The 68484-nt window shown below is 47.5% G+C and overlaps 5 protein-coding genes and 1 pseudogene across 12 annotated transcripts in view; 4 read left to right on the forward strand and 2 right to left on the reverse strand.

Moving 5' to 3' along the window:
• The window catches only part of Trim26 (tripartite motif containing 26), a 17764-nt gene extending 11990 nt beyond the window's left edge, over window positions 1–5774 (forward strand). For both annotated transcript variants that reach the window (XM_055597047.1, XM_055597046.1), the window contains exons 5-8: window positions 3100–3122; window positions 3522–3637; window positions 3872–3904; window positions 4340–5774. In XM_055597047.1, the coding sequence (XP_055453022.1) occupies window positions 3100–3122; window positions 3522–3637; window positions 3872–3904; window positions 4340–5022 (855 nt within the window). In that variant the 3' untranslated portion in view covers window positions 5023–5774. The remainder of the gene's footprint in view (window positions 1–3099; window positions 3123–3521; window positions 3638–3871; window positions 3905–4339) is intronic.
• Window positions 5775–7236: 1462 nt separating this feature from the next.
• On the reverse strand, window positions 7237–14878 carry Trim15 (tripartite motif containing 15). Of its 2 annotated transcripts, XM_055597053.1 has the most exons (7): window positions 14304–14878; window positions 13882–13977; window positions 11819–12049; window positions 11134–11156; window positions 9725–9840; window positions 9273–9303; window positions 7237–8507 (listed from the first exon to the last, which is right to left on the reverse strand). In XM_055597053.1, the coding sequence occupies exons 1-7, from the start codon at window positions 14763–14765 to the stop codon at window positions 8501–8503; spliced, it is 966 nt and encodes a 321-aa protein (XP_055453028.1). In that variant the 5' UTR covers window positions 14766–14878; the 3' UTR covers window positions 7237–8500. The 2 variants fall into 2 exon arrangements, with proteins under 2 accessions (XP_055453028.1, XP_055453027.1); XM_055597052.1 differs by having other exon boundaries at window positions 7237–9840.
• Window positions 14879–17867: 2989 nt separating this feature from the next.
• On the forward strand, window positions 17868–26520 carry Trim10 (tripartite motif containing 10). The gene is made up of 7 exons (XM_055597067.1): window positions 17868–18296; window positions 19760–19855; window positions 20433–20663; window positions 21313–21335; window positions 21838–21953; window positions 23122–23154; window positions 25553–26520. Exons 1-7 carry the CDS (start codon window positions 17868–17870, stop codon window positions 26092–26094), a joined length of 1470 nt encoding a protein of 489 aa, XP_055453042.1. The 3' UTR covers window positions 26095–26520.
• Window positions 26521–29880: 3360 nt separating this feature from the next.
• On the reverse strand, window positions 29881–37337 carry Trim40 (tripartite motif containing 40). 6 transcript variants are annotated; one of them, XM_055597071.1, is made up of 6 exons: window positions 37187–37337; window positions 36099–36597; window positions 31548–31643; window positions 31148–31380; window positions 30921–30943; window positions 29881–30654 (listed from the first exon to the last, which is right to left on the reverse strand). In XM_055597071.1, the coding sequence occupies exons 2-6, from the start codon at window positions 36438–36440 to the stop codon at window positions 30605–30607; spliced, it is 744 nt and encodes a 247-aa protein (XP_055453046.1). In that variant the 5' UTR covers window positions 36441–36597; window positions 37187–37337; the 3' UTR covers window positions 29881–30604. The 6 variants fall into 6 exon arrangements, with proteins under 6 accessions (XP_055453046.1, XP_055453045.1, XP_055453049.1 ...); XM_055597070.1 differs by having other exon boundaries at window positions 30587–30743; window positions 31162–31380; XM_055597074.1 differs by having other exon boundaries at window positions 30587–30743.
• Window positions 37338–42732: 5395 nt separating this feature from the next.
• On the forward strand, window positions 42733–43489 carry LOC129669022 (nucleophosmin-like; annotated as a pseudogene).
• Window positions 43490–46283: 2794 nt separating this feature from the next.
• Trim31 (tripartite motif containing 31) lies at window positions 46284–58808 on the forward strand. Its single transcript, XM_055597091.1, has 9 exons — window positions 46284–46360; window positions 46519–46984; window positions 47914–48009; window positions 50966–51196; window positions 53750–53772; window positions 54265–54380; window positions 55556–55630; window positions 56153–56194; window positions 57935–58808. Exons 2-9 carry the CDS (start codon window positions 46577–46579, stop codon window positions 58459–58461), a joined length of 1518 nt encoding a protein of 505 aa, XP_055453066.1. The 5' UTR covers window positions 46284–46360; window positions 46519–46576; the 3' UTR covers window positions 58462–58808.
• Window positions 58809–68484: the final 9676 nt, after the last annotated feature.

Genomic DNA, 68484 nt, shown 5'->3' on the forward strand with positions numbered 1-68484 from the left:
GGGCTCTCAGTTTTACTGTCTAAAATATGAGCATGATAGTTTCATCCTCCTCGTTTACTCCAGAGTCCTCATAAGCTTAGACGTCTTTAGAAAAACAATCATCTATAAAAAGTGTCTAAAGAACTTAAAAGTGCCGGAGAACTAAAGGTCACTGTTGTTGACCTCCTTCCTTCAGCATGAGCCCTCCATCGAGCCCTCCTTGTAATAAGGCAGATATTTGTTGTTTTTGAGACAGTCTTACTATGATATACCATTTATCCTCAAATATAAGGCAGACTCACCTCAGCCCTCTGAGTGCCGGGGTTATAGGTGTGTGCCCCCTATGCCTGGCTAAGGTGGGTTCTTACAGGGTAGGTGCCTCATATTGTTCTAGGGATGAAGACAGGTGATGAGAAACAGCTAGGCTGTGGCTGTCAGGGTCCCAAGGCACATGGAAGGGGAGGGCAAGTGAAGAAGGAAAAGAGATGCGAGGCTCCCTCTGGACTATGGAGCAACAGTCTGGAGAACAGTGACAAGTGAGAGATGCTCAGGACACAAGAGGGAGAGCAGGCCGTCTTCTTCCTAGTACTTTCCAGAGTCATCATCCCCCTTAGCATTCTACCGAAGAGGGGAAGGCTGGGCCTTCCCTCCTTACAAGCCGGGAGAAGGGATGTCTGCTAGTTTCCTCCGTGGTTTGAGGTAACGAACCTTCCTGCCAGAGGACACACAAAGGTCTTTAGGAAATGGGGTTCCAGAGTAGTGGCAGGACACTTCAGTAACCAGGAGGGAAGGAACAGTGATGCCAATCCCTAGCATGGACTGCATCACCAGGAGGCCTCACTCTGCAGCAGACTGAGCCACATGAAAAAAGACTGGCTGGCGTAGACCCTGGGGCGGTTTAGGAATGAGGCCCAACTCAAACCTGGTGTCCTACTCCCAGGCTTTGTATGCTTGTCTTTTGTCCAGTGTCCCCCTGCCCCTTTCCTCTGCGCTAGGCAGACTCTGGGTCGCTTGTTTCCTCTCCCTTGTCCCCTTCAAAGAGCACATCCGAATTTCCCAGCAGCCCTTCTGTGTGTGGTTGTGTAGATATGAGTTATGAGTGGAACAGCTGATAGTGCCAGAGTTTGTCAACCAGTGTCTGTCTAGAGAGTATTTTCCCCTGATTCACCCTGGGAGTAGCTACTATGCACAGGCCCCAGTCTGTACCTCAGAGCTCTGCCCCTGAAGCTCCCCTGATGGAGTGCTTAGGAGAGTAAATCTGCTTAAAACCACTCCACAAAATGCTGTTGTTGATAGGTTTTGTATTTTCTGGAGCAAAGCGCCCGAATCTTCTGGAACAGTCCTTAGCAGCCACAGTTTGATGATTGCATGTGCTTTCCACATTGTCCCTCCCTGAGAAGCCAGCCTGCCCTGCCCGCCCTCTTCACCCTGCTGACGTCCGTAGTGCTGGTGTTCACTTGCTAACGTGGTGTGATGTTGCATTTTATGTTGGTTTTTCTCTCTCTTGTCTGCTTCCCTTTGCTAGGATGCCTGCTCTACACAGGTAGGGATTTCTTTTTTCATGGCTACCTCTAGTTTCTAGATCAGTGCCTGCCTGGTCAAGGAGTCACTTAGCAGTGGTTTGTGGAATGCGTGAAAGGAAACTGAAAGTCAGCGCAGAGAACTGTGAAGGCTTCGTACTCCCCAAAGCTTCATTGCACAATATGCCCCACCCTGTCTGTCCTTCCTCTTGTCTTCCTGCCATACAGTTACACCACTGTTCCTCCTGCACAAGGCGCCTATCCTCAGTGATCCTTGGCCACCATATCAGCTTGTGTTGCTCTGAAACTGTCCAGAAATGCTCAGCTTCTCTCTTCTGCCCCCTGCTGCCGTCCATGGCAGCTTCCAGGACGACCTCCCCTGTTCCATTGACTCCAGCCACCCTGGGCCAAGGAGCCGCCGAGTGACTGGTCACCTAGGTTTTGCTCGGTAGCTCATATAGAGCAGACATTTTTTCTGTCTTTATAGCAGTTCAGAGGTGAGGGTCTAGAGACATCCGTGAGATCATCCAGGAGCTGGCTTATTTTTAGCTATCTAGTCTTGGGGATATTGTTCTCAGCCATGAGATTTGAGTTGAACTCATCACTGTTCAAAATTCAGCTAATTAGAAAATAATTAGAAAGCTTTTTTTTTTAAAGGACAAGAGTGAGAAGTATTGATTTTTTTCCCCCTACATCCCCATTGGCGTTTAGTCACATGACCAGACATGATGGTAGGGAATGTGGGAAATGTAGTTCCTTGGCTGGTCACATGTCAGGCCAGAACTCACGAAGTTTAGTATTATGAAGAAGGGGAGAAAGCAGTTAAGGTGGCTCAGCAGGCAAAGGTTCCTGCCACCAAGCCTGACCACCTGAGTTCAGTCCACAGAACCCGCCTGGTGGCAGGAGAGAACCAACTCCTGCAGGTTGTCCTTTGACCTCCACGTACATTGCGGTACACCACACATGCACACCCACCCACACACATTTACAAGTGGGTGGGGGAGAATCGGTGTTGGGGGATTGCCTTTTACTTGCTTGTGTGTGGAATAAAATTCACCACCCATTCTGCCTGTTGTGATCTGGCCCTGCGCTGTTCTAAGCCTTTCCCATCCCTTATCATACACTCGGCTAGTGCTTTCTCATTATTCAAACCTTAGCTTAAGCGTCTCCTTGACTTGAGCGGCCAAGTCATTGTCACCTCTAGTTATTTCTGCCCTTATGCTATTTATTTATTTTTTTATTTTATTTTATGTGTGGGTAGGTTCACCTGAATGTATGTCTGCATACCACTTGCATGCTTGGTAGAAGCCAGAAGGCATTGGGTTTCCTGGAACTGGAGTTGTGGATGGTAGTGAGCTGCCACGTAAGTGCTAGGAATCAAACCTGGGTCGGCTGGAAGAGCAACCAGTGCTCGTAACCACTAAGCCATCTCTCCAGCCCATTGCTTGTTTTCTGTTTTATCTGATGCCCCACTAGACTGTTAGTTCTAGGGAAGGAAGCCATGTATGCTGTTTGCTCTCGTGTACCTGCCTGTTAATATGGTTTTGACTGTGAATGCAGTTTTAATTCACTTTGGTACTTGTGTTTTCTTCCCTTGCAGGACACCAAGGACTTTGCCAACAGGTAAAAGTTTCATTTGCTCATTGTTATTCATTCCTATCCCCCTCCCCCTTCCATGTAAGCAGTGGGAAGTGATAGAGTGCCAAAGGCACAGCAACCCTTGTTTCATCCCGCAGCTTTTAAGAAAGAGGTCGATCTTTGCGGATTAGAGACTGCTCTCTCCCAGCATAATCTCTGAGGTCCAGCTAGGCTCACTGTCTTGCACAGTGAGAGAGTGAAAGCCTGGCTTGCCAGACAGAGTGCCCACTTGAAGAATCTGCTGGCAGTCTTGTCTTAGTTCAGGTAGTATCTTTGGCCAGTTTTTTGTCCTTGATTAGGGATAATCAGATCTGTCCTGCACAAACACTGGCAGAAAAGCAAGAAGAGCCAAATGGCAGGTTGTTGTGTCCATCGCTTTTTCAGGTACCCACGGAAGAAGTTCTGGATTGGAAAAGCCATCCCTCACATGGTTAAAAGAAAGGCAGGAGAATTCTCAGATAAACTTCTTTCTCTGCAGCGAGGCCTGAGGCAGTTCCAGGGTAAGCACCAGGGAAGGGGCCAGGCTAGAGGTCAGGCTGGGCCACACTTGGAGGTTCCTGGCTCTTCGCCACCATATACTCCCATCTTACTTTTCCCAGGAGCTCTGGCTTCTGAGTCTTTGTATCTTTCCTCCTTGGGGTATCCAGTAGAGCCCTGTCCCAGAATTAATACCAAGAAAGAACTGGGCTCATAAGTTTGCAGAAAGTCATTTCTATCTTTCTTTCCTTCATTAGGCAAGCTGCTGAGAGACTTGGAGTATAAGACAGGTGAGAGAACAAAAGGTGGCTCCCACTTTTCCTCAGAAAGAAAAGCCCCCTGTGGAATCCTCACTGCTATTGCCCAAAGCAAGCCCCAACCCCTTACATTTCAGATTAGTCTCCTGTGTAGTCTGCAGCACTGATGAGACTTTGATGCCACAGGTCACAGCTCTAATCCTTTTTCTCATCTTCCTGACCACAGTAAGGTCCTCCTTTCAGAGCAGACAGCTCTGAAACAGAGCGGACAGTGGCAGCCCAAGGCCAGAGGTCACCCTACCCAGACGTGTGCTGTGTGTACTGAGTCCCTGCAGGAGACACAGGTCACAGAGACCATGGTGTAAATAGCGTTCTTTGAACTGTGCAGTGAGGCAGCACTGACACTGTGGAGACTCGTCTCCCCTTTGCAGGCCACCACTGACACTTACTTCCTCCCTTGTCCCACAGTGAGTGTCACCCTGGACCCACAGTCGGCCAGCGGGTACCTGCAGCTCTCAGAGGACTGGAAGTGTGTGACCTATACCAGCCAGTACCAGAGTGACTGCCTGCACCCCCAGCAGTTTGACTGTGAGCCAGGGGTGTTGGGCAGCAAGGGCTTCACCTGGGGCAAGGTATACTGGGAGGTGGAGTTGGAGAGGGAAGGCTGGTCAGAGGATGAGGAGGAGGGAGAGGAGGAAGAAGAAGGGGAAGAGGAGGAAGATGATGATGAGGCTGGCTATGAGGATGGATATGAAGACTGGGAAACAGATGAGGATGAGGAATCCCTAGGGGAGGAAGAGGAGGAGGAAGAGGAAGAAGACGAAGAAGTTCTGGAAAGTTGCATGGTGGGAGTGGCTAAAGACTCTGTGAAGAGGAAAGGGGACCTGTCCCTGCGGCCAGAGGATGGTGTGTGGGCCCTTCGGCTCTCCCCCTCAGGCATCTGGGCCAACACAAGCCCCGAGGCCCAGCTCTTCCCAGTGCTAAGGCCCCGGAGAGTGGGCATCGCCCTGGATTATGAAGGGGGCACTGTGACCTTCACCAATGCAGAGTCACAGGAACTCATCTACACCTTCTCAGCCACCTTCAGCCGGCGCCTGGTTCCTTTCCTGTGGCTCAAGTGGCCAGGAACACGCCTTCTACTAAGACCCTGAGTTCTAGAACCTGCCTGGGCCACACTATGGAAATTTTACTTTTCTGAGATTCCAGGACTCTGTGATGAAGAAGTGTTGCCTGGATCCACGTCCATGGAAACTTCCCTTGCTGGGATCCCAAGACTATCTGATGGAGGCAGGTTCTTGGCCAGAGCACCAGGAGGAGAAGGGAGGAGGGACGTCGCATCTGCTGCCACCCATCTCCCCACTGCTATGGCCAAGATATCTCTTAGCACTGTCACTCTATTTCTTGTTCCAGCTTCTCACCCTCCTGACCGTTTCCTCTGGGGTCTCCTGCTCTGAAGACCAATTGACTCCCTCCTTCCTGAGCATTCCTTTATGTTGGCTCTGTGCTCTTCAGTTGAACAAACAGGGCAGCAACATTTCCTGGTTCAGTTGTTATCCAGTGCCCACGGGAAGACCTTTGCTGACATCTGAAGCCATTTTGCTGTCCCCAGATTGGAGGTTCACCTTGCCCAAAACCACTCTGTCTCCTACCTTTCCTGGCCTCTTAAACTTACTTTTCCTACCCTATCAGAGTTAAGTACCTAAAGATCCAGAGATGGACATAGACCTGCTGAAGTTTGTGTCCTGGGGTACTGGTGGGACCTCCTGGTGTGGCTAGCAAAGCTCATGGTCTCCAATCCTGGATCTGAGGAGGTGGGACTCCCAGGTCCATCTGTATCTCAGAAAGCATCTAGGTACTGTGGCTCAGGTAGCAGTTGTGGTCAATAAATTACCTCTGCAGAGTAGTCCTTGTGAAGGGAGTTTTTAAAACAGGCCCAACATCTTGCTCTTGATCCGTGGATCTAAAAACACTGAGGTCAGGACAGTCCCTGCCTTGGGGTATATGGCTGGTGTACTCAGGACAGCTTCAGGCCTCTTGCTGGCCCTGTGGAGGTGGATTGGGGAAGGGAAGACAGGGCCATGAGGGATCACCAGCCCCTGCTTAGTCGAAACAACACCCTTCTTTTTATCCTTAAAAATTCCCAGTGTCCTCTGCCTCTGCGAGTGTTAGCTCCTCTCTGCTCTTGAGAGACTGCTTCCAGACACTGGAGTTACCACACTGTCTCAAGACGTGCTGCCTAAGTCACTAGTACACACACACACAGTGGCGCCCTTACCCTTTGTTTTTCCTAGAGTTAATCATCTCTCCCTTCTCCTGAACTTCATTTCCTGTGACTTTACTACCAAATAAACTACAACTTCTTTCAGTGGTCAGAAATCTCAAGACAGTCATCTGGTGCTGTCTCCATTTTTATCTTGATGCTTTCTCAAGTGACCTTGAACCTGAGCCATTGATTGCTCCCTCTGTGCATAGCTTTTTAAGTCCTCTTTTGTCATCAGACTGGGGTTCTGGGTTCTGCATCCCCTCTCAAGGCTTGTAGCCCAGGCTAGCCTCAGTTTAATTAGACGGCTGAAGATGACCTTAAACTTTCTGCCTCTAACCTTCCAAGGTCTGAGATTTCAGATGGCACCATTACACCTGGTTTATATGGTGCTGGCGCTGAACCAGGGTCTCACACATCCTAGGCCAGCATTCTAGGGAACCTCAGCGACATCCCCAGTCCTGGTCCTATTTCTGGACCCTGTGTTTACTAATTTATGGTGGTTTGGTCACACATCATCTAATAACTTCCTGAGGTGGGTGTGGAAGTTGATTTTTTTTTTTTTTTTTTTTTTTCAAGATAGGGTTTTTCTGTGTAGCCTTGGCTATCCTGGACTCATTTTATCTACCAGGCTGGCCTCAGGCTCATAGAGATCCACCTGCCTCTGCCTCTCTGAGTGCTGGGATTACTGGTCTGTAACGCTGTGCCCAGCTTTCAAAGCTGGATTTTTAAAATCTTCAGTATCTGGAAATGTTTATCTCACTTATACACTTAAGGGATTCTGCAAAAGTTTTCCTTCAGGATCTTAGGATTTCTGTACTGCCTTAAACTCCTGATGTTCGGAATTCCCATGGTTGCACTCTGCCTCACGATCTTTCTCAGTAGCCTGTTTCTGTTTTACAGGGGACTTTGGGAGTCTTACCTGTACCATTACTTCATGTACTAGCCCGTTTGAACACACACACACACAGACACGTAACATGAAATTAAGGGAATGGATAGGATCTCACTATGTAGACATGGTTGGCTTTTGGCTCCCTGAGTGAGATTTAAAGGCTTATGCTGCCACACCTAGTGTGAGAAAGAAAAAAACTTTAAAACTACCTGAGGCAGCCTAGAAAAAGTTTTATTTTGGCTCGTGCTTCATGGTGCCTCCATGGCCAGTGAACTCAGTGCTTTCAGCTTCTGTCCTAGCAACATAGATCCTGGCAGGTGTGCTTGACAGATCAAAGGCACACATCTTGCCAGCCAGAGAACAGTGAACCAGACCCCATGGTCCTCTTCCAGAGTGTACCCTCGTGACATTCCACCCTTTGAACCAGTCCTTTAACACCATTTAGAAGCCTTGAACATTGAAACTGTAGAATCTTGCCTGTCCTGGCTCCAGGTTGTCACAATAGACAGATAGACACAAAACACAAAAGCCTGTGGGTCACTTTATTAGAACATTCTCTTAAAACCTAGAGCGATGACCTGAAGGTCCTTTGTGGTCCATCCAGAGTTGATGATGAGGCCCCAAAGCATCTTGATCTTTGTGTATAAAAGTCGGTATAAATTAGTGCAGGCCAAACAGTCCTGGTTTTCCTACAGCAATCTTTTTGAAGCTTTTGTATTTTATTTTTCCTTTCCAAATCCCATCGGGCTCATAGCTTTGCTGGTGTCTAGGGTGTAGCCTTCCTTCTCTGGTTTTGGCTCTCCATTCAGCGGGATCACTGTGTCTAGGAACTGTGTGCAGGGAGCTGAAGGTACTCGACACTTAAAAGCTGCTGTACAGGATTCCAGGACGCTTAACTTTCAGTCTCATTTTTGAATGCTGGAGACAGCTGGGTTCCAGGGTGCTGGTGGCTCAGCCACACTACCCAGGCTCCACCACAGTCTTTCAAAGTTGGTCAGGAATTTGCTTTCCAGTGGGCTGTTGATGGAGACCAAGGTGGTAATTGATGCCCTTGTATGGGACCTCCGCAGGGTCTTACACCCTGCCTGCTAGCCCAGGGTCATGTCTACACTGCACAGGACAGCTGTGTCCCCTGGGGTGGGACAGATGACTGCTGGTCAGCTGGAATAACACTATCGTGGCCCAGACGCTGTTCTCAGTGCTCAGATCCTGCTCACCCTCACCCTCGCCACCTCTGAGGGCCATTCCATGTTGCAGCCACCACTCAAGTGGACATTATGTCTTTGGAGAGGCCCAGGCTCGGGTTTGTGGTCTTGAGTGTCCGGAATGAACCCTTTCCCGCTACTTCTAGGACAGAGCCCCATCCGGTGCTGCCTGCTTCTCAGTCCTGTTTCTGGGGGACAGAAGGGACGGTTCTGCCTGAGGATTTGCTTCTTAAAGTGAGGTGGCCAGGCCAGCAGCAGCAGCGCAGTACCTAGGAGCTTGTTAAGAAACATACAGTCTTGGGGCCCGCCCTAGACTGCCCAAACATCAGCCTTCATTTTAACCAGCTGTCTGGATGACATTTCTATAGATGTTAACGAAGTAGAGAACAATGCAAGAACAGGCAGGTGCTTTGGAAACAAGCTCTGATTTGAAGGAAAATGATATTTTTACTCTTTTTCTCTCCCTGTCCCTTTGTGGTACTAGAGCTTTATGCATGCTAGACAAGTAAGCTCTAGCAGAAAGCTGTACATCCCTAGGACCAAGCCCCCCAGCCCACCCCAGCAAGGGTCTTTGTAGCTGAGGCTGGCCTGGAACTAACTGTTGTAGCCCAGGCTTACCTCAAACTTGTGGCAGTCTGACTGCTTCTACCACTCAAGTACTGAAATTGTAGCTGTGTGCCACGGTGCCCAGCTTGTTTTTAAATAATACACTATTTGTTAAAATCTACAGAGACTCTAGCATAATTCTGGGCAAAGGTCAGGATTGTAATACATATTTTGAATGCATATCTATACAGGTAACTGACAACATTCATCAGTTAGGTACTGTGCTAAGCCCTTTGCATACATTAATTAATCTCCACATGGATGCATAGTGTAGGTTCTGTTTTTGTTTACATTTTATGGTGAGGCAGTGTTGGGGAGAAAAGGTTTAATGATAGACCCAAGACCCCAAGCCATTAGGGTCCGAGCGGGCGCATTTCATTGTTTGGGTGATTTCGATAAATGGAGAAAAGCCCCCCCAGAGCCCTTGCTGATTACCTGACTGTTTCCAGATGATGCATCAAGTTTTCTGAGGAAAGCAGAAACAGAAAGATCTGTGAGACTTACATCTCCTCTAGATATTCCCAGGGGGAAGGTGTCCTGACTACAGTGTGACGGGGAGAGAAGACTCTTAAGAGTAACGTGTCACCTTCCTGGACACGCAGTCTGGTGCCTCTACCCTTGGGCAGAGGAGGTCACCATCGGGGGATTGCTCCCTGAGGGAGATCTGTGGAAAGGCCTGGAGGGGAGGTGCTTAACCCAGGCTGTTGGCTTATTTTTGTTTAGGTGTCACTGTGTAGTCCAGGCTGACCTGAAACTTGAGGCCCTCCTCCCTCGGTCTCCCTGGTGCTGGCATAACGGGCATGCACCACTTCTTGGTGGTTTGAAGTTGGGGAAAGATGGAGGCAGGTGGAAGGTAGAACATCTAATAGGATCTGGAGCCTCTTTACCTGAGAATGTCCTCAGCATTGTTGGGAGGCAAAGGATTTTTCTGTGGAGGTTTCGAATCTCCTTGACAAGCTCAGAGGAAATGGCCTCTGGACTCACAAAAGTCTTCGTCTCATACCTGCAGACAAGTTGGAAATCAAACTTAAACTCCAAAAATAAAGTACTTCATTATATCCATGCATGTGTGTGTGTTGAGTGTGTGGCTTCCCCAAGAGGTCAGGAGTGTGCCAGATGCCTTAGAGCTGGAGTTAAAACATGGCTGGGAACCGCTTGCTCTGGGTGCTAGGAATCCAACTATAGACTTGGAAAGGCAGCAGTCATTTTAAAACCATTTTTAGCCATCTCTCTAGCCCCCAAAAGTAATGCTTGGGAGATACGGGTCAAAAACAGACTGAAGGATCATCTTAGTATCTTGTGAAAATTAGATTCAGCATAATTTACCTTCTCTAAGTAAGAATGGTTCCCAAAGCAATAGACTTTTCATTGGACGTGGGGAACTAATTTAACCACCTCTTGAGAATTGGAGCTTGGGTCTTTTCCAGCAGGAAGGGGCAGACCTCTAGAGGGAAATGTGATTGAAAATCAGCCCTACACTGTTCTTTCTATATGTGGGCCAGTTTGTACAATAGGAAAACGTCTAGGTAGGAAGGGGGTTCTGGTCCCTTTGCAGTCCTTATGGCTGTGTGGCTTCACATTAGCCCTTCTCTCAGCTTCCCCATCACATTATGAGACCCACCACACCTTTCTTGACCTTTTGGAGACGGTTTCTCTGTGTAGCCTTGGCCATCCTAGAACTCACTCTGTAGAATAGCCTGGCCTTGAACTCAGATCCACCTGCCTCTGCCTCCCGTACTGGGATTAAAGCATGCACCATCACCCAGTTGACTTCAGTATTTTCAAACACTAAAATACTAGTATATTTCATGGTTTAAAAATATTTTGGGGAGCTGGTCATGCCAAACACTAGAGTTTGGTACCCAGCGTCTACACGGTGGGTGTAATTCCAGTTCCAGGGCATCTGCCAGCCTCTTCTAGTTTCTTCTGGTACCAGGCATGTACACTGTGCACAGACACTTGCAACACTCATACACACAAAATAGGAATAAATTTTTTAAAAAAGAAATCTGATCATCCTAAAGCCATGACTGTTATATATATAACTTTGCTTTCAAGGTTAAAATTTATCAGTGTGAGATAGGTTCTCACTCTGCAGCCCAGGCTTGCCTCAATCTCATGGCGATCTCATGGAGCCAGCTTCCTGAGCACTGGGGTTAAAGGCATGAGCCAAACACTGTTGTGAGAGAGGAAGTGGCCTGTGTACCTACCATTGCTTTTCTGGGTGGTCGTGCAGACACTAGGGATCGCAGTGTCTGAGACGCAGGTAAAGGGGCAGGACTGGAGAGGGCCTTACCTGTTCTGGTGGAGCCTGGCATCCTATGAAACAGAAAAACGTGCGCTTAGTTTCCACGTGGCCTTGACCATCAGCCAAAGCCCCTGTCCAGCGTGCTGGAGCCCCTTAATTATTTACTATGCATTTCACTGCTCTCTTCATGTTTCCTGACTATTACAGGACTTTGCGGCCAGCTCCTTTGCTCTGACTGCTCTATGCAGCTGTATCCTTAAATGGGTTCTGCCCCCAGTGATTGAGAGAGTGGAGAGCAGAGACCAGCCTGAGTTCCAAGTTAGAGGAGATATGGGTCAGGATTGTGGTAACCACCACAAGGCTATTGCTGGTGCTCGTCCTGTGTGTCAGGGACCATGCTGAGCACCACGCCTGGTTATTTCTGCCACGAAAGAATGCTATTATCCCATGTTAGAGAAGCTACAAGATTCATCCGTGACAAAGTTGGAAGAGCTGACACTAAACTGAAGATGGTCTGATCATGATCATCTTTATATGATCCTCAGGCATGTCTGGGGAAATTCTCCAGTCTTTTGGCCATAGAAAACAGGCCCTCCCCAGCCCTTCTCAATAGAGATAGTCCCCATTTTTCTTCCCTGCCTCTCTCCGTCACGTTCCAGCTATAACACAGCACTCCACTTGCTGTGGAACTCTGCTGTCTGTCACAGGGTGGTGAGATTGTGGGGTGTCTTACTTGCAGAAGCTCACTTGCTGGGCGCTGACACTTCTCCTCCAGCTCCTCAACCTGGGCATCCAGCCGGTTGACCTCCTGGGAGACCTTCATGATGTACTCTTCCCTCTCCTTCCATATCTGCTGTTCTAGTTCCTCCAGCCTGTTCAACAGTTGGCACCTCTGGTCCCGAAGCTCCTGCTTCAGCCTGGCAAAAGCAGCTTCTACCTGTTGCTTCTTGCTTTCAACCTGCATCTGTGAGGATAGGAGGGACTCAGAACTGGCTTCCATAGGGATCATCTGTGCAATTATTGATTAAGAGAAGCAAGGAACAAGTAGTTTTAAGACCTGTTACTTCAGATAATGCAATGGTAGAAAGAGATCTCAAGATAAATTTGCCAACGATAAGATTGGTGCTGTTGGCTTATTCAGGGATTGTAATAATGTCACATTGAACTTTTAGATAATGTTTTAGTTTTTTTTTCCCCTCTGTTGCTATGATAAAACATTGACAAAAACCAAGTTAAGGAGGAAAGGGTTTATTTTGTCTTATACTTCCACTTCACAGTCCATCATCATTGAGAGAACTCGGGGCAGGAACTCAAACAGAAGCTTAGAGGCTTCAAAGAAACACGGGTCACTGGTTTGCTCTCCATGGTGTGCTCAGCCAGCTTTCTGTAACCAGGCTACTTGCCCAGTGTAGGGTGGATGCTCCCAAACCAATATTTAATCAAGAAAAGGTCTCACAGACTTACCACATACAGCTAATCTGATGGAAACATTTTCTCAGCTGCTTCCCCCCCCCTTAATTCCTTATTTAAGAAGGGTTCCCTCTTCCTAGATGACTCTAGCTGTGTCAATTTGAAAAACAAATGAAAAAAACCTAACCAGCATACCTACTGTATCTTTTTTTAGCCTCATACGGAGTAACTGTAGTAGCTTCTTTCTTTAGTTGAGATATGTTTCCATGTCTCATGTATCCTAATCTGACCTCAAACTTAATTCACTGTGTAGTCAAAGATGACCTTGAGCTTTTGACCCTTCTACCCCATTACCCAAGTTCTAGAGTCACACGTGTGCATCGCAACTTCCATTCTGTTCAGTGCAACCTGGGGCTCCATGTATTCATGTTTCCTGACTGAGGTAAGGAGGACCTTGCGGCCAGCTCCTTTGCTCTGACTGCTCTGTTCAGCTGTATCCTTAAATGGGCTCTGCCCCAAGTGACTGAGAGTGGAGAGCAGAGACCAGCCTGAGTTCCAAGTTGGAGCAGATATGGGTCAGGATTGTGGTGCTCATCCTGTGTGTCAGGGACCCGTGCCAAGCACCACGCCTGGTTATTTCTTACACAGTTTACAATGCCATGAAGAATGCTATGAAGAATACTATTATCCCATGTTAGGGAAGCTACAAGATCTACCGGATGAAGTTGGAAGAGCTGCATGTATAGCTTCATGAAGGAAGCAGAGAGAAGCAGCCAAATGTAGCTGCTTCATGCATCTGCTCTGCTGTCCTCAGAACCTGAACCTAGACGGTTAATCATACCCATCACAGGCTTTCCCAGCTGAAGGTGATGTTTCCCTTGGAGACACTGGGCCAGGAGAGCCGTGGACCCAGGTCAGAGACACTTCATTGTAGATCTGGGCTATGCCACATGGCATTAGGAGCACCACTTTTATGGACTCAGTTTTCCCCCGTGTAGGAGAAGAATAAGCCATGCCTCGGATTTGAAGACACCTGAACCGCCTCCAGCTCCGCCCTGAAACACTAGATGCCATTACGAGGGAGGCTTCAGGAAGATGAGTCAGAAAAATCTGAAGTTCTTTTCAGCTCAGTAATGGATACCAGCCTGACAGACTTTCCTTGTCTTGAAGGAAACCCCCGACGGAGCAGCATGGGAATATAATTCAGTTTGTGCCCAGCATGCACAAGGCCCTGGGCTGCGGACCCCGTTAGGCACAAACAGGATTGTGGCACGTGCCTGTAATCCCTGTGCCTGGAAAGTGGAGATAGTAGGATAGTTTAGGAGTAAATTTGAGGCCTGTACCTAAGAAAACAAAGGAACAGACAGCCAAGGGTGTGGCCTTTACCAGAACTTCTTGGAGCTTCTGGTCTTCTTGACATTTCCTATCTTCCATCTTGTCCCTTTCCCTTTTCAGAGCTTCTAACCGACTCCTGAGCCTATCCTGTGGGAGAGAAGATAACAGAAGGAGAGCGTGTCAGTGAATAATCTGACTGGCAAACACTGTGTCCCGCGCTGTGGACACAGGCTGAGGGCCTCAAGCTCACAGAAGCCTAACCCTTGACCTTCACTATCATCTAGGGCAGGAATGAGCTGGGTGGCACTATGGGGACAGAAAGTGTGTAGTGAGGTGTGTGCCAGCAGGGAGACCAGGAGCAAAGAGGAGGGCTGAGAGGAATCTGTGGACAGCGACTCGCTGTCCCCTCTCCTTCACTCACCCACCGCAGGTCACCACCCTGTCCCCCGCGAAGCAGAGCCTCGGCTCCTCACCCTGTAGGGCTGGATGGCTTCATCCAGGAAGCCCACAGTGTGCGTCTGGTGGGCAGGGCCCTCCCTGCAGAACACGCAGAGCAGCTCCGCATCTGTCTTGCAGAAGAAATAGATCTTCTCTCCGTGCTCCTCGCAGCGGGTCTCGCTTAGGTGACCCAGGGGCACCGGGGCCGCTGGGGCCTGAGATTGCTCCTCTTCTTTCCCCTGACAGAGCGGGCACAGCAGCCGGGCCCCCATGGGGGTGTGTGGGAGGCAAAGTAGGCAGACAGTGTGTCCGCAGGCTGTGGTCACCGCATCCTTCAGCGGCCGGGTGCAGGCAGGGCAGGCTACTTGGTGGAGTCCCCGCAAGGACCGGGTTGAGGGCATCACCGTGCCTTCCCCTGCTCGTTCACACAGTCTTCTGCCTCCTCCGTCCACTCTGATTTCCTTTCCCTGAAACTGAGTCACTTTAAAGTACGTCATTGTCACAGAGGCAAAGGAATAGAGGATGAAAGAAAGGCAGGAATGTCACCCGGCTCCGCCTCAGGCACGCCCAGAACCCTGGGCAGCTAGGCAGGTCCAAACTCCAGGGCGTCTTGACAACCCAGCGTTTCCCAGTGGCAGGCAGGTGACCTAACTCTTCACTCCTGTCTCCTTCTGTCCCTGGGGCGGGGAGCAGCGTATTGCACCATGAGGTCACTCGGAAATGAGGTTTCCTGGAATCTCCTGGCCACAGAGGGGTGGGACCATTGGGGAGGAACAGCTTCCTGTCACACTGAGCAGGTGAGACACATAATTTGTCCTAGGAGGCCTGTGGTGGCATCAAAGTCCAGCCTGTGGTGCTGAGACTGGCTTCGAACTGCAGGTGCACAGGCACGGTCCCCTCCTCCGCCCTTCCTGCCTCCTCATCTGCCTCTGCTGCTGGTGCCATCTTTCCTGTACTCCTAGCGGCCATGCTGAATACCACATAGAGCCTTGATGATCCTGAATTTCAATTTTAGGGTTTCTTTTTTAATAAAAAAAAAGTTAACTTTTATGTGTGTGCATGTTGGGTTCTCTCAAATGGGTCCCCTGAAATTCAAGTTGCAGGCAGTTGTGAGTTACTCAACATGGGGTGCTGGGAATCCTATTTGAAAGTGCAGCTACTACTCTTAATGACTGACTTTCCAGCCCCTTAATTTTATGTTTTAATTTATTTTTATTTGTAATTATTTTATGTGTGTGATTGCTTTGTCCACCTTTATGTCTGGGCACCACTGCGGGCCTAAGGGGGCAGGAGAGGGCGCTGGATCCCCTAGAACTGGAGTTACACATGGTGGTGAGCCTCCCTGTGGGTGCTGAGAGCCCAGCCCAAGTCCTCTGCAAAAACAGCAAGTTCTTAACTGCGAGCCATCTTTCTAGTTCCAGCAACATGTGATTCAGCCCCTTAGAAATGACTCCAGAACAACCAGTTTCATAACCACCCACTGAGACAGCTGTGGAGACATACAGGATGAAAGGTAAAAAAGGATTTGTAAGGCCGGAGACTTTGATCGCCACAGGCTAGGGACAGCTGGGGTGTTTGGATTCCAGCCCTGTGCTCTTCCCATGGCTGAGACAAAGATGGAGTTGCCAGGGTCCTGCCAGCCCTGCGGACAGAATCAGGCCCCCCTGCTCACCAGCCCTTTTCATTCCTCCTACTTTGCATGTTCCACCCCTTCCTACCATCTCTCCCCCCTCGACAATACACCCTAGAATAGCTTCTGATTCTGTTGAGCAGTGGTGTGTGGTCAAGCCAGGCTGCGATGGGCTGTACGTATAAAAGACTTCTCATAAACACCGAGAAATGTGAATATTGCCAGTATTTATGTCGACTATATGTTCAGATAATGTTTTAGAAACACTGGACTAACTTAGATATACTATTTATTCTCTCTTTTTTACATTTTCTCACCCATTATGAGAAACATTCAAATTTATTGATACTTTGAAGGAATGAATACCTTGAAGCATGAATACCTTCACGCTTTTCAACTTTTGTAACTATTAGGCCACCTGCTCTCTCTTCCACAAATACTACAACATACATCTCCTCAGAATAAGAAATTCCTCCTCACAACCACAGCACCGTTAAGAAATTTAACATGGTGCAGCACGATGCCTCACCAGGTAATGGCACCTGCTACCGAGCTGAAGTCTATCCCCACTTGTGAACCAAGTACACAAAGCTGTCCTTTGATTTCCGCATTCATGCCACAATACACCCCCGCATTCATAATTACAACTAGATAGCTGAAAGAGTAAATTTAGCAATCTATTAGTGACTTTATTGTCAGATGTCTCAATAATGTCCCTTTGTATCTCTGTTCCGTCAGGGTTCAGCGCACATTGGCAATTAGAAACTTTTAGACTGCTATATGCAGATATGGCTTTCCCTGGTTTCTTTTTCTGTTTCACATTTCATGTAGCTCAGGCTAGCCTCCAAGCTGCAGCGCGAGCGGAGATTCCTGACTCTACCGTTGCTGTCTGCCATATGCTGAGATCATGTGCCACCATGCCTGGCTGTGCCTTACGTTTCTGCTCAGCTGCATTGCTGGGAAGACTCACAGCTTTGACTTGCAGATAGATCGCAGTCACTTGGCTCTGTTTGTTCACCTTGAATGAGGTGAGGTAACCTGGTGGAGCTGCAAAATGGAGGTCCAAACAGCAGGATGTGACAGAGCAGAGGTGGAAGAAATAAACTGTTTAAAATGCCTTATTCTATCAGTGGAGATGTGTAGTCATGGTAGAAAAGAAAGAAAGAAAGAAAGAAAGAAAGAAAGAAAGAAAGAAAGAAAGAAAGAAAGAAAGAGAAAGAAAGAAAAGAAAGAAAGAAAGAAAGAAAGAAAGAAAGAAAGAAAGAGAAGGAAGGACGGAAGGAAGGAAGGAAGGACGGAAGGAAGGAAGGAAGGAAGGAAGGACGGAAGGAAGGAAGGAAGGAAGGACGGAAGGAAGGACGGAAGGAAGGAAGGAAGGACGGAAGGACGGAAGGAAGGAAAAGCATGCTGCTCTATTTCCCCATGCATTTTTTTGACCCCGGCCCTCTCTAAAAACCTGTCGTAGGCCTGTGGAGGCATCACCACAGTTGCTTGTGCTGTGCACACCCGAGCTCAGAGCCTTATCTGAGTCCCCACACTCCCCTGCCCACCAGCCTTGTGCTGGCTGATACCTCCAATCTCCCTGGAGACAGGTGGCTTGGTGCAGAGCTGGGGTGGCAGCTCAGAGTCAGGCTCCTCCCTGCCCCCAAGAAGTGGCCTGCTGAGACACTAAACACTCTCATTGTTCTGTGAGCAGCTCTTGGGGGACAGAAAGAGGCGGAGAGCCCCCTAGGCCATGGGAACTGGTCCAGAGGGTAACTTCAGCGTCTCTAGATGATGCTGTGAGCTCCTGGGCCTTCCTCTAGTGCTATTTCTTCCTCTCTGCTGTTGGAAGGAGAGAGAACAAGGGGCCCCTGGTGCCAGAGATGCAGTTGGGCCCCTTGTACGACTATGTCGGTGTTCAGGCCCGGGGTGTGTGTGGAGCGTATTTTTCCCGTCAAGCTGAGACGGTGACTTCCAGGAGGCTGACATGGCCTCAGCTCCTTCTGTGACTAGCCTGGCGGATGAGGTCAACTGCCCTATCTGCCAAGGCACCCTGAGGGAGCCAGTCACTATTGACTGTGGCCACAACTTTTGTCGTGGCTGCCTCACGCGCTACTGCGAGATCCCAGGCCCAGAATTGGAGGAGTCCCTCAGCTGCCCGCTCTGCAAAGAGCCCTTCCGCCCAGGGAGCTTCCGTCCCAACTGGCAGCTGGCCAGTGTGGTGGAGAACATCGAGCGCCTTCAGCTGGCGTCCACGCGAGGCCTGGAGGCGGAGGATGCCTGTCCTGAACACGGGGAGAAGGTCTACTTCTTCTGCGAGGAGGACGAGGCACAGTTGTGTGTAGTGTGCCGTGAGGCCGGACAGCACCGGGCTCACACCGTGCGCTTCCTGGAGGATGCAGCGGGCCCCTACCGGGTAGGAGAGCACTCTGGGGGACCCTCGGGGGAGCTGGATGGACTTAGGGAAGCAGAAGGGCACTGTGGTTCTGGAGTAGAAGGGGTCTCCTGACTCCAAATTCTTTCTCCTTACTGACTTGATCACCGAGGCGATAGACAGACAAGCACAGGGTGAGTTCTGTTGTTTCCTTGTGGACCATAAGTAACAGGTGCTCAGTGGATGCTTTCTGAATGAACGAGCCATCAAACGTGCGTGTGTCCTGTGTCAGTTAAGTGCGTTTGAGGTTTGTATTTTAGGCAATGCCTTGTTTGTGGAGGGGTGGTCTGGGTGTGTTGCATTTGGGGCACGAAACGGAAAGCTCCTGCTGTGAATAAGCTAGTTGGGTGGATATTTGTGGCGTATACTTTTATTTTTCATTAAACGAGTGCATTGCTAGTTTCAGTTGCTTTTATACTGTATCTTGTTAGAAGCAGGCATTTGTATGCATACTTCTATACGTATAAATATTTATATTACATTTATAAATATTTATTATAGCATTTTATTAATGATTTTTGATAGATTTTTTAATGATTTTGATATTAATGATTGATGATTTATTATAGCATTTTATTAATGATTTTTGATAGTGAGATTTCTTTACGTATTCTCTTTTTTTTCAAGCCAGCTTGTCTCATACTAATTATACGGCTTAGGATGACCTTGAATGTCTGATCTCCTGCTACCACCCTCTGAACACTAGCATTATAGATGTGTACTGTCACCCGTGTTTAATGCACGGTTAGGAACTGAACCCAGGGCATCTCGCATGCTAAGCAAGCACTGTAATAACCAAGCTATAACCCCAGCTTTTTAAGAGTATTTTTAAACACACGTGGGTATTTATGTTTGCTTGTTCCTAACCCCTATAACAATTTATAAAACAGGGCATCAATTATTTTTGCATCTAAATTTCTTCTCACCTCGTATCATTTCTAGATAATTGGTTCTAGTAAGAGAAGAGCTGTTATTTCCTCTGTAGGTATTTTTTCTGGGTGACATAATTTTAGTTTCAACAAAGAACACGCGGAGTCCAGATCATAGGTAATACTAGCCAGATGCAAAAGAAGGTAGTTGTTTGACCTGAAGAAGGGCTCAAAGAGGAAGAAAAGCCATGCCCTTTGATGGCACATGAAAAGGGGGAAACCCTGCTCAAAAATCTTTGGAGCACAAGAGAAGAGGAACAAGACTCAAGGCCAGGTCTGGTGGTGCTTACCTGTGGCCCTAATGTTTAGAACACTGAGGCAGGGGATCCTGAGTTTGATGTAAGTCTGGCCTACATGAGATCCAGTCTCAAAGTTAGAACAAGGAAGGAGACCGTGTCTCTCAAGGACCTGAGGTTCCCACTCATCTCCAGGGCAGTTCACGTCCACAGACTGAAGGGAGTACCATCCCTCGCAGTTACTTTCTCCGTCTTAGAATGTTATGTTCCTTCTACCCAGGAACAAATACAGAGGTGCCTTGTGTGTCTAAGAAAAGAGAGAGAAGAGATTCAAGAAATCCAATCAAGAGAAAACAGAAGAATACAGGTACTCCTGGTATGTCTCCATGCTCCCCAGGTCCAGCCCCTTCCTCCAGACTCTGAGGCCACAGAGCAGATAGGGACTTATGTTTTGAATTTAAATCCTGACTCTGGCATTAATTCTTACATTTTGAGTCGCTTTCTAGCTTTAGCTCACTCATCTGTAAAATGGAGATTGGGATTCATTTCCTCATTGAATCACCACAGGAACTAGTGTAATCCGGCCTCTAACCACGTAGTGGTGTGTATGCAATGTGTGCTTCCCTTAGGGCAAGAGGCCCGGCATCTCTGGTGTCTTCCTGAGCCACAGTTTCAATAGTGGGGCAATGCCAGGCTGTGTAGCTACCAGAGATGGAGTGGCAGGCAGCAAGAGCACAGATCCACATTCCTATGGGAGTCAAGGAACAGGTTTTACCACCAAACATTGGGAGGTGTGGGATAGATCAACAGGGAAGTGGGAATATATAAAAAAGGGAAGAAAAATGGGGAGGAGATGCTCAGGGAAGAGGAGGACTAGGGGCAGGGGAGGGTGGGTGAAGAGTCTGATGTGGGGGGAGGAAAATGTCCTCCTGGGCTCTGTCTTTCCTCCTCAGACGCAGGTGGCCACCAAGAGACAACAGGTGATTTCGCAGTTTGCACATCTGAGCCAGTTCCTAGACAGACAACAGAGCGTCCTCTTAGCACAGCTGGAGAGGTTGGATGGGGACATCCTGAAGCAACAGGAAGAGTTTGATACCCTGACCACCAGGGAGATCTGCCGGTTCAGCACCCTGATCGAGGAGCTGGAGGAGAAGAACAAGCGGCCAGCTCGGGGGCTCCTCACGGTGAGGACTGTGCCCCCCAGGGGTCTCCAGAGTCGTTGCCTGATCAGTACCTCCTTCACATCCAGGTCTCTGCACCCCAGACGGGATGTGGAACACAGGGCCAGGGGGTGGGTCAACGTCTAGTCTGAGCTTCCCCAAGAGTTCCCTGGTTGTTGTGCTCTCTGATCTTGGTCTTTCTTCCCTGCCATCCGTAGACCGGGGAAGAAATGAGGATCCAAGAGCGAAATGAGCTAGAAGTTGCTCTTCAGAGCACCAAACAACTGCCACGTGCTGTTTCCAAAGGAAAAGCTTTTTATGCCTCGAGTGGCCCTCCGCTGGCCGGAAGTCCTTTTGAGACTGTTTTACTTCCTTGAACTGGAGGAGAGTGGTTGGGTTCCAGCAGCATGATTTAGGGATCCACTGGATCCTGGGAAGTAAGACGCCTTGGTGTAGGACTTGTTTAGCTTTGCCTAAAGCTAGGAGAAGTAGGCCACAACACCAACTCTGTCCACGAAGCAAAGGAGCTTGCTTCTGGTCCTCATGTCCAAGGCTGCGAATATGGTATTTTGTGTTTTGTGGTCATTACAAAAGTGGGAGAGTAAAACCAGGACTGAATCTCTCTCTCTCTCTCTCTCTCTCTCTCCCTCCCTCTTTTTCTCCTTCCTCCCAGGATATTAGAAGCACTCTAATAAGGTTAGTGGTGAATGTCTATTTCTTTCTTGCGTATAGATGTCCATTCATACACCTAGCCATTGCCCTGCAAATAAGCCACATTCTCACATTAAGGACACAGCCATGTGTCCATCTACACATGTTCAAGTGTGTTCTCATATACTGCTGTGTATCTACCCACTTGGGTGGCAGTGATGCCCATCTGAGAGGATGGACTCTGTGTGGGAAGTTGCTGCTCCAAGCCTTGTTAGAAGAAGATGGCTGTCTTGGGAGGTCATTAAGAAAGAATAACCTGGAGGGCTAGAGAGCTGGCTCATTGGGTAAGAGCACTTACTGCTCTTGAGAGGACCTGGGGCTCATGTTCCAGAACCCACATAACAGCACATACGCAGTGAATCCTATGCCCTCTTCTGGTCTCCATGGGCCCTGCATGCGTGTGATGTACACACATAAATACACATAAAATTAAGGATTTTTTTAAAAACAGAATAATTCCCAGACTCTGCCATTTCTGCGCCTCTAGATGTGAAACCAGGAAGTGCCGGAGACCCGAGGCTATATCCCCAGAGCTGGGCCAAAGGATCCGGGACTTCCCCCAACAGGCCATCCCTCTGCAGCAGGAGATGAAGACATTTCTGGGTAAGGGGACCCCATCCTCACAGCATGCCAGTGTGCACCCAGGCTTGGATGTGGCCTCTGACTCCACCGCCAAATGACTGTGCTGTGTATTCTGGCAAGTCTCATCTCCTTTAGTACCTTGAATTTCTTATATGCCAAGTCTGATAAAATCTAACTCTCAGGGTGACGCAGCAGGGAAGAGAAAGAATAAAAGTGAAGCTTTGGGGACTGGGGGTTATCCTATTAAACAAATCTGACCAGGTCACACGAAGTCCTGGAGAAGACAATGATTAACAACACCCATTCCTCTCCATCACCAAAAGCCCTCAGCAGCGTGTGTCACTCGGTGCATTTTGTTTTTTAACCTGGTTAACTATAGCCAGTGACAGCATTTGCCTTACTGTGGAAGCTGCTCTTCCTGCCTCTTTTGCACTACTGAAAGTTGAACCCAGGGCCTGTGTATGACAGGCCCTATGTCTCCAGCCTTTCCCCCCACCCCTGCCTCTTTTTACTGGTCTGGCTATCCAAACTGAGACACCCTCATAGGGACTTCACCCCCCACTCCATTCCCAGAAGGAGTCATAATGGCAGCCAACCAGGAAAGTTTGAAACGTAAGATATGGCTTTCTGCTCCCCATGGACTGTGACATCATGAACAATGTCACCTGTTTCTAAATGTCACACCCACAAAAGCATTCCCCTGAGAGGACATTCCTGGAAGCCTACTTCCTGCAAGTACTCCCACAGGCTAGACAGTAGAGGAAGTTTTACTTTAATCAAAGGGCGACTTTTGGCTGGCCCAAACATTTCCAAGTAGAAGGGAAAAAAAGTGAACCTACCTATTTCCTCGGTAGGAATATGTGAAGGTAGAGAGGTAGGCAAGGCAGACATAGTCCCTGTCTGCTCAGGGGCAGGGTAGCAGGCTTCTTCCTGGGCTCCAGGTCAGGAGCATCATAACCCCTTGTAAGAATGCATATCTGCAGCCCTGTCCCAGAGTGTCTGGGTTTGAAATAAAAGCAAGTGCTTTAAGAGGTTAGGATGCAAGCACATGTTTAGAAGCACTGGTCCAGAGGATTCCAGCTTCCATCTTCACTCTGTCCCTTCCCCTCTGAGCCACCTTTTCCTCACCGAGTGCTCTGTGGTTTTGAGGTTAATGAAATCTCATTTTGTCATTGTTTCCTCTTTACAGAAAAGCTCTGCTTTGAGTTGGACTATGAGCCAGGTAAGCAGCACACATTAGGACAGGGAGAACAAAGAAGTCCTGAGAAAGAGAGGTGGTTTTCCTGGCTTCTTCACTATGTGTTAAAATAATTATGTGGACACTCACACACACAATACACACATGTGACATGTAGCATTCATACTTGCGTATACAAGTACACATACACAGCATCTCTGCAGAGCCCACATTCAACACCAGGTGGAAAACCACTGCTTTGTGTTGAATATGTTAAGATCTCCCCCTTTAATTATTCCCTAAATAATGTAGTAACAATAACAACTATTTCCATTTACATTGTATTGTGCAACATAAACAAGCTAGAGGTAATTTGAGATGTTCTGGAGGGTATGTATAGTTTACATGTAAGTAATATGCCTTCTTACGTAAAGTACTTGGGCTTCTGTGAAGCTTAGTATGCCAAGAGGCCCTGGAAGTACCGTAAAGATACGGAGATATGGCTGCATACAGAGTTCAACCAGGCCAGCCTGGTCTACATAAGCCACGAAGTGGGGGCATGGACATATTACTGGCAAATCTGGTCTCCAGGTCTGCTCAGCTACAGTGGACAGGATGATTAGATTAAAAAAAAAAAAAAAGTGGATACAGTCTGTCAAGGAAGGCTTTCTGGACAAAAGGAACTTTTGCTGGGTTTAGAGTTCGTTCTCAGTATTGTCAGAAACCTCTGCTCCTCCCAGATGTTATTTCTTAAATCATGTAAACAGAACAGGCTACGGAGAAACAGGAAGGAACCCTTTAATGCTGTTAGTCTCCCACCTGCCAGCCAAAGGCCCAGGAGAGCTGGTCATGGAATGGTGGGAGGGCTCCTTCACCCATGGATAAGTTGAATGTGTAGCTTTTCTCAGCTTAGAATTTTTTTGTTGTTTTTTGAGACAGGGTCTCACTATGTAGCTCTGTCTGTCCTGGAACTCTCTGTGTAGAGCAGGCTGGCCTCACTGAACCCACAGAGATCCATCAGCCTCTCTGCCTTCCGATCAAAGGTGTGCGCCACCATGCCCAGCCCAACTTCCTTCAGCTTAGAAATATCAAGCATAGCAATATCTAGGGAGAACCGGGGCTCTAAGGAGTGGAGTCCGACCGTTAAACTGAAGAAGCAAACATAACTCCAGGGCGAACAGGAGGAAGCTCCAGGTTAGGCTTGAAAGGAGGAAAATGCCTGCTTCTGAGAAAAAGGCTGAAGGAAGAGCTGTGCACGCAGCCGTGTGCGTGAGAAGAGGGCTGTGTGTGAAGGTCACTGTGCGGGACACCTGCTGTGCCGCGGAAGATGTATGTGAGCGTGGTGAGTGTGTGAGGACCGCTGGTACAAAGCCAGGCCGCGTGTGAAGGGATTGTGTGGGGAGCGTTCATGAACGAGGGGGCCGTGCCTGAGAGGGTGGTTGTGTGTGACTGTAGCTGTCCTCAGGGGCTGCGTGTGAGGAAGCTGTTAGGGAGGGAAGGCTAGTGAGAAGGCCGTGTGTGGGAGCTGCTGTGTGTGCCGGTGGACACGTGTGTGAGGCTGTGTAAGGGAGTGTGTGTGGGAGCTGCTGTGTGGGACGGACGGTGGACACGTGTGTGAGGGATACTGTATATGAGAGAGGCTGTGTGTGTGTCAGTGTGTGAAGAAGCTCTTAAATGGCTATGTATAAGGTATGTGAGGGCACTTTGTGTGAAGAGGCTGGGTGTGAGGGAGACTGTGTGGGAAGGCGGCCACATGTGAAGTATGGAATGTGTGAAGGGGCACTGTGTATGGAGTGTGAGCCTGGCCTTGTGTGAGGAGGAGTGTGTGAGGCTGTGTGAAGGCGGCCACATGTGCGGCAGCCTGTGTGTGAGGAACTGTGTGGGGGTGAATGTGTGTGCCGGTGGCTCTATAAGGGAGAGGGCAGCTAAAGGAGGCTGCATGTAGAGGAGGCTCTGAAGGCAGGTGTGTGCAGACGTGGGACTGGCTGTGTGAGGAAAGCCAGTGTGAGGCCGATTGTGCGTGAGGGAGGTTGTGTGTGAGGCTGGCTGGGAGCTTGTGAGGAGGATATGTGTGAAAGTGGGCGTGTGTCAGTATCGGCGTGCCCCTGTCCAAAGATGGAGTACTTGAGGGGACGCCGAGGAAGGCAGAGTGTGAGGGCAGTTGTGCAGAGGAGGAGGTGTGCCCACGCGAGGCTCCTCGGGAGATTCCCAGAGGATGGCAGGCCAGGCGAGGGCAGCGTCCCCGTGGTGTCTGGCTTTTCTGGCGGTGAGTGCTTCCCCTTGGCATCCTTTAGGGACGCAGATCTTCAGCCTGGATGCCCAGCAACGTCCTGTTTGCGTAGATGGTTTAGCACTAGCGGGCAGGCATGGAGGTGATCTTTTAGGCCGTCCAGTAGGCCATATAGCAACCCGCAGACATGTTGTTCCTTGTCTTATTCCACAGCGCGTGTCTCTCTAGACCCCCAGACTTCCCACCCCAAGCTCCTGCTGTCTGAAGACCACCAGAGGGCTCGGTTCTCCTACAAATGGCAGAGTTCACCAGATACTCCACAGCGTTTTGATCGGGCCACTTGTGTCCTGGCCCAACGTGGCTTTACGGGGGGGAGACACACTTGGGTGGTGAAGGTCGACTTGGCCCACGGAGGCAGCTGCACTGTGGGTGTGGTGAGAGACGATGTTCGTCGGAAGGGAGAGCTGCGGCTGAGGCCGGAGGAGGGAATCTGGGCCGTGAGACTGGCCTGGGGCTTTGTCTCAGCACAGGGATCCTTCCCTACAAGGCTGGCCCTGGAGGAGCAGCCCAGGAAGGTGCGGGTGTCCCTCGACTACGAGGTAGGCTGGGTGACCTTTGTCAATGCCATCACCCAGGAACATATCTATACCTTCACTGCCTCCTTCACTCGGGAAATCTTCCCCTTGTTTGGACTCTGGGGCAGAGGGTCCAGTTTTTCTCTGAGCTGTCAAGAAGGTGCAGCTTCTGTCCTCTGAGCACAGGGCTGGAAGCGAGCACTGGGGAGCTGAACTTTGGTTCCCCGGGCACAAAAGTGGCTTTTCCAGACAACTGGGACAGCCTGCATCAGTAAGGGGGCGAGGTGGTCGCACCTCCAGTCCCTTCACTGCTGAAGCCTTTCCCCAGTACCTATCAGATGCTCAGGTTAAGTGGGACTTTGGCTGCCGCTGGCCATTCTTGCCATTGTCATCAGTGGGCGCAGACATAGATGTACATGCAGAGCTGGGTACTAGCTTACAGACCTGCACCCAGATGAGATCCTGGGCTCAGCCAGCTGAGGGTTTCAAACAAGCCCTTTGCCTCTTTGTTTTGTTTTCTTCCAAAGATGTTGGCTGATTTATTCATATATTCAAGAAACACTTTGGAGGAGTGGATATGATCAAAATACACTGTGTACATGAATGAAATTCTGAACAAAATAAAAATATTACTTGAAAAGGAAACATCCTCTACCGTCACGCACAATACTCCTGACATGGCTTCTCACAGGACTTCCGGGAGCAGTGTGTGCTCTCACACCCGCTCCAGCCAGTGGGTGAGCTGCTGAGCCGGCAGGAGGTAGATGGGTGCCCCAGCACCAGGTGGAGGTGGATGAGCTGGGTACAGTGTGGACGGCCACCCAGGTTAAGAAGGCCCATCGCATTTCATGGGATGTCCTTGACCCAAGAAAGGTGGTCCCAGCAGGAAGGACTCCATACGGGGAGCGGCACCATTTCTGGTGGACAACATGAAAGGCGATCAATACCACTGGTGCCGTGGATGTCTGAGCAGGGCGTCAATGCCACGCTCCTCTTGGATTACGTGGCTCTGGGCCTCCCAGTGGCTCTGCTTCTACCATCATTACTTCTGGCTATTGCACCAGGTAGGACAAGCCACTGAAGTCATCCTCAGCAACAGCTCTGAAGATCACTGTGGCAAGTTCAAGGCTCAAGACTTACCCCCTGGGAGCCCCGGTGGCTGGCATGTGTTACCAAGAAGAATGAGATGGCTCCTGTGAAAACTGTACTAGCAGCCTTCTGGAAAGTAGGGGCACAGTGGACCCTCACAATATTGTCAAGTTGTGCAAAGGGTGCTATTTGTCTTCCTTCTTTCCTGTCTTCTCACCGGGAGGGCAATGGCTAATGCCATCTGTAAGTGGCATTACAGGAGAGGCTCTGAGTCCAGAACAAAGCACAGTGCATCTTCAGGGGTGTGATTTTAGGGTCTTGTCCCCACTGAGACCAGTGTGAGCAAAATTCACTGGGGCTGCTGGGTGTGATAATCCTGTCTGTTCAATAAAATTAAAATAAAAAGCATTGAATGCAGAAAAAAAGGAGGTACTTGAAGAATCCAGTGATTCCTGGCAAAATGTTTGTCTTTGTAGTTATTTTTTCTATTACAATGATAAGACACTATGACCAAGACAGCTTATGGAGAAAGTTTAAATCATAACCCAGGGGCTACACTGACTCCCTGGGGGAAACTCTCTTCCCAATCAGCTGATTATGAGCTGAAATAAAAAAGGAGGCGATGGAAGAGAATTCGTCGCAAGCAGCTCAGTTGGCGGAACGGAAACAGCATTATCCGTTCTCTTCTGCCAGGAGGACGCTGAGGGATGATTTGGATGACCTGTCACCTTTAGCCTAACAAGTTGAAAGATGGACAAAGGTTACCGGGGTGGGGTAGAACAAGAAAGACGAACTGGCCTGACATGGAGAATTATATGGGATGCAGGAAGCTGGGTGAGGGTGGGGTGCTGTGGTCATGTGGGTAACCCAGAAGTGCCCCTTCCGGAAATGATTTGGGTGCCAGGCTGGCCACCAATAACGGGTACCTACAACTTGGAAAATCACATCTATCACCCCAAGATAGTACTTTAAAGTTTATACACTATAAAAACTTTTTTTTTTAACTTTACAGAGTGGCCGTGATGAAATTTTTAGTTTTTATTGGGGCTGCACTTGATCTACCTAAATCTGCCCTTGCTGACAATCTATTAACATCTTGCTGTTTACTCAACATAAACCGCATCTGTGAGGAGACAAACCAGCAACTCTAAGGGAGAGGGTGCCTGGCACCTGCAGCCCAGGCTTGGAATCTCCTTCCAAGGTCCATTGCCTATCCTCCACTCCAGGGTGTTCATTGTTCCCTATAAAACATATATTTAAAAAAAAATAATGGCATATACAAGTGTCTGTGTGATGCTAAAACATACTCACAGCCCCTAAGCCTCATGTTCCACTGAAATGGACTGTGTTCTGTTTCTTTGTATTGGTTTTACTTCAGTATTTAAAATAACTGTGAACCTTTAAGGTATGTGTTCATGCAGTTCTCTCCCTGCTATAAAACTTCATGCCCCTTATGGTGCTTATTTTGGTAACTCTGAGATATATTCTGTTATCATTTCCCATTTTTCTTTTTATGTGTGGGTTATTTCATATGTGTATATATGTTTACATGTGTGGGTACACGTGTGTGGGTTCACATACCCATATGTGTGCATGTGTGGGGCCTGCGGTCGACCTCAGATGTCTTTCTCAGTCTCTCACCACTTTACTTATTTGGCATGGTCTCTTGCTGAGCCCGGAGCTCGCCAGTTCTGGTTAGCCTAGCGAGCTGGTTGGTTTGGGGGCTCTCCTGACTTCCCTGCAAGTTCTAAGATTACAGGCAGCTTTTACACATGTTCTGGGGATCCAAACTTCAGTCTTCACGCTTACACAGCAGCCATTTTCTATGCTGAGCTGTCTCCCTGGTTTTTACTATGCCCTGTTCAACATGAATGAAACAGCTGTGTGCAGGAGTGTATGTGTGTACCCCAGCAGGTAGAGGCAGGGAGATCAGGAGTTCAAGGTCAGTCTCTGCTCCACAGTGAGACAGCAGATCCGATGCTAGCCTGAGTTACATTAATCCCTGCTGAAAGGGAGAGGAGAGAGACAAGCACATATGTGTGTGGGGTGGGGGAGAATGAGGAAGAGGAGGAAGAGTGGGAGAGAGCTGAGGCCTGGTGAAATTTGGTGATTTGCCCATCCAAGAGCATACAGTTTTTCTTTCTTTCTTTTTTGTTTTTGTTTTTCAAGACAGGGTTTCTCTGTGTAGCCAGCCCTGCTGTCCTGGAACTCACTATGTAAACCAGGCTGGCCTTGAATTCAAAGATCCGCCTGCCTGTGCTTCCTGAGTTTAGAAGATTTTTTTTTTTTTTTTACTTTTATTTTATGTGTTTTCAAGCCTAAATACATGTATGTGGACCACGTGTGTACTGTTATCTGTGGAGGCCAAAAGGAAGTGTTTTCTCTTGGAACAGGAGTTTCAGGCAGTTGTGAGCCACCACGTGGGTGCTGGGGACCCTCCAGAGGAGCAGTTCTTAACAGCTGAGCCATCTCTCCAGCCCCTCAATTTGTATTTATTAAGCTGAAAAGTAAAACTGCTAGTGAGTGAAGCTCACTAGCGATGCTCCTCCACAGGTAACATGAAGCTTATTCCCTTTAACAGAGGCAGATGGCTTTATGGTTTCCCAGTAAGGGGACCATCAGCGTCCAGGCTGTTCTTGCTGGGGTTAGGCTCCATTTGCTTTCCCAGAAAGAGCTACAGTTTGTCTAACAGCTCCAGGCTCCCAATTGCTCTTTATCACACCCCCGAGAGGTGTTGCACACTTTACCTGAAATGCACAGGTTTAACTTCTGATTTTTCCCTACTTACATGGTAAAGGCTTTCTATGGCCAAGAAGAGAGACTCATTAGTTTAAATAATAGAAAGGTTTATTACAAAACAGATACATAAACAAGAAAAGAGAATTTTTTTTCTACCATTTTTGGGTCTTTATGGAAACTATGGCAGGGCAGAGTGAGAAGCGGGGGCACTTCCAGGTCCCAGTAGGATCTACTTCCAGCTCTACTCACGGCGTTGGGAGAATTTATCAAAACTGTGAGATCCAGGCCCCTGATTCCTGTCAGCTAGGAGATGGAGGCTGCTCTGGGAAGTTAGGAGCTGCCCACATGTCTTTCCCCTCAGCATCACTAACTTTGGCAAGAAGAGTCTCTGGAATGCTTCTATTAGCAAGAAAGACTCCGGTGGAAGAAGACGTGGTCACTGCAGTGACCTCCATCACTTCTGCTGTCTTCCTTCGATGAGAAGCAAGTCACAGATGCCACTCACACTGCAGAGTTACACAGAAGCTACACATGTACATGTACATGAACATGAGAACTGTGAAAATCGCCCTTGAGTCTGTCTGCCACAGTCAGAATGAATGAACAGTGTGGGCGGTTCAGCCAGTCTTCAGAATCAGAAGAAATATCACCCCCAATAAACCTGCCGGGCTCCATCTGCTGAGGTGTCATTCTGCTGTGTCATCCAGATGCCTCGATGCTCGAATGAGACCAGGGGCAGTGGGTGACACCACCAGGTCACAGGTTATGTGGAGACTGTGCAAATGGCCCCGGACGTGGCGGAGGACATGGTGGAGGTCTGAAATGCTGACCACAACAGTGAGAGCCACAGCTCAAGTCTGGCTTAAGAGGAAGACTGTATCCAAGCATCCGTGGTTAGGGCATCAGTGAGAGCTGTGGGTGAGAACACTGAGAACTAACTGAACTTTGGGCTGGCTGAAGGAAGATGAGAGAGGAGTTCTTCTAATTTTTGTGGGGCGCTCCTAAAAACAAACAAATCATTCATAAATTCTTACATATTCTACTCAGTCTTCCAGTGGCCATGTAGTGTAAAAGTGCCAAGTATGTCTCCTTGATATTGACTTAGCCCATATACACGTCTATGCCATGTGGGTCTGCATGTGTCTTCAAGTGTGGGACAGAGAGAGAGGGGATCTTACCTGTCCAGTAAGTCACTGGCATCCTGGGAGAGAAAGGGTGGCAATCAGTCAGTTAATAGGTTCTTACTGCCGAATGCCCTTCCTAGCTCAAGCTTGAAGGACCCTATGTATGCCACCATGAAAGCTGAAGGGCATAAGAGCCTTCCTCTGCTGTATCATAGTGTGGTCCTGGACAAGCCACCCTCCCCACGTTACATGCACACACACACACACACACACACACACACCTTAGGAAATACACCTTCAGAGTGCTGGCATCCAGTTCCTTAGCCATCCTTTCCAGGCCAGAAACCAGGATGCTGAGCTGTGTTTCCGCCTCGGAGAAGGTAGAGGTCTTGGCCACCTCCACTGGTAGGTCCTCTTGTTGGTCCAGCCAATGCCGAGGGAGGGCCTTCAGCCACTCCTTGGTGTGGTCTTGGTTCTGTAGCTTAGTTCTTAGCCTGTGACGCCCCCAGTCCACCTGAAACCGCAGAAGAAGGGCTTCCTTCAGAATCTCTGCGCACTGAACAGGTTTCCAGCCTGTATGGCCGTAATTTCACAACAGTCTGCCCCAGGACAAACAGCTGTCCACAGTGAAAGGTGAGGTCCTTCAGGACTCTAGATCATCCCTGGGACTCAGACATGCACCTGCAGAGCCTGCAGCGTCTCCTCTTCCTGAGCCTTAAGCCGTTGAAGGTCCCCAAGGTCCTTTCTGAGCCTTCTGCTTCTGCGGTTGAGTCTTTCCTAGAGAGAGGCACAGCTGGAGGGTGAGGCAGCGTCCACAGGAGAATCCTCCACGGAGCACAATGGGCCCCAAGGTCAGGCTGAGAATAAACATGAAGACGAGGTGTGGTGCTGTTCACCTTTAACCCCAGCTCTTAGGAGGCAGCGGCAGCTGTACCAGCCTGGTCTACACACTGACTTTCAGGTCAGCCAGGGCTATGGAGTGACATTCTGGGGGAATGGCTCAACAGTTAAGGGCAGCTGCTGACCTTCAGGAAGACCTGAGTTCAGTTCCCAGTATCCACACTGGGCAGCTCACAGCTGCCTGAAACTTCAGTTTCCGGACTCCCACACCCCCTCTATCCTGACTTCCAGGGACACACACACTTTTTTTCTTAAAGAAAGTAAATATAAATAATGTCTATAACCCTACGTGCGTGAGACAAGACTGGGACAAGGCAGGTGGATCGTTTACCATGTTTAAAATGAGTAAGATAGAATTCTGTTTTATAATCATATTTAGAGATTTGTTTCCATGTTTAGCCGCGTGCATGAGTGTGTATCTGTGTATGAGTATGTGCATGTGTGTGGGTACCCGAGGGGCCCAGGAAAGACACCAGACCCTATGAAGACCACTCACAGGTGGTTGTGAGCCACCTGACGTCGGTCCTGGGAGGCAAACGTAGGTGTTCCGAAAGAGCAGTCAATGCTCCCTCCTAACTGCTGAGCTTTTAACACCCACAGGACTGTGTGTGTAGCCCAAAATGTTTTGGGATTCAGAGCTCAGCCTGTCCCTGTCTCCAAGTGCTGGGGCTAAAGGCTTGCACCGCCACACTGCCTCCAAACCATTGCTTTGTGTGCTAACGTGAAAAAGCACGTTATTGATTAAAGCAGTTTTAAGCAAACCCTGATTATCAATTCGTCAAGTGTAGCAGGACTTGGATGGGCTTGGATCCTCCATCTGTTCCCCCACCTAGTCTGTGTCCTGGTGCAGTTCTTTTCTGAGTCTCACCTTCAATGCCACTTTCCATTCGGCCTTGGTTGGTCACTCTAAGAAGGGCCGCTCGTCACTTTCCTTCTTAGGCCATAAACACCCGTAGTTTTTATTTCTTGTCTGCCTTTCCAATAAGTGCGTTGGTCTTGTTTGTCACCGACTGTTTTACGCACGTGCAGCAGACCCTGTTTCCCTTACATGAGCAAACATTCTTATTTTTCCGTACTTCCTGTTACTAGTTAAATATGCACTTGAAGTCAGTGGTCATGAATCACCTTTGGACTTCCTTCCAATGCCTGTTGTGACACCTTATGGAAAGCACAGACCTGAGTCAATCATGTAAGGATGGAGGAGTCCTGTCCTGCACACCTGACTCATGGAAGCCCTGACCCCTCTGCTGTAGACTCTACACTTAGTAGGTACAGCAGAGCATTGCTCTTCCAGCTCCCTGATCATCCTCTACATTCATTTCCAACTTATAGCCCCATCGTCTGTTGGTCCCTATCACGACAATGTTCTTTAAAGGCCAACTATGTGAAAAACTTTGCAAATGCTCCCTTCAGGGCTGAGGAAGATTTTCAGTGATTGAGTATCCTTTCTCTCTTTTTTTCTTTGTGGAGCTGTGGTTTGAACCCAGGGCCTCACACATGCCAGGAAACTGTTCTGCCTTCATTAGTGAGTGGAAAGACATGGCACAGAAGCATGTACAGGGCAGCAGGGAGTGGTTAGCTTTGCCTTCCACCATGGCATCCCTGAAACTTTGGGGGATTAAACTTCGTATGTGCTTGGCAACAGCAGCTCTCGTCCGCAGGCATTAGTATGCAGACCTGGCTAAGGACATAAGGTAGGTGCTTGGGGAGTCAAGAGAGTGGGATCCTAGGGGGGAGGAGGCAACCACGGTGTGAAGGACAGGTTGGGCGAGGCCACGCCACAGGAGACGTTGAAATGACTAGAACTCACTTTGAGGATATCACATCATGAGGAAACCGCAGAACCGATCAGTTTTAACATCCCCAGGCGATACAGGCTTCTCTGGCAGATTAGCAGGTGCACAAGGTATGCCTTTAATTAATCTCTGAATAACTGGCAAGGAAATGGCAACGCTGAGGAGGTGGGATAGCACAGGGAACGAACACCTGCCTAGCGTGTATGAGGCCTTGAGTTCAAACCCTAGAACTATTTTTAAAAATCAGTTTTGAAAAGGAGAGAAAAAGAAAAAAAAATTAAGGCTTGGGAAGAAGAATATGTAGCCTAGCAAGAAGTTTGGGGCAGGGGAAAACAGCAGAAAAAGTTAAGTAAAGTAGGTGCCATGTATCTGTAATTCCAGCACCTTCCAGGCTAAGGCAGGGGGATTGCCACCAGTTTCAGATTAACTGCGATTACAGAGTAATTAAGTTTCCTGCCTCAGGAAACACACACAATGGGGCTGGAGAGAAGCTCAGTGGTTAGCACTGGCTGCTCCTGCAGAGGGCCTGGATCCCAGACAGCCCCTCACACCTGCCTGTTCCAGAAGATCTGATGACTTCTTCTGGCCTCCTTGTGTGCCAGGCCTGCATGTGGTGCACATGTATGCATGCAGGCCAAACACTTACGCACATATAATAGAAATAAATTAAATTACAAAAAGAAAAACAGTGAAACCTGGTCACATTACAAATGTACAGTTCTTAAAACAGTTTAATGTGGTGGGTCTGGTGGCAAGTGCCTGAAATCTAGCTACTCTGCAGGCTGTAGCAAGGGAATCAAAGTATGAGTCTGTCTCAAAATAGACAGGAAAAAAGAAGACTGTGTGCTTAGCACAGCATGGCTGACTCTGTATGTACAAGACTCCAGGTTCAATCTTTATCCTAAGTACTACGGGAGGAAGAGGAGGAGGAGGAAGGGGAAGAGGAGTGAGAAAAGAAGGATGGGAAGGAAGACGAGAAGAAGGAAAAGGGGGCTTGGCACACAGACAGGGATAGACAGAACAATAAAGCAGGACAGAAGTCGCATGGAACACTCAATAATTGGCGGTGGGACAATTTACTATAAATTGGAAAATGTAAAGTTAGGTTTCCATCATATACTTTCACCAAAATATTTTAGATATATTAACTTCTCCAAGACATATGTTAAAAGATGTTTATCATAATATTATTTGTAATCTAAGAACAGTAGCCCATGAGTAACCTAGTTTTCTAGCTTATGGTCCATTCACAGGACCCGCCAGAATGCAGTTCTTGAAAGACGTTCAAGAAATCCAGATGCATTGAAGGAAAAAAAATGGAAAAATGTCCAAACATATTTTAGATGATAAAAACAAGATACAGGAAAGGATGGGGGAGGAGAGGCTAGAAAGATGGCTCAGTGGGTAAAGGCACTTGTCACCAAGTCTGGCGAGCCACATTGTAAAAGGGAGAACTGACGCTAGAAAGCTGTCTCTGACCTCCATGTGCCCAGCACCACATCATATACAGACACAGTAATGGACAAACGCATTCACTGTTGGGTTTTGTTGTTGTTTTGAAGTCCCGAGGATTGAACCCATGGCTTCATTTATGTCAGGCACTCTAGAACTGAGCTATCTCCCTAGTGTCTGTCTGTCCGTCTTTCGTGTATGTGTGTGTGTGCACGCATGTGTGTGTGTTTTAAAGAAAACATTCAAACACTGTTTCTGGAAGGATAGATTAAAAGAAATCTAATGCTGATTTCCCATGCAGGCTGAGAATGAGTAGAGACAGGGGAAAAGATTCACTATTATTTTCTTACATTTATTTCTTTGGAAGGGGACACACACCATGACACCTGTGTGGAAGTTAGTGGACAGTTGGTGGGAGTCATTTCCATCTTTCTACTATATGGGTCCCCAAGATCAAATGCAGTGAAAAAGCTTGGTGACGGCTTCTTTACCCTCAACTATCTTCTACCCCAGAGGCAAGATTTTTAGTTTTGATATTTTATCTTTTGGTGTTGCCTGAATTTACTAACAAAAAGCATGAGTCATTTTTAGAAAAAAATTAAATAAAACAAGAAACAACCATCCTGATCAGTAAAGGAAGGAAAGGGTTAAACAGGACACCACGTACAAGTTTTCAGGTTTCAAGTCTTTGCAAGATAACTGTTAGCACAGATAAATCTTGACTGCATCCCTGACTAGCTTCTGGAACCATCCACCACGGAACCATGTAATCTTAGTCCAGTGGTTCTCCGTGTCTAGTACAGCATCTCATTAGCTAGCACATTATGTAGCACAGCATGTGCCAACAGGGGCCCATACTTCCTGCGACTTTGCCATCACAGCAGCAGGATGGCCTACATAGGCATGCAGAGGCCGGGAAACCCTTACATTAGCAGAGAGGTTCGCAGCAAAGCAAAGACCAAGGCTCCCAGTTGGGTGATGCAGAAGACTGGAAGGGGGATCAATTACCAAGCCTCTGTGAGGAGCTGGACTTAGGAAGCAGGAACTCCTAGTGGCAGGGGCTGGCGGGGTGACACAGCCTTACCTTGTAGTGGCTGATGGCATTTTCGATGGAGAGCTCAGTGTGGGACTGGTGTTCAGGGGATGTGAGGCATTCCATGCACAGGAGGTGTCTGCTTGCCTCACAGAACCTGCACACCTTCTTCTGGTGGCTGCAGCAGATGTAATAGTCTCCAAGGACTCCCTCAGAACAGGGCTTCCTGCAGACTGGGCATCTGAGAGCCCCAGACACAGAGGCCTTATCCATGTGCTGGGTCAGGCATGTGCGGCAGAAGCGGTGTCTGCAGTCGGTGCTCACAGCCTCCTTCAGGGGATCCAGGCAGATGGGACAAATGTCCTCCTGGTTGTCCTTGTTCGGAGGGACCATGATGCCCACCTCACCAGCCTGCCCTCTGGGTCTTTTGAAAGCCGGACAGTCCCAGGTGAGAGGGCTCAGTGGAAGCTGATCTGGAGCAGAATGGAGTGGACTCAGGCCTGGACTTAAGGCCACTATCCACCCAGTATCGGAGAGGCCAGAATCTTGACTGTAACAAACACAGAAATTTCAGAAACAATCCAGCGTTTGCTAAACTTAAAACCATTCTTTATTTTTCATGCACCTGGATGAAGCAGATGATTTAAAGCCCAATTCAGTTTTGAGAGCTTTCTGTGTAACCACGTCACAATTCAAAGCTAAATTTTAGGCCATCATGTCATTGTCATGGCCAGAGTAAATTACCAATGAGAAGTTGACAGTCTTCTCTACTGTGTGGCTGGTGGGGAGAACTCAGCCAGGGTTTTATGTGTCCCTCCTGGGCTGTTACCCTACAGGGCTCACTGCTACTGTTTAGTACCACCAGCCACTTAAGGCGGAACCTGGTCATCGAGTCTTTATTAACCACCAATGATCTCATGTTGAAAGAGAAAGAGAACAGGAGGTGGGGAGAAAGGGAGAGAAGGAGGGAAGAAGGGGGAAAGGGAAGGAGGGAGGGAGGGAGGGAGAACATACAATATTTGAGACTACTTTGTTCCTTCCTTTCAAACTACTTCCAAGAATGAACCAAAGAAGGATGTCTCCTCCCAGTTCTTGTCTGAGCACCCTCCCCCAGATAGCTGGCTGTCTTACTACCCTACCTCAGATTTCCCCTCTTCACCTTCAGGTAATTTTCTTTGTCTCCAGACCTAGGGAGAAGGCCAGCAGGTGAGCAGCTCTTCTTGATTATGCCAGTTATATACACTCGAGTGTCTGTAAAACTAGGGAGAAGGTGGAAGAGACTCGCCCTGCTTTAGCACTCAATTGTCAGGAAAATGGGAATACCCATGAGCTGGGCTGAGTACTTAGATGGACTTTGTTGCAGGGTGTGGCATATTTGCTTTCGGGAAGAGGAAGGTCTTGGAGCTTTTAATGCAAATTCCACAGGACTTGAGGACTGACTCACAGAGTGAGCCCCAAGAACCTCACACATGTGGGACCCCAGTTCTGCAGTCCCATGAGAGAAATGTGTAAGTTGCCAGAATACAAACAAAATGGATTTTTTGTCAACAACAACCACAAGAAGCATTTCTTTCCTTTGAGGGAGGTCAGGGTCTCACATAGCCCAGGCTAGCCTTGAACTCTCTGTGTAACCAAGGGTGACTTTTGGCTTCTGACCCCCCTGCCTTCACCTCCCAAGTTGTGAGACTACAGACATGAACCACCAATGCTGGGAGTCACACTAAGGGCTTTGAATTCACCAGACAAGTACTCCACAGCTGAGATACAGTCCCAGCCCTGTCACCCAGATTTTTAAAATTTGTGTTGACAATGCTAAACAAATTCCTGTGATGTGCACAGCAATGCGATCCCCTTGGATTCTCTCTGTTGGCCGTTGGTTCTTTCTCCTCTCAGCATGCTGGGATTTTGACCCTGGAGGGAGACCAAATGCTTTAAAGAGAGTCAGAGCATCCCTCCTTTGGCTACCAGACAAACAGATACTAAAGATTTAATGTTCTAGAGTTTCACACAGGAGGAAGCACAGTGAGAAAAGGCAGTTCACACAGCTCTGCCAGCCTCACTTCCTGTTAACACATGCATACCCAGACTTACGGAATTGTAAGACTGCTTCAGAAAAGGTGAGGACTAAGCACTTCCTTCTCTGGTTTGGCCAAGCTAAACAAAGCCACTTTTCTTTAAGAGTTTCTGTTTCCCAGTTCCTTTTCTGATACAGGGAAACTATGTGACCAGATGATTTAATTCACATAAGAGCCTCATCACACTCCCTTCTGGTTCAGTGAAGTGAACTTCCAAGACAGGCCCAGGCTCAGAATTCACTCTCTCTTGTAGTTAACCCTACACAGGGTTAACTCCCTCAGTCCTAGCCCCATTTGATTTCTGTTTTGACTTCCTTATCAACTTTATCTATGTGCAGCCTGAGATATCATCTGGTCAACTCAAGTTCAGTGTACCTTCTAAATTAGCCCAGCCTGAACCACCTGAAGCTGCCCAAAGTAGAGTGATGGAGTGGCTTCTTCAGCCAAATGTTTTAGCAGTTGTCTCTGTGCAGACAGCAGGTGGTGCTGCTCCCCAGTCTAGGACTCTGCTTCAGAATCTCTCTAAGGATTGGAAGCTGCTGCTGCTGCCCTGTCCTCTCCTCCCTCTCCTCCTCCCCCTCCCCCTCCCCCCTTCTCCTTCTCCTCTTCTTCCACCACTCTACTCTTCCTTCACCCCTCCTCCTCCCCTTCTCTTCTTCCTCCCTACCTCCTCCCCTTTCTTCTCCCCCACCTCCTCCTTCTTTCCTCTTCCTCCTCCTCACCCTACCCCTCCTCCTCTCCTTACCCCTCCTCCTCTACCCCTTCTCTGTTTCCTCTCCCTCCTTCTCCCCTTCTTCCTCCCTTTCACCCTTCTCCTCCCCTTCCCCTCTCAGATTTTATTTTTATGTATGTGTGCCTTGTGCATCATGCCCATGCTGGTCAGAAGAGGGTATCAGATGCTCTGTAACTGGAGTTCCAGGCAACTGTGAGCCAGGTGGGTACTGGGAATCAAACCTGGGTCCTCTGAAAGAGCAACATTGCTCTTATGTTGAGCCATTTCTCCAGGCTATTTCTTATGGCTGAAAGTGGAGAGATGGCTCAGTGAATAAAAATGCTTGTCACACAAGTTTGATGACCTCATTTCCATCCCTAGAACATCTTATGAAAGAAGGGGGAGATAGAAAGACCTGGAGGGAACAGGAGCTCCACAAAGAGAGCAACAGAACCAAAAAATCTGGGCACAGGGGTCTTTTGTTAGACATCATCCAAACAAGGACGATGCACGGAGATAACATAGAACCCCTGCACAGAAGTAGTCCATGGCAGCTCAGTGTCCAATAATAGGAACAGGGTTCCCCAATAATAGGAATATGGTTCATCTCTTACATGAACTCATGGGCTGGCTCTTTGATCACCTCCACTTGAGGTGGCAGTAGCCTTACCAGGCCACAGAGGAGGACAATGCAGCCAGTCCTGATGAGACCTGATAGACTAGGGTCAGAAGGAAGGGGAGGAGGACCTCCCTATCAGTGGACATGGGAGGGGCATGGAGAGGGGCATGGGAGGAGATGAGAAAGGGAGAGTGGGATAGGGAGGGAATGGGGGAGGAGGCTACAGCTGGGATACAAAATGAATAAATTGTAATTAATTTTTTTTTTAAAGCTGGATGTGCATATGGGTAATTCCAGAACTCCCAAGGCAAGATGGGAGGCAGGTGGGAGACTGGGTCAGACACTTTCAGGCTACCTACCCTGGCATACTCCACAGTAGAAACAGGCCATGCCTCAACAAGGTAGACGATGAAAACAGACTCCTGAAGTTTATCTTCTGATCTCTTCATGTCCTTATGCCATATATGCTATGGCATGGTCAACACACACACACACACACACACACGCATGGCTGAAGAAAGGTAGCTGAAATATATAGATGGGGAAGAGAGAAAATGGCTGTAGCATCAACAGTTTTTGTTTATGGGCACAGGAAAGGTGCAAGCAAGGGGCAAGGGAACCAGAAGCAAGGGAACCAAGGAAGTAAGTGTGCCTATGAGAAATCCTTGCTGCCCTGCAGTTGTGTCCTTTGATGAGCCCCATCCTCTACCCAGGATGTGAACACCAGCTTCAGGGACCTGCTGGTCAACGTGTTGAATACAGCTACGTGATCCAGAGGGCACTTAGGGAAACCACGGGAAAGGTTAGAGGCTCTAAGTCTGAGCATAAGGATCCCCCAAAATGAGGCAGCTCTTGGGCCTTTGGAGACATGGAGAGCTCTTAGCAAGAGCCCCTGAATTCTACCCAGTGGCTGGAAGGGAATAGCCTCAAACACTCAGTAGTGATCTCAAGTAGAGTGGAGTATAAGAAACTGAACTTGCTAGGTGTGGTGACACACCTGTAATCCCAGCACTCAGGGAGGCAGAGGCAAGTGGATCTCTGTGAGTTCGAGGCCAGCCTGGTCTACTAAGTGAGTCCAGGACAGTCAAGGCTGCGCAGAGAAACCCTGTCTCAAAAAGCCAAACAGCAACAACCAAAACCAAAGAAACTGAACTCAAGCTGGTGTGGCTCGTGCCTGTGATTCCAGCACTGTGGAGGTAAAGGCAGGAGGCTCAGAGGTTCAAGGTCATTCTTGGTTACACAGTGAGTTGTTTCTAGGAGGCCAGCCTGAGCTACACAGGATCCCAAAAGCAACAGCAATAATAATCAAGCAAAATGGATCAGGGCATGGTAGCATGTGCCTGTGATCCCATCATTTGGAAGGCAACCGAGAAGCTGTGGTGTATTGCTGTGGTGACCGCGGTCTCTTCGAATTGGCTGAGAATAGATTTTAAGTATTATAACAAAAGCAAACAAAAATCTGATTAGCCCAAAATTTATTGAGGTAACTAGTCATTCACCAGATAAATAATGCTTCTTTACAGTCTTAGGAAACGTCCAACAAGCACAGCAGCTGGAGCAGTGTGGACATCTGGGCTGTAGGTACTGCAGCGAGGGCTGAAAGTGGTTCTTGGGTAGAAGGGGATGGTCATCGGAGTTGTTGGACACACCTATGTCAACGAAAGCATAAGGCGATTCTATTACACGCCTCCTTGCAGTAGAGCAATGCATGAGCTTTCAACCTCCCTGAGTCGGGAGAAGCAAAAAGAGTTGGTAAATGCAGAGAAGGAGGTGGGTGGGGCTGAGCGTGGAGTCAGCTAGGGTGGGAGAGAGCAGATGCGTGCCCCAGCTCAGCCGGGTGTGGCACCCACAGCCAGACTCATCATTCTGTGCGGTGTCTCCCAAGGCCCCGATGGACCCTCACCGCGTGTTCACATGCTCATGTCAGTTTTGTAAAATTTGCAAAATACATTATAACCAAAGTTAGGCTTGCTGATTCATTCCAACCCTCCTCTGCCGTGCTTTTCCTTGTCAGGACTGGCATTCGGGGTGCAGGCTAAGGGCGGTGAGGAGGGCCTATGTGGCTTGCATTTGCTAAGGTATCTGGTGAGTGTATATTCCAGTTACTGCCAGACCACATGGAGAAGCGGCTTTCCCAGAACACCTCTGCCTGCCGGGAATTCACCTGACACCAGAGACTAAAGTGCAAAGTCAGAGGGCGCGGGATATGAGACACCATAAATCGGTGGGTAAATAAATCTTGCCGGTCTCATCCGTGTCTAGTCAGAAGGCTCTTCCCTGGGAATGAACAGTGCAGCGCGTGAGACTGTGGACCACGGGCTACCATTGCTTGTACAAACATACCATTGTATGTTTCCTGCAGAAATTCTGTGGAGGTCATTCTGACATTAAAAATTAGAAGAAAAATTATAGAAAATTATAAGCTATAAGAGAATATTTTGAACTGGAGAGATGGCTCACCAGTTCAGAGTGTTTGCTGCTCTTCCAGAGTACTGAAGTTCTGCTCCTCCTACCCACACTGCCTGCAACTCCAGTTGAGGGAATCTAACTTACCTTTTGGAGCTCCACTAACACATGTGGCACACACACATGTACACACACACACACACACACACACACACACACACACACTCACTATTTTCTTTAAAAAAAGAAAGCTTTTTTCAGTTCCAAACAAAATAGTAACCTATTGAACTAAAGCAGCGGTTCTCAACTTCCCTGATGCTGTGCCCTTTAATACAGGTCCTCATGTTGTGGTGACCCCAACCACAAAATTATTTTTCTTTCTCCTTCATAACTGTAATTTATGAAGGAGCAGTGTCTCAGTTCCTAAGACCACCAGAAACATGTGTTTTCTGATGGTCATGACTCAGAGGTTAAGAAATGCTGAATTAATGAGTTTAATTTCAAATGAAAAAAACAAACAAACCTATACCTAGATTTTTAAAGGATTGATTTAAAGACGAGCTTCAGAGCACAGGGGACTCTTTGAATTCTGCTTGTTGACTTATGATAAAACACTGATACCTCAAAAGAAAATCTCACAACACACCTTAGCAATTGCAAGAGGGATTTGACAATACACAGATGAGTGACATTTTGTGCTTGATAGAAATTTTAAGGTGGGTCACTGCCCAAGAAAAGTTAAAATGCCCTGACATCTCATGTGAAAACTCTAACCAGGCTTGGCTTGATTCCATCCTGCGTGTCTGTTCTCAGGAGCAGTAGGCAGTTTTCTTTGTCTGACTTCTCTCACACTGAAGTGTGTGCTTCTGCCTCATGGAAGACTTGATGAGCACAGACACGAGCCCTCATAGGCCTCAGAACTACCTTTTCGGTTGTGAACTAAAGGCTTGCAAGGAATATCACTTTAAAGTGGGTAGTGATGAAATGAGCACCAGCTTTCATTAAGAACGGTCAGTTTAGGGGCAGGGGCAAAAGACAAAATACATCGTAGAGGCAGAAGCAATGCTCTATGAAGGCAGCCCAACTAAAGTAACACTGGCAACTGTGAAAATGTCTGTACAACCAGCAGTTTCCTTGGGGGCTCTGAGATGGCACCCCCTGTGGTCTTAAGGTTGCAGTATGGTTCAGGCCTGTGCTCATCAGTGGACAGCACCTTGTAGCTGTGGGGGGAGGTGCTGAGTCAGAAGATGAAGATGAGGAGAATGTGAAACTCTTAAGGATGCCTGGAAAGTGACCTGCCCCTGGAGGTGGTAACAAGGTTCTGCAGAAAAAAAAGTAAAACTTGATGAAGAGGATGAGGATGATGAAGAAGAGAATGATGATTTTGATGATGAGGAAGCTGAAAAGTTCCAGTGAAGAAATCTGTATGAGACACAGCAGCAAAAAAGTGCACAAAAATCAAACCAAAATGGAAAAGACTTAAAACCATCAACACCAAGACCAAAGAGTTAAGAGTCCTTCAAAATACAAGAAAAAACTCCTAAAATACCAAAAGTTCCTAGTTCTGTAGAAGACATTAAGGCAAAAATGCAAGCAAGTATAGAAAAAGTGCATTGAACATTCCTGGGCACTACTGTAAGTTAAGCCCAACGACGTAGAAAGAGGAAGAGGAGAGAAACAGATATAGTCCATACTGAGTGCCATCGACAGTCCAGACTGAAGTCTCCTGTTTGAATCTCAGTCCCCTTTCCTATTGGCCATCCATGTCCCCTTGCACGCTGGAAGCGGTCTCTTGTTTTCTTAAAGCATTTTTCTTTCACTCCTGTGAGGCAGAGAACTTTGCTGCTTTCTACTACTTGTGCATATGCCTCATCTCTTTGACCATGCTTTAATACCTTTATATCCTTAGCTGCTCAATAAATCTTTAAATGAAAAAAAAAAAAAAAAAAAAAGCAACTCTAAACAGGAGCTGGAGAGAAATAGCCGTTTACAGGGGCAGCCTGTACTCTTAGGCACTGACCATTTCTTCACCCCTGTTTTTGTTTTATGAGACATGGTCAAGCATAGTTCATGATAACCCCGTAAGCCTCTAGCCTCTACTCCTCAAGTGGTGGGATTGCAGCCTTAGGTTGCACATTCTAAGTGACTCTGAAGCAGGGTAAGTTTCCTGGACAACAGATATTAATGGTTTAGAGGTGAGACTTAAGTGAAATACTATGTACAAAAGAAATGTGTAAATTAAAAAAAAAGATTCAGGGTCTGGAAGTCCAGAATAAAATAGGGAGGGTGGGGAATAGTCACCCTCATTAGGCATTCCAATTGCCATTATTTCTTAAAGCACTAGACAAACAAAGCAAAGCTCACCTGAAAATTAAATTCTGGGAGCTATAGAGGTGGATCAGGGGTTCAGAGCATTTACTGCTCTTCCAGGGGAACCAGGTTAGATTCTCAGCACCCAAGGGGCAGCTCACAGCCATCTGTAACTCCAGTTCCAGGAGATCCAGATGCCATCTTCTGGCTTCCAGGAGCATTGCATGTGGTTCACAGACATACCTACATACAGGCAAACTATCTAAACTCGTAAAGAATTTATTAATAGCAATACATTCTAAAGATAATAATTTTAAATTAAAGAAATAATTTAATTTAAAAATAACTTAAGCTCTGCCTCTATCTGACAGCTGAGTGTGAATGCAAGCTACACAACCTACACAGATGTCTGGTTAAATTCAACCAGAGAGCAAATCAAAGTGAAAGGAAGGTGTTTCTGGAGGGTTCGGCCTTCAGCAGTTGCTATAATCAGAGCGACCACTATACTATGAGTGAACGCCTTTGGGAACGAGAGGAAGTGCTGCTGACATTTATATCCGAACAAAAGCAAAGTCAGGACTGTCTCTGGCAAATCAGAATGAATGATTATTGGGGCTATCGCCGTAAAATCACCCACACCCTGTGCGACCTGGTAATGGCCTTACACGCATGACTCGCTAGCTGTGGTTACCTGGACACGTTCAGGCCAGTCCACATTCCGGCCTGGACGGCCCCACCTCACACTGAGGGGCGCTTGGCCGTTGATAGCTGTGAGGAAGGAGAATTCTTTTCGCTGGGGTTGTGGCACTGTAGTGCCTGCGTTCCAGGCGATGGGCCCACACCATCTGTATGTGGTCGGTTCTAACTGGACTCTGTGCGGTTTTCCCCACCCCTGGACTGTGTGTTATAGAGATAAATAGGGAGCCAGGCGTGGTGGCACACACCTTTGATCCCGGCACTCAGGGAGGCAGGGGCAGCGAGTCCAGCAAGCCAAGGCTACACAGAGAAACCCTGTCCCCTGTCTCAAAAAACCAAAACCAAACCAACAAAGAATAAAAAACAAGAACATAAACATGAATAGTGGCTGGAGAGATGGCTTAGGGCCCAGAGCACTTGTTTGGTTTCCAGTTCCTACATGGGGACTCACTAACATCTGTAATTCCAGTTCCAGGGTATCGAACCCCTCTGCTGACCTCCACGGGAACCAGGCATGCGCATGGTGCACATGCCTACACACACACACACATACCTACATACACACACACACACCTACATACATACATACAGGAAAAACAGCCTTATACAAAAATAATCAACTATTTAAAAATATAAATAGCCGGGCAGTGGGGGTACGCCTTCAACTCCAGCACTCAGGAGGCAGAGGCAAGTAAATCTGAGTTCAAAGCCAACCTGGTCTACCCAACAAGTTCCAGATCAGCAAGGACTAAACAGAGAAACATTGGCTCAAAACAAACAAACAAACAAACAAAACAAAAACAAAAACACCCCAATATGTATGAGAAGAAAAGGCTGGAGTTGGGAGGGGGCATGTGGGAGGAATCTGGGACGAGTAAGATGAGTGATTGGGATATGGATCAAGATAGAATGTATACATACATGAAATTATCAATGATTAAATGAAAGTCTTTTAATTTAAAGTATCAAGCAGCAATTAATGCTCTGGGAGACCATGAGCAGAAGGAAGGGGACTAGGTCGTAGTGGGACTAAGAGAGAGTAATAGAATACATGTGAGATTAATGTGGAAGGAAGGACAAGAACTGAAGTGTTGAGCTACAGAAGAGACCTTTGTGACACTGGCTGGGACTTCCCTCGTCGAGAAGAAGGCCACAGGGCAGGCCACCTGGAGGTCTGAGAAGTACAGAAACAGGGAAAGAAACAGGCTGGCTGAAACAGAACAAAGGGGGGGCACCATAGACAGGGAGGAAAGCCCAACAGAAGATGGGGTGGGGGAGGCAGATACACGGGGCGGGGTATGAGGTCGGGGTATAACACACCTTCCTGAGGCTGCCACACCCCAACTGCAGCTGAGCGGACTTTGATGCCTTGTCCCTCTCTTCTCTGAAACTGCTTTGGAAAGATCAGTTTAATTAGTTCAAGGTCCAGGAAATTTGCTCTCCTTTATAGACAGCTTGCAGCCACAGTGTCTGTTTGCTCTTGAGTGACATTGAGGTAGGACTGACCATCTGTTTCCCTCTCTCTACAGTAGTCCCCATTTCAGTTTCTTTTCTGTCATTCATTTACTTAACCCCCTCTTCATCTGTCCTTCTCTGGTCCTCCCCCTGAGAGACTCTTCAACCTCTGCCTCCTGCTTCCTTTTTCCTTCCCAGCACTGGTGTCTGCCTTGGACGTGTGGTTTCACATCTCAAATAGCCCTGCTGCTGCATCATGGAAGGCCAACAGCAGAAACTGCTGGAGGAAGTGACCTGCCCCATCTGCATAGACATTCTTCGAGAGCCTGTCACCATTGACTGTGGTCACAACTTCTGCCTGCAGTGCATCGGTCAGGTTGGGAAAACGTCAGAAAACATTCAATGTCCTCTCTGCAAAGTCTCTGTGAATAGGAATACGTTCCGGGCCAATAAGCTGTTGGCTAGTCTTGCAGAGAAAATCCAGGCTATGGATCCTGGTGAGATCCAACGAGAAGGGGAAGACACAAGGTGTCAGAAGCACAAGGAAAAGCTGCATTACTTCTGTGAGCAGGATGGGTTGTTCCTCTGTGTGGTGTGTCGGGACTCCAAGGACCACAGATCCCACAGTGTCACCTTGATAGATGAGGCTGCCCAGAACTACCAGGTAGGCACTCGGGCCCTTCTCTGTCCCCAGCCCAGCAGAGCAGAGTTCCCTGGAGACACAGGAGCTGCTGCCAGCTCCAGCTGATTGGCTCCTATTGCCACACTTTTGTACTTGAATTGGCAGTTTGAGGCAGGCCCAGTGGGCTCAAAGAACTGAGTTCTGGAAAGTGCCAGTCTATAACCAAGGCAAGGAGAAGAAGAGTCAGAATGATACTTTGGGGCAGGTGAGATGGCCTGAGAGCTTGGTTGTGACCCTTAGGACCCACATAGTGGAAGGAGAAAGTTGTTTTGATCCCCAGGACATGCAAGATAAAAGGCGAGAACTCACTCCTGAAGCGGTCTTCTGACACACACACACACACACACACACACACACACACACACACACACACACCTTGGCACTCTGCTATACTTGCACACACAATTGATAATATACTATTTTTTAAATGCAAATTCTATCTCTGAAGGTCTCAGAGATAGACCTTCTATCTATCTACTGGTTCAAGTCCAGACTCCTCAGTCTACTTACAACTTTCAAGAAATCATTTTTCCTCTCCCAGCTGGCCACTGCTAATTTCCAGAGGAGGTAAAGCAGGGCCTGGGACAGCCAGACAAGCCAGTGCTCTATCTACCACTGAGCTTCATCCCCTGAATGGTCCTAGCCTTGCCTCTCTGTGGGGCCGATGAAATCTATCTCTTAAAGAAGATGGTAGGACAGACGAGGGGAAGTCTTTCTCTGACAAAACCAATGTGTCATCCAAATGTCATCAGTAATATTTTCTCAAGTCACTAAAGTTCCATTTCTTTCCATCACCCCCCTTGCTCCTAGTGAGAGAAAAAAGGGGGCTGCTAATAATGACATCAGCACCCTGGGGTATCTTCCCTGCCTCCCAGGAGGCAGAGCCTGACTGAAGCACCTTCTCCCTACAGGTGCAGATTGAGTCACAGTCCCAGGATTTGAAGCAAAAGGACAAAAAAATAATTGAAGAGAAGAAGCAAGGTGAAGGAGAAATCCGGGTACTCAGGGTAAGAATACTCGTTCCAAACACTTTCAAGGAAACCGAGGCATCTCTGCTGACACTCCTGGCCTTCCTTACACCAAGCAGAACATAGTCCTGCTGACAAGAGGTGAGGGGCAGAGCAGAGGGGGTGGTGCCCAAGCCGTGCCCCTGAGCTGTGTTGACCCACTGCCTGGGTGCTGCACCAGTGGACCAGGAAGTCTGCTCCTCCACCCACAGCAGGCTGTGGCTCGCCTAGGCCCTTTCTAACTAGAGACTTACACAGAAAAACAAAAACAAAATCAAACAAACAAACCCACAGAGTCTGTGACACCGCCAAAAATCTCCACCGGATTTTGTTTGCATTTTTTAAAGGTTTGTTTTTATTATTTTTATATGTGTGTATGTGTCTGTGTGATTGAACGACATTTATGCACAGATACCGGCAGAAACCGGAAGAACTGGAATTACAGGTATTTGTGAGCTGCCTTACCACGTAGGTAAGACTTTCAGGTAGACTGGAAGGGCAGTAAGCATTCTCAACCCCTGGGCCAACTTTCGGGACTTGTTGGTTTGATTGGTTGGTTAGAAGAGAAAGGACCTCTTTAGACATAGACCTCTGTAGAATTAGTTCTGGATGGTGAAGGTGGTCAGGCTCCTTGTGAAAAGGCCAGTCTCAGTCATTAGGATAGGATATCTAGCAGAATGGCAGCAGCAAATGGCAAATGAGCAGGATGAACAGGCAGCCTTCTTTCTCTTCCATCTGTCTCCTCGAAACCCACCCTCCCCTCTCTCTCTCTGGGATCTGGCGTTTATTCCCTCTCAGAGTCCTCAGAATTCCACTATCTGCAGCTGGCAAAGACCACACCTCTCTCTGAGTGCATGAGGCTGCTGCCAGCTGGCAAAGAACACGCTCTACATGAGGCAATGATCAGCTGTGGATAAACTAAGGCAGTCCCATATCTCACACTTGGGATTAAAACAAAAATGTATTTACATAACATGAGTTTTTAAAGACACCAAAACTTCCACTACATGACCCCCTTTTGTTTAAAAAATGGCTTTTTCTAACATTAATAAACTATACAATAAGAACAAATATGAGAATTATCAGGTAATAATTACATTTACAATGTCCAGCCCATTTGTATTTGGCAACCTTGGAAAACTATTCCACTATCTATCCTTCCCTGGTGAGTCCAAAGTTCTGTACCTAAATCACTTTCTTCTAACTTACATTTATCAACCAAGAAACATCTTTTTAGACTTGAAACATTGTCTTAGTTCTTAAAGAACTAAGCTTAATTTAGCAAGACTATAACTATCTAGTCTTCAACCCCATCAGAGACTTTAGAAGGAAATAATATTACCTAAGTATGTAGGAAGCATAAAGCAAGCAGCTTCCAGAATTATGGAAATGACAGAGACAGCTGACTGCCTGGACAGCCACCAGAGGTTTCTGCCTCCTCAAAGCCTCTTCCTCTCCCTCCCTCCTCTCCCCGTGCTGGTAGTTATACTCTCCCAGAGTCCTCAGAATTCCACTCACTCCATAATTCCCTGGCTGGCAAAGACCCTCCCCCTCTCTGAGCTGAGGCTGTGATCAGCTGTGGATAAGCTAAGGCAGTCCTGTACCCCACACTTGGGACTACAGCCAAAACATATTTACATTACATAACTGAGTTTTTAAAGAAACCAAAACTTCCACGATCGTTTGTTGAGACTGTGGCTCAAGCAGTCCAGGCTGGCCTTGGCCTCCTGAATCTCCTGCCTGCATTTCCCAGTGTTGAGAGTGCAAAACTGTGCACCAGCACATCTAGCTGATGTCCTTGAAGGTAAATGAAAGCACCCGCCTATATCTGTGAATGCAGGAAGTGATTTAGTCTCCTTGCCTTGCCTTGCCCGCAGGCATGGCCCAGAAGGCTGTTATAAACTAATCTCAGCATAGTCATCAAATATGCTTAAAGAGTAAATGGTGCTAGGTAGCAGTGCACACCACTAATTCTGGCATGCAGGAGGCAGACTCAGGTGGATCTCTGTGAGTTCAAGGCCAATGTGCACAGAAGAAAGTTAATTCAGAACATGGCTGTACTGGAAAGAAATCACATCCAAAGATTTTCCAGGCCTGTGTGATCTAGCTGCCTTAATTCAGGAGACAGAGGCAAGCAGATCAGAGATCAGGGCCAGCCTGCTATAGAGCAAGTATCAGGTAAAGAAAACCTTAAGTCCAGGCATGGTGGTACACAGCTTTAATCCCATGTTTAAAAGTGGTGTCTAATTGAGAGACAGAAAAGGTGATAATTGAGAGAAACAGTTAACAGAATAGGATACACCCAATTCTTGGGAGAAAAGAGAGGAAAGGGAAGCTACTTATGGGGCAATGAAGAGAGAGAGAGAGAGGAGGCAGTTTTACCAGGACAGTAACAGAAAGACAGGTTACAAAGAGAGAGAACTCAGGTGAAGACCAGATGAGCCAGAGAATGAGGAGGAGCCAAGACATTAGAGCAGATTGCTAGAGATAGTTTGAGGCTAAGCAGAGCAATTCAGAGACCAAGAGAAGAACCCAGACTGAATAGTCTACTTGGGAGAGGATCTGAACCAGAACAGCAGAGTTGAACCAGCCAGCCCAGAGCTCAGTAAGAACAAGAAAGGGTGAACTTATTAAGCAGTAAGTCTCAGAGGCTGAAAACGTTCTAGGCCTAAGTTAGATGGTATGGAGGCTTCCAGGACTAGGCTTAGTTAGCAGGAGGCTGTAGGCCTCTGAGATGACAATTAAAACAGGCAAATAAAAGTTCCTTTTACAAACCTGTTGTACTTAGTGAGTTCTACGTTACCCAGGACTATATAGTGAGACTTTCCCTATAGACAGACAGACAGGCAAACAGAAAGACAGGCAGGCAGATAGAGGATAATGGCTTGAAGGAGGCATGGAAACCCCCCCCCCCGCCATGCCCATCTCATCTCTCCATCCCTCCCGTTGTCCCCAGGCCCAGGTACATCTGGAGAAACTAAAGATCCTCGAGGAATTCAAGCGCCTGCATCAGAGCCTGGACGAGGAGGAGCGTTTTCTCCTGTCCAGGCTGGACTGGCTGGAGCAGCAGGGAGCCAAGCAGTTGGGACAGTATGTTTCCGTGACAGAGCAGCAGCTCAGCTCCCTCAGGAAGCTCACTAACTCCCTGAAATGTAGGCTACAAGCACCATCCATAGAGCTACTGAAGGTGAGTCCTTTGGGAGCAATCTCTCTCTCTCTCTCTCTCTTTCTCTCCCTCTCTCTCTCTCTCTCTCTCTCTCACACACACACACACACACACACACACACACACACACACTTTCTGAGAGAGAAAGAGAGTTGAGAATCTGTGTTATATTGCAGTCTAACAGCTCCTAATACCTGGCTCCTCCACGCCCTTTGTCACCTAAATCTAAATTTTGAGAAGCTCCTACTACGCCCTGGAAAGATATAAAAGTCAGATTCTTTCCTTCGTTTGGGAGATTTCCCCAGTCCCTTCAACCCCGGCATCCATCCACCACCCTTATCTTTCTCACTTTAAGCAATCCCTTTTGATAAAGATCCTCTCCAGGTTTTAGAGGGAAGTCTCCCCCTCCCCATAAGGCTCCATTCATTTTGTCTCTGATTTAATGCACTGTTCCTTTCTAATGCTTTTCCACCCCAAGGCCCCATGCTAACCATGTCCTTTCTCCTAATAAGCCTCACGTATGAAGTGTGGGTTATTATCATCATTACCTGATTCCCCGAACTAATCCGCCAACTCCTGCTCTTCACCTAACCGAACAGTTCTAACCTGTGCAGTTTGAACAACCCTTTCACACGGGTTGCTAAGACCATTGGAAATATCAGATATTTGTGTTATAATTCATAACAGTAGCAAAGTTACAGTTAGGAAGTAGCTACAAAAACAATTTTATGGTTGGGAGTCACCACAACATGAGGAACTGTATTGAGGAGCTGAAGAATTAGGAGGGTTGAGAACCAGAGCCCCTCCCATGGCTCAGGGTACTAAAGCAGGAAGATAGTTGCTAGTGCAAGGCTACATGAACAAGGATCAAAACACTGTCTCAACCCGCTGGCCATGTCATCTCACACCTGTAATTCTAGCACTCCAGAGGTAGGAGGATTTCCTGGTTCACTGGAGTTCGAGGCCATCCTGGACACACACATGTGCACGCACACAGGAAAGAAAGAAAGGAAGGAAAAGAAAAAGAAAGGCAGTCATACAAAACTTAGACGTTTTTGTTGTTTGAGACAGGATTCGTGCAGCCTGAAATGTTTAGGTAAGCAAGGATAACACTGAATTCCTGATCTTCTCCTGTGCTGAGACTAGACATGAGCTGCTATACAGCTCGCGTATAGAATTATAACATAGGACGCATTTGCCACTTAGAAATATACCTCAAGGCCAGACAAATGACTCAGTGCGCAAAGGCACTCACCACTAAACCTGAGGACCCAAGTTCCGTCCCCAAGACCCTCATGGTGGGGAGAGCAGGGCCAAATCCCACAAGTTTTCCACTGGCCTCCACCTGTAATGCCAGCTCCAGCAGGGCTGATGTCTCTGGTCTTACAGGGACCTGCACTTACATGCATATACCCACACACAGACACACATATACACACAATTAACAGATGATAAAAATAAAACATTTTACTAGTGAATCTTAAAAATAAAATATAATAAAAAGAAATATACTTCAAGCCATATTTCTAACAGCTACATTAAAAAGAAAAAAAAAAAGAATCAGTTATAGTGGCATACCTTTCATTACAGCATTTGGGAGGCAGAGACAGGCAGTTCTCTGTGAATTCAAAGTCAGCCTGGTCTACATATGGAACTCCAGGCCACGCACAGCTACCTACTGAGACCCTGCCTTTAAAAAAAAAAAAAAAATCAGGATAAAAGCACTTTCAATAAGAACATTTTATTTAACCCAGTATTCCAAATGTAATCATTTCAGCCTGTTTAAACATATTAATGAGCTATTTTATATTTTTGAGTGTTTTTTGGTTCTGAATCTTTCAACTCTAGTTTATATCGTGCATGCCTCAATGCAAACGCTAAAGCATCGGTTATTGAGGGAAAATGTAATTAGTCCTACTAAATAAATAAAGCTGTATTTAACTGAAAGGGCATTTACAATGCTTCAGTTTTTAAATTTAGATTTAAAATAGTAAAAATTAATTTTGGAGAATGACATAATAGTACGCTCCTGCCATTTCAGTGCTCAGGAGTCAGACAGAAAAGAATCATTAATTCAAGACTATCCTTGGCTTACAGAGAACTTGAGCCAGCTTGAGCTACATGAAACTGTCTTAGGAAAAAAAAGGGGGAATAATGGAACAGCCAAGGGCTGGGATTACCACACCTAGTTTCTGGTTTTCCTTTTTGTCTCGTTCTGTTTTCTTTGAAGAGTCCCATGAAGCACCTTCCATCCCTTGTCCTGACACGGCCACCTTGAGTTCCATATCAGAGGCAAAATCCATCTCCCAAATGTTACTCTTTATTCTCTCCTCATTCTGTTCCTCCTGAGGTTTAAACATTGTCCCATCCATAGCGGGAGTTTTGGGGGTAGCATTCCAGAATGGGCAGGAGAGAGGAGAGAAGACGGAGATTAGAGGAGAGAGAGACAGAGAGCTACAAACACAGAGGCAGAGAGAGAAGAGAAAGGAACAGTGTCCTCCTTCTGCCTCCAGCTGAGAACCCCCTCTCGGGGACATAGGCAAGCTCTGAAGTTGTTCTCTCTTTCTCTTCCAGGACATCAAAGACATCTTGAGCAGGTATGATGGGCATCCCCAGTGAACTGCGCTTTCTGGTTCACTCACATAAACAACATTTAGCATATATCCAACTCTGTTCACATCCTCCATAACTCGGCCATAAACTTGGTCCCTGGGTAAAAGCACAGCTGTTGTCCCCACATACCCGGCTTCTTTCCCAGCTCCCCCTGCACATTCCTCTTGATCAAGTGGATGCGACTCTACCTCCCTACCCACTTTCCCTACTCTGCATCCATCTCCATTTCTATGTTTCTTCAGGTCTGACCTCTCTTAGTCCTATATCCCCAGTGCTGGCCTCCTGACACTCAGCTTACACGCACAGCTCGGGACCATATTCCTCACTTTGTCTCCACTGCAGGAACCCATATCACAGGCTCTTCCTGCCTAGAGGACAGGAAGATAGCGTGGACTCCATCCCCTGAACTAGTGGACAGGGAGATAGCATGGATTCCATCCCTTGAACTTACCCTTCACATCACCATGTCTTCACAGGAGTAAAGAATTTAAGTTTCTCAACCCAACCCCAGTTCCTGTGGGCCTGGAGAAAAAAAGCAGTGACGCTAAAGCACGACATGAGTCCATCACAGAAACCCTGAAGGAATTCAAAGGTGAGGGTGGCTATTACCTCCTGTGCTTTCCTGCCTCAGGGTGCTCTCCATCACTGCCTGAACTCCAGTGCGGGCCCCTAGGCCTCCCAGAAGCCAGGCTGGATGCTGACGACATTCAAAGCATGGTAGAATTCCTCCTGCTGTTGGCCTCTGCAGGTTTAATGTACCCAGGGTGGAGCCCAGGGCTCTGTGTTTGTTTGACCAGCCTCGGGGCTACACCCCCAGTGCCAAAGCTCAGAACCGTGGTGAGCATGCGGTTAGACTGGTTGCTGATGGCCGCTTGTATGCCTGGGCACCAGAATATAACATTCTCACAGGTAAAGAATACACAGTGACTCTGAAAGCCTTAGAAGAGAGCATAAAATACGGCCATGAAAACAAAAGCAAACAGAAATACAGCAACAAGACATTTCTGAGACAGAATCTCACCGTGTTGCCTAGGGTAGCCTCTTACTGAAGAGCCCAGAGGGTCCCCCACTTCAGCCTTCTGAGTACCTGGGATTCCAGCACCCAGCACTGTGCCCAGGTGGCATTAACCTTTTACTCTACAAGCAGAAATGGCAGTATATTTTTTAAAATTCTGAGCTAATCGGTTCTTTTTTAAAGTTTATTTATGGTATTCGTATGGGTGTTCCGTGTGCAAGTATCATGAGCGTGCCTGGGCCCACGAAGGTTAGAAGAGGGTGCCAGATTTCCTGGGATTGGAGTTTCAGTGGCTGGGACCTGAGCCTGGGCCCACTGATTAAAAGTACTGGCCTTTCTCCCCTGAGCCGTCTCTCCAGCCCCACTTTATTTTCTTTTGAGACACTGTGAATAGCCCAGACTCTGGAACTCACATATACTGGCTTAAAAGTTGTCATCCTCCTGTCTTAGCTTCCTGACTGTCAGCATGCCCTGGTCTTTTACATTTTCAAAATGGTATCTAGAAAATTCAAAATTTAGTGGTTCATGTTTGTGGTTCCTAAAGCGTTTGCTCTGCACAGAGCTGCTTTGGATTGCTGCTGTGGGGAGGCCCTGGGGCCATTCTCCCTCCTTGGTGCCATCTGGATTCACTGACACTGTGAGAGAAACCCAGCCCCACCTCTCCCAGCATTGGCAATCAGTGCCTCGATGTGAGGTCCTGTTATCTGCTTAACCTCGGTGCACTCTCCATTTTCTTCACTCTCTCCTTACAGACAACCTGAAGGCTGAAGGGAAGAGAGATAAAAGCACATTCCTGGACAGCCTGAATAAAGAGGAAATGGAGAGTTGTAAGTGTGAGCTGATCCTGTGCTTTGAGGAAAGTGGGAAATACAAAAGGGGGGGTCTCTCCTTGAGAGACTGAGAAGGGGCCAGGTGTGTGTGAACACCAATGGAGAGCAAGCTTATAGAATTGTTTTGTTATGTTATATTTAGATAATCATAGTGACACCCTCATTAGTTTAAAAGGTCCTTTAAACAAGTGGAAATTTATAAATTTATTTCTTCATTGCACAAAGCTTAGGTGGACACAGCTCAGTCTATGGTTAGAGCTGACCTACTGGACCTTGCTGGCTTAGCACAGCTGAGGAGCTCTGACTACTGACACAATAACCTGTGATGATGTCATCTAATACAACAGCTTATGATGATGTCATCTAATACAATAGCCTGTGATGATGTCATCTGAGGTGGTTCAGTTATGAGGGTTACTAAGGTAAAAGCCAGGTTCAGTCGCCAATTCTCATTATGCCTTTAATATTTGTACTGTCTTGTTACCAACCTGAAATTTGTTTTCTCTCTCCAATTTCTAGGGCGCCTGTTACAGAAGAGTAACTCAGTGTTGCCCACCTCAGGTAGGGCTTCTGCCTGGCACACTAGTCTTCCTGCAGGGAAAAGAGGGCCTCCAGGTCTCCAGGCAAACTGTTCACACCTCAGCTCTGATACAGCAGGGAAAAGATGGAGACCAGACCCCAGGAAGAGCATCCTAGCCAGCAGCACACCCCGCATGAAGGATTGCTCCCCCGAGAGACACAGGAATAAGCAAAGAGCAGACAGATGAGTGAAAGACTAGCCATGGGAGAGCGTGAGAGGAAGGGCTGTGTGATTGTGCAGATGTCAGGTGCCAGAGACGGCTAGATGTAGACTAGCCATGGGAGAGCGTGAGAGGAAGGGCGTGATTGTGCAGACGCCAGGTGCCAGAGATGGCTAGATGTAGGGCGAGAGGCAGGCCTCTCTTCTACCTCTTCTTCCCAAACGGTACCTCCTGGGAAAGGCCTAGCCTGCACCAGGGGACCCCTAGTGCGCGCCCCCTGCTGTTCGGTCCGTGTCCCTCCTGCTGCCCCTGGAGCTCAGCGGGACCTGTTGCTCTACTGACCTCTCTTTTCTCCTTTCCTGTCTTCAGATGCACCAATAAAACTGGGGCCCTATTCCATCACCTTCCACTTCCACCCTTTGTGGGGCAACTGCTTCAGCATTGCTCTGCAGCAAAGCACAGCCCCTACCCTAGGTTCCTGGAGGGGCTGGCTGTGCCCACTGCTCTGGGCCCACCACAGACAGCCTCTAGGGGACACTCAGCAGATGTCTCACTGAAGAGTTGGGAGAGGTGTGGGCTCTCTCCTCTGGATGTTCCCTTTCTTCTCTCTCCTTTTTTCACGTTAAATATTTTCTTTTCTTGGTATTTAGGGTGTGTGTGTGTGTGTGTGTGTGTGTGTGTGTTTGTGTGCAATGGAGGTAAGAACCACAGAGTACAGGTCAGAAGTCTATTTTATGAAAACTATTCTCTCCTTACATCTTTACGTCAGTTCTGGGCTTTGGTGGTGACTATCTGTACCTGCTAAGCCATCTCACCAGTCTTTTATTGTTTTTTCTCTCTCTGGATGGTGTGTGTATGTGTGTGTGTGTGTGTGTGTGTGTGTGTGTGTGTGTGTGTGTACATGTGCCTATGTGTGGAAGTAAAGGACAGCTTGGGGGAATTGGTCTCCCACCACGTGGGTTTTCAGATTGCTTCGGGGCAAGTGCCTTATCAGCTGAGGCACCTCCCACACCTCAGGGACTCCATTTTAGAAAAATTAGACTGAGCCCTGACCTCTCATAGTAGCCCCAACTGTTTGCCATTTGAGACCCAAAAAATTGGGAACTGGAGAAGAATGCCCTCATTGTTACAAGATCCAAATTATTCAGGGCCTCCTTGTGAAACGATTCCACCACTGCCCTGGGGGAGCTTACCTCTGCACCCGCAGAACAGCACCTCATAAAAACAGGGCTTAACTTTGCGGCCTGGGATGGAGGAGGGTGGGGAGAGGGGCTGGGGAGAAGTGCAAGGAATTCGGCACAGTGGCCCTCTAGGGAGGTAGGCCTGGAGGATGAGGAGTTCACAGTCTTTCTCAGCCACACAGTGGGGGTCAGCGCTGCTTGGGTTACCTGAGACCCTTTCTCAGAAAACCAAAACAGGCAAGAACAAGACTTCTCTGGGAACATGGGCTGGGATTTGAAACAGAAATTCTGCTCCAGCTGCACCACAAGAAGCTCAAAAGCAGGGCACAGGAGGACTTGACACAAGCTACCCCTCTTTCCTCTTCTTTATTTTCCCACAGTCCCTGTGACCCTGGATGTCACCTCAGCTGACCCAGGCCTCACCTTTTCTCAGGATCTAAAGAAAGTGACCTTGTACATCGTTGGTGGAGGAGCTTCGAGTACGCAGTCAAAACCTCGACCTTTCTACCCTTTCCACTGTGTGAGGGGCTCCCCAGGCCTCTCCTCAGGCCGCCAGGTGTGGGAAGCACAAATCCACGGGCCCTCGGGTGGGGCGTGCATGGTGGGCGTGGCCACAGATCTGGCTCAAAGGTCCCAGAGTCAGAACTTCAGCGCAGTGAGCTGCATCTGGGCACTGAGGATCTCAGCCTCCGGATGCCAGCCGTTCACCAACTGCAATGCCCGGGAGAACATCCGGGTCCATCTCAGGAGAGTGGGCGTCTACGTGGACCACGACAGTGGGGAGGTCGTCTTCTACGATGCCATCACCGGCAAGCATGTCTACACTTTCCAAACCTCCTTTGACCGACAGGTCTTCCCCCTCTTCGGGCTCCAAGCGGCCTGCAGCCATATCACCCTGAGCCCCTAAGGCTGCTCCCTTGGGTGCCCCGCAGTCTCTTCCGCACCTACCCCTCAGGACAGGCGAGGGATGCAAGCGGCGGGGATGAAGCTTGTCCCTTCTTGGGCACCTCTTTCCCCGAGTGGAGAAGACAGTCGAAAACCCCCAAGATGAAACACAAGGTTTTTCAGCTCTGCGCTTTGTAGCAGAGCCCCCTCTTTTCCTGAGACCCGGAGCCAGAGGCCGTGTGCAGCCAGCCAGGCCTGTGCAGCCAGATGAGGACAGTCTGCAACCAGGGTTGCAGCGTTCCGACATTTCAAAGCCATGTGTCGTCCTCGACGACTCTGTCTTCAAATTAAAAACAAAATTGTGAACCACCCTCCAGTCTGATTTAAATTTCTAATTTTGCGTCAGGCCACATCCATGTCCTCGGCTTCATCTGTTAGCACTGGCATGAGTTAAGTGATAGCCAGGGCAGCCACACACGGCATGCTACATTTCACGGCTGAAAATTTTAATTTATTTTACATTTCTGCAGCGTGTGTGTGTGTGTGTGTGTGTGTGTGTGTGTGTGTGTGTGTGCGCGCGCGCGCGTAAACCCACACATTCTGGTCCCCTGGGAAGGCCGAGAGATGGCTACTGGAAGTCATTTCCTCTTTCTACGTTGTGGGTTCGCTGGCAAGTGTCTTGCTGACGGGTCTCACTGGCTCTGTCCTCATTCTTAGAAGGGAATGCACACAGACATGCCCTTGTTCCACCCTCCCCAGAATTCACACAGCCATGCTGCCCTGGAGCCTCTATGTGACTTCGAACTCCGGAACTTTCTTCTGCCTACCAAGAGCCTACCTGACAGGGCTGCGCACCTGGTGTATGTGGTGCCAGGGACCTGTGGCTTCGGGAGTGCTAGATAAGAACTCTTCCACCTGAGCTGCATCCCAGTCCCATCTCTCTGATTTTAAATTTGGACTGACAAGGTTTGAATGAACTGCAGTGGTATTTTCTCAGTCACACGTAAGCTGATAACTACACTTTGGTGATGGATTCTCTCCCTTGACTGTTTTTTCCTTTCACTCTAACAGCTCTGGAACCATGGCCCTGGACAGAGATGAGAAACTCTAAAGAGAGACACTTCCTTTTTTTCGTCACCAGAATTAAGCAATACAAATAAAGTATTTATAATTCACATTTTTCCTCGAGCTGGGGAACAAAGAAGCTGAGGTCTGAGAAGGAATTCAGCTGCCTCGCAGACACAGCAATGGCTGCCTCACTCATTTTAGCATGAGCACATTCCCTGGCTTGGTTTCACCCCAGCTATAAAACCATAAGAGTGCTTCAGAAAAGCTAGGAATCAGGAGTCTTTCCCTCTCTGATTTGGCCAAACAAAGCCATGTTCCTTTACCAACTTCTTTAAGGTGCAGGGAACCGGCCCTGGTGCTCAGTGTCACACTCCTTCCTTGTGTAGCTGGCGAACACCCAGGCAGGCTCAGGTTCAGAACCCCACTCTCCTCCCTGTACCTGGCCCCACCTGGGCCCTCATTCCAGGCTTGTTGCCCTTATTGAGGTTATGTCCTGTGCGTGCTTGGTTGCCCCATGCCCAGTACAGTTTGTAAACTCTTCTGACTGGATTGTCTGTCTCTCAGCTCAGAACAGGCACTTTCAGTGAGCCCTGCCTTGGGGTGTTTTGGAAGCTGTCTCTGGCGTGGGCAATGGGGAACCTGTCTCCTGACACAGGACCGAGCACCTCTTTTTCCTTTATGGAAGGTGAAAGCTGTCTTTCCCCTGCCACTATCATATCAGGCTTTTTCTGTCTTTCTTTTTTTAATGAAAAAACAAACAAACAAAAAAACAAAACTGGCAGTGTAATTCCCCAGGCCAAGAAATACCTGTGGATAGGAAACCCTAAAATATGTTGTGGGGCGAAGGGAAAGAAATGGTATAAGCCATCAAAAGTTTTGTTTAAGGAAGCCTGACGTGATTCTTGGGACTCGGGTGACATGAAGTAACTAAGTACTAAGTGTGATTTCATTTACTGATGAGATGCAAGAAGCTGAACTCAAAGAAAGCAAGCATGTGGTTGTATTGGAATAGTCTTGTGTAGCCCAGTGAGCTCTTCAACTCACCATGTAGACAAGGATGGCCTAGTCAGGTGCAGTGGCCCATAGCTCTAATTCTAGCGTTACAGTCTTGAAAAACCATTGCACTTGAGACTTGCAAGTCTCAGCACTTGGAAGGAAGCTAGAGGCAGGATAATCAGAAGCTCAAGGCCGTCTTTGTCTTGTGTTTACTCTGAGACAGTGTCTGCCTGTGTGGTCTTGTTGTGTTAGAACTTCTATGTAGACCAGGCTATCCTTGAATTCATAGACACTTGCCTTACTCTGCCTCCTAAATTCTAGAATTAAAGCTATGGGTCACTGCACCTGACTAGGCCATCCTTGTCTACATGGCGAGTTGAAGAGCACTGTGGGCTACATGAAACTATCTCAAAACAAGAATAACACAAGCAATGGATGAATGAAAATGTTGCAGAATGTGGTGGCATGAGTTTATAATCCCAATTCTCAGCAGTCTGAGATAGGAGGATTTCTGTGAATTTTAGACTAGTCTGACCTATGTGAGAATCTGTCTCAGAAAAGAAATGAAACTCAGAAGAGAGCAGAATGGTGATGGTCAGGGTTTGGGAGTGGGGGATGGAGGAAGGGGATGGATGGAGGGCAGGGCCTGGGGAAGGCTGGCCTCGGGAGACATTAATCACAAGCTACAGGAGAGCTGTGGGGCACTGCTGGGGTTACATTCCCTTGGAAACATCTGAGAATAGATTTCAAGTGTTACTGCTACAAAACAAAAGCCCAGTTAGTCTGAAATGTATTGAGACAGTTAGCACTTCACTAGACTGATAAACAATCCTAGAACACTTCTGGAAAGCAGGCCTCATGGAACACTGTGTATGCTTGGGTTATAGAAACTGTTCAAAGGGAGGAATCCAGGCAGCCATGGGGGCCCAGATGGGGAATCACAGCTACTCCACAGGCTGAGACTGGAGGACTGCATGTTCAGGGTCTGTCTGGGCAACGTAAAGTCTCAGAGAAAAAAATTAAATGAACAGATCTTGAGCTGGAACTGAGTGGTTGAGCACCAGCCTCCAATATTTGATTGTCCTGAGACAGAGGGAGGAGTGAGGAAAGGAAAGTTGAGGAGAAAGGAAAGATAAGAGAGGAGAGTCCAGTCCAAGCTGTGTGACCCCTGATTTGTGATAAGCACCACACAAAAGTATAACATTATAAATTTAAACACTTCCTTGAAACTGGAGAATTTATGAACTTTGGGTCTTATCAAAGCCTACGGAACAATCACAAGCAGTTGCTAATTGCCCAGAAATGATGTTGGTGAGGTTCAGAGCAGTCTCAGCCTGAAGAGGGAACATGCCACAGATGCTGGAGAGAAACATCCACAGCCAAGCTACTTGTGCATGCACTAGAGTTTCCAGGACCCTAGAATGGCCCTTGCAGTGTGTGCGCATGCTCAAATAATTTTATGGACTTTGAAAATTATATTTTGATCACAGTTAGGATTGCTGGTTCCTTCCATTCCAGCCCTCCTCTGCCATGCTTTCCCTAGTAAGGATTGGTGTTTCAGAGTTCAGGTTATGGGGAAATTGAAGAGGGCTTCTGAGGCTTAGATTTCCCAAGATACATAACTCATAAACAATCCATGTGTATTCCAGTCATTGCCAGCTGTCTTCATGGAGAAGTGGCCCCTGGGATACCTCTGCCTGCCAAAAACTCACCTGACTTTAGAGATTCAAGTGCCAGGTCACAGGGTCCTGTGGAACCATTCTGATGGAAGCACTACCTCAAAGTGTCTACCCTTCGCACTGCACTCTGGGATTTCCCCATTCCTCAACCCTTATCCTTTCCACCAACACCCCCCAATCTCCTCAGGCTGAGTATCCTGCGAGCTGGTGTTCTTGGGCCCCTGAGAACAGGTCTCCTGGCTGAGCAGGGTCTGCATAGTGAGCAATATCTCCCAGCTCACTCTGGGGTTAGGCCATCTGCAGATGAAGCTTTTGTATGGCGTCTTGATGCTTGGCATTTCTGGCTCCAGGTGTCAGCTGCTCACCAACAGCTGTCCCCAGGAGAGTCCATGGGTCCGTCCAAGGAAAGCAGATGTCTTCATGGATCATGACCATGGGAAGGTCGTCCTCTATGATGCTGTCAGGAGAAATCACATCTACACTTTCATGCCTCTTTCACTGGGTGTATCTTCCCCTTATTCCTGCTTTTTGTTCCTGATTCCCAGAACACCCTGAGCCCTTAGGAGTTGTCTCCGGCAGCTCCTTCTGTCCTTCCTTTGCTTCTGATCCATAGCATTGGAATGGTGGGAAGGCTGAAGCTTGCCCCGGGTTACACCTGATGCAGGCTCAAAGTTCAAAGTTCTTCCAAATGTCTGAGCTCATGGGAAAGGTTTCTAAACCATCCCAAAGTCTAAAGACAAGCTTGTTCACCAGGGCACCATGTAGAAAAACAATATCCAAAACAGCCAAATGCCATCAACAGACCATTAGGGAAGCTGATATCAGAAAGTGTCCACCTACACCTTGTTAAGAAACAGGTACAAGAGGCTGCCTTAAACACCCTGACTAACTCTTTCCTCTGCCTTAACACCTGCATCATTATAAAATCAAATTGATTCCAGGAGAGACTGGAATTCTCTATGAGCTCCTGGACAGCCTGGTCTACTTGTGAGCTCTAGGCCAGCCAGAGATACTGAGTGAGATAAATAGTAATTATATAAATCCAATTATTTATTAATAATTTAGACAAAATGGGGGTTGCCTCATGAATAGACAAATGATACAAGATGAACCTATCTAGGTGACTGCCAGCTTTTCTACCAGAGGGGAGTTATTTTAAGTGACTCAGCTAGGTGTGTAGGAGCCTGTAGTTCCTACTACTCAAATAGACTGAGATAGAAGAACTGATTGAACACACAAGTTGGAGACCAGCCTGGGAAGCAAAGTGAGACCCCATCTTCAAAGACAAACCTAACAAACATTTATTTTAAATGTTTGACTCATGAAATAACGGCATCAGTACTGCCCCTTTGCGTCTGTGTGTACATGTTAGTGTTACAAGAACCAAGACTTTCAACCTAAAAAATTGGGTTTTATTTTCTCCTGAGCATGACATAAAAGAAAAGAAATAGATACACAACAACTCAGGTTGTTAAGAATTTTATGGTCAAGGAGGAAAATACTCAAGGACAACTGAATTTTTCTAAGAATTCTATTACAGAGCATGTCTAACCATCAAATCATCACATTTCCAGTATGTGCTTTTCTTTAAAAATGACTGCATAACTGAGTTATATCTGCAATCTGCACGTATTCAACACATTAATTAAATAAACAGCATCTTGGGGAAAAACAGTATCCCATGAGGCAATATTATCTATCTTTGATCATTTGTACATATATATTTACAGTATATAGTTAGAGAAAAAATACAGCTTCAATATTCAGCTGACTCCAAAGTAGGTAAGAAGACTCATGATGGTAAAAATAATTGTCAATAATAACAAATCAGAAAATACAGCAGAGCAGAAAATAAAATGTGTAGGTTGTAGAACGTTTGATTTGTGCATAACAACACAATAAGTGTTTACTGATAGCATACCTGCCCAGAGAAAGCTGCCGGAGTCTGGCAGCAAAGTCGCACAGAGCCTGAGTGGGGAGTGAGCAGTGTGATAAAGCAGCACACAGCGCCCAGCTCCAGAGCGCTGTCAGTCGAAACTAGCATCCCAGTTTATTCCACAGCTCCTTTCTATAGTCAAAGCAAGACACATCAGTACATCAGTGCAAGGAAGGGATTCATGGAGCAGTCAGCCTTGTTTTCTTAGACTAGCTCTTCCTATAGCAGAGATGGTCCGAGGTCACACAAACAAGTTAAAGGAGCTTGGGGAAACATCCTGTTATTTTCAAGGTAAAGGCCAGGGAGAAAACATGTTTTCTTCTATTGCTTGCTTGCCAAGCATGCAGCTCTCCACAAAAAGCTCAAAAAATACCCTTTTTGCATCAAGGTCTCTCAGTGTAGCCCTGGCTATTCTGAAACTTGCTATGCAGACCAGGCTGGCCTCAAACTCATAGAGATCCTATCTATGCCTTCAGAGGGCTGGGGCTGAAGGCTTGCACCACCACGCCTGGCCTCTATCTGGTGCTGCGGTGAAAGCTGTGTCTCTGGAGGAGTCACTGGAGGGGCATTAACACCGGAAACTTTATCCAAAGGAACTCCTTCTGTCTCTGCATACCCACAGAAGTCTCTTCCATTAGTGGTATGAGGCCAGTCTAGGTTTAGTGGAAAGTAAATAAATAAACAACAACAAGCAATAAAAAATAAAACAATCTATGGAAAGGCCCAGAAATAGCCAGTCTGAGGAAACAATATGGTATAGTCTCTACAGATTCATAAATTTCTGCACTGACACCTGATTGATTACAGTCACACCTATTAAAACAAGATTAATTTAATCTAAAATCAGTAGTATTGTGAAGACTTTGAATAAGATCCAGTCTGTTGAGGTAAATGACACCAAATAAATGCCTGTCATTTTAAAACAGCACATTGTTTTCAATCAATAACCTGTCATTAATACCTACAAAAATGTATTGCCAAGCCATTTTCATAGTCAATAAGGAATCATAATTACAAAAAAAAATATTTTTGAGCCTAGGTCTCCTTTAGTTCAGGCTGTCCTTGAACTCGTTATCCATACAAATTTGAGAAGTTCCAAGACAGAGTAAAAAGCAGACAGACCAAACAGAATCAAGGATGGCATGGAGAGGCTGGGGTACCAAAGACAGAGGAGGACAGACAGGATGACCAGTGAGGGGTGGAGGAGGAGAGGAAGGAGGAGACTGAACCATGAGGAGAGGACCGGGAAGGATCAGAACAACTGAACCACAGCTAGGACATGATGAAAGGTTGATTGGAGAAAATTGCTGGGAGAAGCTAAACTAGCTTGGGGGTCTAGCATGGAGTAATTATTTTTCAGTATTGTGTTCTAGGCTTGTTAAATAAATCTCAGTCTCTCTGAGTGGTTATCCGGGGAAACAGTGGTTAAGTGCAGCATTACAAATAATATGAATCAATATTAATTATTAATACCATTCTACAAATTCTCGCCACGTTCTGAACTCACAGGTGCCAGGGATAATGTCTGGGATCCTGAGATGTCAGGCCGTCTATCCCTGGAACTTTCAGATGCCGCACTGTCCGTCCCTGGGATGCTAAAATCCAGGCTGTCTGCTGGGCTTGTTCAAAACATTGCCTTTCAGGCTTTCCTCACCCTGTCTTCATCACGGCTTATCAGTTTGCTTCCCTGTCTCTTTTACAGCTGTAGAGGAGCCTAAAATTACGCTCCTTATTTTTGAGTGTTTTCCTGATATCTGAGCAGCACTAGGAAATAATATAAATGAGTGTATAAATACTCTTTTCCTGCTTCAGAGGTAGTGTCTAAGTTGGTGTGGTTTTTAAAAAACGCTTCTTTAAAGTGTTCTGCATAGGACACTGGGTTTTCCTCAATTTCCTGGGTGATTTCTAGAATTTTATCATAAACTGTCTTGAGGGCAGCTTTCCTTATACTGTCTATTGGACATACAACTAAGTGAGACATTGTGACAAGTCATAGAGTCAGGCTGATAGCTCTGTTTAGGGTAGTGTTTCTCAACCTGTGGGCTATGATCCCTTTGGCAAACCTGTATCCAAAAATATTCTTAACAGTAGCAAAACTGCAGTTATGAAGTAGCAACTTAAGTAATTTATGGTTGGGGTCACCGCATCATGAGAACTGTGTCTATCAGTGGGTCACAGCATTAGGAAGGCTGGGAACCACTGATTTAGGATCCGTTGAGAAAACTGCATAACTCTCACTAGGATATTGGTGGGGATACAGAATATGCAGAGCACAAGGGAGTTCAGACCATTTCTCACATAGTTGTATGAGATTTCCAGGTCATTAAGAATTTTATGGTCAAAGTCTGAGAGTATTGGCTGTCATTATCATAGGTTCTAGTGTGGCCAATGATATCACAAAGAGACTGAAGTTTCTATATCCTTGTCACCGCCCTCTGCTCTCCAAGTAGAGGTGCTTAAGACTGTGCACAAAATACTCAGTACGATCATCTTGGGTTGGTGATAGTTGTATCCATCAGAAAGGAAATGTTTGGTAGGTGAGCAAAGTGTGAGGAAACTGAAAGAGAGAGAGAGCTTTACAAACATGTTTGTGAGCCTCAGTTTATCCTTTTGCAAACGTGTTTACACAACAGCAAAGATCACAGCTGGAATGGAATCAGATCCAGGCTCAGAGGACCCTGTGCTGGAAAATTTGGAACACAGCGCAGCAGTGGCCTAAAGTTCATAGACCTACGAGAGGAAAGGGGAGGGAGGCGCCAGATCCATAAAAGAGGGCACTGAACCCCTGGAGAAGGGAAAGGAGACCAGTAAAGAGCAGGGACCACTGGGATCCCAGCCGCAGGGCAAAGGGCCCAGTAATAAAGCAAAGGCCAGCACTGAAGATGGGTGTGCGGGAATTCGAGATGCCAGACGGAATGCTCATCAAACAAATCCATTCAGATTAGCTCTAAAACACTACGTCATGAAGCCACATGTTTATTTTTTCCTAATTTTTATTTTCTGTGTCTTTATGTGTATGAGTGTTTGCTAGTATGTATGTATTTGCTGCATGTATCTACCTGGTGCCCAAGAAGGCCAGAAGGAGATGTCAGAACCCCTGGAACTAGATAACAAACTGTTATCACCCTCCATCTGGGAGCTGGGAACAAGGCCTAGGTCCTCAAGAAGACTAACAAGATGGCTCTTAACTAGTGAGCCATCCCTCTAGCCCTAGCACCACCTGTTTTAAGGAACAAATTCTTTTTAGTTTCAATAGGGAAATGGTTTGGATTTCTTTAAAAAAAAAACAAAACATCCCACTTACACTGGGAGAAAGACCTAGCTCAGAGAGAGAGAGAGAGAGAGAGAGAGAGAGAAGGCAAGAAGGAGGAGGAGGAGGAGAAGGGTCCGAGGGTCTCTGTCTAGGGTCAAGGCCTAAACAAGCCTGGAGGCTGCTAAAGGCAAAGGGCTTAGTGAAAGTTGTAGATAAAATATAAAGCCGTAAATCACGCTGGCTTGGGATTGAGCAGCAAGAAGCGGGCCTTGCCTTACCCTCCCTGGAAGCACAGTCACAGTCATGGTGGGGAGCCTCTGCTGTCCCTGAAGTTGGGGGAAAGCTGCAAAGAGGCTGGGCTGATCCTTCCTACAGAGGGACCCTCTCTTCCCACACCCAGGTCCTCACAGCACCTCTGTCCCGGTTAGAGACGCAAGTGAGGGGCTGGGTGTGTGCTCCCAACCTCGCAGCTGCTTCCGCGCCTGCCCTTTGGCACCAGCATGCTCTATTCACACATGAGGGGGGTGAAGAGTATTCATCAACCCTGAGACACTTACTATGAACTTAGAGTGTAAAATGTAGCAGTGAGAACAGAACAAACAGGGGCTAGAGAAATGGCTCAGTGCTAAGAGAAGTGAAGGCAGATTCCCAGCGCCAAGGCAGGGTGGCTTACAGCCGCCTGTAACCCCAGCACCCAAATGGACCTGACGACTTCTGTGTTTTCTGTAGATGCTGCAGCTAGATACACCCCCCCCCCCACACGTACCCATGAGTAAAAAGAATAATGTAAAACAAAACAAAAACTTCCAGGTATGTCAATAGCTGTTTATGCTTGTTTGCCATGTAAGACTGTAGCCTCTTACTGGTGAACTCACGTGATTTCCCCACTTCAGCCTGTGAAGTAGGGTGGAGTTACAGGCACCAGCGTTGCTAGTCTACGTGTGAAAATAACGGTGTATTGAGCTAAAGAAAATACATTATTGAAATTAATTTTATCTGATTGGGTTTGGTTTTGTTGTTGTCATTTCCTTTCCTTTTTCTTTCTTCTAATTTATGCATTTATTTGATACTGTGTCACTGTTTGTAGCCCTGGCTGTCCTGGTCTGGCATAAA

Source organism: Psammomys obesus, unplaced genomic scaffold, assembly GCF_907164565.1.
Source record: "Psammomys obesus unplaced genomic scaffold, mPsaObe1.curated_primary_1811, whole genome shotgun sequence".
NCBI classification, from domain to species: Eukaryota; Metazoa; Chordata; class Mammalia; order Rodentia; family Muridae; genus Psammomys; species Psammomys obesus.

What these genes read in the sequence shown, in the direction of transcription:
- Trim15 (XM_055597052.1), bottom strand. Translation starts at nt 14,765, where the DNA reads ATGACGTACTTTAAAGTGACTCAGTTTCAGGGAAAGGAAATCAGAGTG. An exon ending in AGAAGCTCCAAGAAGTTCTG is followed by an intron (nt 12,050 to 13,881) that starts GTAAAGGCCACA and finishes CTATCCTCACAG; the next exon opens with ATGCAGGTTGAAAGCAAGAA. An exon ending in GCCAGGCTCCACCAGAACAG is followed by an intron (nt 9,841 to 11,133) that starts GTAAGGCCCTCT and finishes ACTTGTCTGCAG; the next exon opens with GTATGAGACGAAGACTTTTG.
- Trim10 (XM_055597067.1), top strand. Translation starts at nt 17,868, where the DNA reads ATGGCCTCAGCTCCTTCTGTGACTAGCCTGGCGGATGAGGTCAACTGC. An exon ending in GAAGAATACAGGTACTCCTG is followed by an intron (nt 19,856 to 20,432) that starts GTATGTCTCCAT and finishes TTTCCTCCTCAG; the next exon opens with ACGCAGGTGGCCACCAAGAG. An exon ending in TGAGTTGGACTATGAGCCAG is followed by an intron (nt 23,155 to 25,552) that starts GTAAGCAGCACA and finishes CTTATTCCACAG; the next exon opens with CGCGTGTCTCTCTAGACCCC.
- Trim40 (XM_055597069.1), bottom strand. Translation starts at nt 36,440, where the DNA reads ATGGTCCCTCCGAACAAGGACAACCAGGAGGACATTTGTCCCATCTGC. An exon ending in ATGCCATCAGCCACTACAAG is followed by an intron (nt 31,644 to 36,098) that starts GTAAGGCTGTGT and finishes GCCTCTCTCTAG; the next exon opens with GAAAGACTCAACCGCAGAAG. An exon ending in CTGAAGGTGTATTTCCTAAG is followed by an intron (nt 30,944 to 31,147) that starts GTGTGTGTGTGT and finishes TTTCTCTCCCAG; the next exon opens with GATGCCAGTGACTTACTGGA.
- Trim31 (XM_055597091.1), top strand. Translation starts at nt 46,577, where the DNA reads ATGGAAGGCCAACAGCAGAAACTGCTGGAGGAAGTGACCTGCCCCATC. An exon ending in AGGCTGCCCAGAACTACCAG is followed by an intron (nt 46,985 to 47,913) that starts GTAGGCACTCGG and finishes TTCTCCCTACAG; the next exon opens with GTGCAGATTGAGTCACAGTC. An exon ending in GAGAAATCCGGGTACTCAGG is followed by an intron (nt 48,010 to 50,965) that starts GTAAGAATACTC and finishes CGTTGTCCCCAG; the next exon opens with GCCCAGGTACATCTGGAGAA.